Source organism: Physcomitrium patens, chromosome 17, assembly GCF_059467195.1.
Source record: "Physcomitrium patens ecotype Gransden chromosome 17, ASM5946719v1, whole genome shotgun sequence".
Taxonomy (NCBI): domain Eukaryota; kingdom Viridiplantae; phylum Streptophyta; class Bryopsida; order Funariales; family Funariaceae; genus Physcomitrium; species Physcomitrium patens.
The window spans coordinates 4,484,538-4,554,166 of NC_143426.1; the positions used below are offsets into that span (position 1 = coordinate 4,484,538).

General features: G+C 36.0%; 6 protein-coding genes and 3 long non-coding RNA genes across 20 annotated transcripts in view; 4 read left to right on the top strand and 5 right to left on the bottom strand.

The window, feature by feature from the left end:
- Positions 1-8,763: 8,763 nt before the first annotated feature.
- Positions 8,764-13,251, top strand: LOC112294006 (spermidine synthase 2). Of its 4 annotated transcripts, none has more exons than XM_024544074.3 (10): positions 8,764-9,049; positions 9,524-9,635; positions 9,965-10,041; positions 10,317-10,439; positions 11,046-11,150; positions 11,317-11,389; positions 11,790-11,861; positions 11,988-12,183; positions 12,422-12,554; positions 12,795-13,251. In XM_024544074.3, exons 1-10 carry the CDS (start codon positions 8,933-8,935, stop codon positions 12,873-12,875), a joined length of 1,089 nt encoding a protein of 362 aa, XP_024399842.1. In that variant the 5' UTR covers positions 8,764-8,932; the 3' UTR covers positions 12,876-13,251. The 4 variants fall into 4 exon arrangements, with proteins under 4 accessions (XP_024399842.1, XP_024399840.3, XP_024399841.3 ...); XM_024544075.3 differs by lacking the exon at positions 8,764-9,049 and adding an exon at positions 9,068-9,261; XM_024544072.3 differs by lacking the exon at positions 9,524-9,635 and having other exon boundaries at positions 8,764-9,061.
- A 6,067-nt stretch (positions 13,252-19,318) lies between these two features.
- LOC149987516 (uncharacterized) lies at positions 19,319-19,842 on the bottom strand. Its single transcript, XR_016498135.1, has 2 exons — positions 19,741-19,842; positions 19,319-19,514 (listed from the first exon to the last, which is right to left on the bottom strand). It is a non-coding gene; the product is annotated as an uncharacterized LOC149987516 (long non-coding RNA).
- An 83-nt stretch (positions 19,843-19,925) lies between these two features.
- LOC112294605 (uncharacterized) lies at positions 19,926-27,647 on the bottom strand. 3 transcript variants are annotated; one of them, XR_002973399.3, is made up of 16 exons: positions 26,849-27,629; positions 26,380-26,473; positions 25,778-25,931; positions 25,458-25,608; positions 24,643-25,371; positions 24,058-24,446; positions 23,603-23,863; positions 22,857-23,489; positions 22,493-22,708; positions 21,972-22,044; positions 21,535-21,611; positions 21,291-21,393; positions 20,865-20,948; positions 20,640-20,741; positions 20,404-20,502; positions 19,926-20,222 (listed from the first exon to the last, which is right to left on the bottom strand). XR_002973399.3 is itself a non-coding variant. In XM_024545253.3 (16 exons), the coding sequence occupies exons 1-16, from the start codon at positions 27,546-27,548 to the stop codon at positions 20,091-20,093; spliced, it is 3,966 nt and encodes a 1,321-aa protein (XP_024401021.1). In that variant the 5' UTR covers positions 27,549-27,647; the 3' UTR covers positions 19,926-20,090. The 3 variants fall into 3 exon arrangements, 2 of the variants coding, with proteins under 2 accessions (XP_024401021.1, XP_073396493.1); XM_024545253.3 differs by having other exon boundaries at positions 21,972-22,013; positions 26,849-27,647; XM_073540392.2 differs by having other exon boundaries at positions 21,972-22,013; positions 23,603-23,841; positions 24,054-24,446; positions 26,849-27,619.
- Positions 27,648-36,302: 8,655 nt separating this feature from the next.
- LOC149987517 (uncharacterized) lies at positions 36,303-38,031 on the top strand. The gene is made up of 2 exons (XR_016498134.1): positions 36,303-37,747; positions 37,912-38,031. It is a non-coding gene; the product is annotated as an uncharacterized LOC149987517 (long non-coding RNA).
- Positions 38,032-39,538: 1,507 nt separating this feature from the next.
- On the top strand, positions 39,539-45,928 carry LOC112293985 (spermidine copper dependent amine oxidase 2). 3 transcript variants are annotated; one of them, XM_024544017.3, is made up of 12 exons: positions 39,539-40,398; positions 40,903-41,015; positions 41,464-41,772; positions 41,955-42,067; positions 42,187-42,517; positions 42,715-42,930; positions 43,032-43,454; positions 43,560-43,700; positions 43,864-44,132; positions 44,298-44,379; positions 44,579-44,718; positions 45,461-45,928. In XM_024544017.3, exons 1-12 carry the CDS (start codon positions 40,125-40,127, stop codon positions 45,648-45,650), a joined length of 2,601 nt encoding a protein of 866 aa, XP_024399785.1. In that variant the 5' UTR covers positions 39,539-40,124; the 3' UTR covers positions 45,651-45,928. The 3 variants fall into 3 exon arrangements, with proteins under 3 accessions (XP_024399785.1, XP_024399786.1, XP_090100223.1); XM_024544018.3 differs by lacking the exon at positions 45,461-45,928 and adding an exon at positions 44,826-45,099 and having other exon boundaries at positions 39,540-40,398; XM_090244097.1 differs by lacking the exon at positions 39,539-40,398 and adding an exon at positions 40,411-40,610.
- Positions 45,929-47,426: 1,498 nt separating this feature from the next.
- Positions 47,427-48,614, bottom strand: LOC149987518 (uncharacterized). Of its 2 annotated transcripts, XR_016498133.1 has the most exons (3): positions 48,498-48,614; positions 48,113-48,226; positions 47,427-47,885 (listed from the first exon to the last, which is right to left on the bottom strand). It is a non-coding gene; the product is annotated as an uncharacterized LOC149987518 (long non-coding RNA). The 2 variants fall into 2 exon arrangements; XR_016498132.1 differs by lacking the exon at positions 48,498-48,614 and having other exon boundaries at positions 48,113-48,327.
- A 52-nt stretch (positions 48,615-48,666) lies between these two features.
- LOC112294845 (vacuolar protein-sorting-associated protein 33 homolog) lies at positions 48,667-55,190 on the bottom strand. The gene is made up of 22 exons (XM_024545759.3): positions 54,924-55,190; positions 54,762-54,801; positions 54,386-54,466; positions 53,922-54,119; positions 53,561-53,671; positions 53,389-53,454; positions 53,160-53,270; positions 52,833-52,877; positions 52,420-52,476; positions 52,083-52,195; positions 51,903-51,954; positions 51,721-51,777; positions 51,506-51,571; positions 51,159-51,265; positions 50,915-51,037; positions 50,600-50,681; positions 50,408-50,478; positions 50,019-50,099; positions 49,843-49,906; positions 49,622-49,665; positions 49,407-49,506; positions 48,667-49,112 (listed from the first exon to the last, which is right to left on the bottom strand). Exons 1-22 carry the CDS (start codon positions 54,974-54,976, stop codon positions 49,017-49,019), a joined length of 1,818 nt encoding a protein of 605 aa, XP_024401527.1. The 5' UTR covers positions 54,977-55,190; the 3' UTR covers positions 48,667-49,016.
- Positions 55,191-59,394: 4,204 nt separating this feature from the next.
- Positions 59,395-66,148, top strand: LOC112294178 (uncharacterized). 2 transcript variants are annotated; one of them, XR_016498131.1, is made up of 6 exons: positions 59,395-61,259; positions 61,800-61,861; positions 62,093-62,384; positions 62,654-64,951; positions 65,162-65,472; positions 65,653-66,148. XR_016498131.1 is itself a non-coding variant. In XM_024544398.3 (6 exons), exons 1-5 carry the CDS (start codon positions 61,173-61,175, stop codon positions 65,442-65,444), a joined length of 2,889 nt encoding a protein of 962 aa, XP_024400166.1. In that variant the 5' UTR covers positions 59,401-61,172; the 3' UTR covers positions 65,445-65,472; positions 65,653-66,148. The 2 variants fall into 2 exon arrangements, 1 of the variants encoding a protein (XP_024400166.1); XM_024544398.3 differs by having other exon boundaries at positions 59,401-61,259; positions 65,295-65,472.
- A 1,335-nt stretch (positions 66,149-67,483) lies between these two features.
- Positions 67,484-69,629, bottom strand: part of LOC112294909 (autophagy-related protein 8C-like) — a 2,279-nt gene continuing 133 nt past the window's right edge. The window contains exons 1-5 of one of the 3 annotated variants that reach the window (XM_024545911.3): positions 69,486-69,605; positions 69,094-69,191; positions 68,462-68,570; positions 68,150-68,268; positions 67,484-67,961 (exon numbers count right to left, since the gene is read on the bottom strand). In XM_024545911.3, the coding sequence (XP_024401679.1) occupies positions 67,858-67,961; positions 68,150-68,268; positions 68,462-68,570; positions 69,094-69,130 (369 nt within the window). In that variant the 5' untranslated portion in view covers positions 69,131-69,191; positions 69,486-69,605 and the 3' untranslated portion in view covers positions 67,484-67,857. Of the gene's footprint in view, positions 67,962-68,149; positions 68,269-68,461; positions 68,571-69,093; positions 69,192-69,467; positions 69,606-69,629 lie in introns of those variants that run through there. The other 2 variants (XM_024545912.3, XM_073540248.2) reach the window with 2 other exon arrangements.

Genomic DNA, 69,629 nt, shown 5'->3' on the forward strand with positions numbered 1-69,629 from the left:
TGATTCTATATTTGTGATAGTAGATCGTTTCACCAAGATGGCACATTTTGTGCCATGTACAAAATCTATTACAGGTGAAGAAACAGCTAAGCTTTTCATTGATAATATCTATCGCTATCCTGGATTATCTAAAGATATCATATCGGATAGGAGAACTCAATTTGTGTCGAGATTCCGGAGGACCCTTTTCAAGATTTTAAAAGTGGACATAAAGCTATCTTCGGCTTTCCATCCTCAAACTGATGGACAAACAGAGCGCGTAAACCAAGTCTTGGAGAAGTATTTAAGGTGTACCTTCAACTACCAACAAGATGATTGGACAACCCTTCTGCCATTGGCAGAGTTTGTTTATAATTATACGGTACATTCTTCCACGCAACAAACGCCTTTCTTTGCTAATTATGACTATCATCCACGACTTGATACTTTTGATTTTTTAAAAGTTGATAATCCTGTAGCAGAAGATATGGCAAATCGGTTGTAAGAGTTACATACAATAATGAAGACGCAATTGAAAGAAGCTCAAGAACGACAAAAGATAAACGAAGATGTATATCGTAAAGAGCAACCACAACTCAACGTGGGTGATAAGGTATGGCTACTTCGTCATAATATCAAGACCACTCGTCCTTGCGATAAGTTGGACTATCGAAGGCTGCGACCATTTTCTATTTCTTCACAAATCAATCCAGTTGCATATCGTTTACATCTACCGAAGACAATAAAAATCCATCTAGTATTCCATGTGTCTCTTCTTGAACCATACAAGACAGTGGACATACCAAGAAGAGGACAAGTTCCTCCTCCTCCTATAGAAGTGGACAATAATGAAGAGTTTGAAGTAGATGAAGTCTTAGATTCAAGGCGGCGTTGATATAAAATAGAATATCTTGTCCATTGGCACAGATATGATATTAGTGAATGCACATGGGAGTCAATGAAGAATCTTTCAAATGCAGCAAAGGCGGTAGAGGCTTTTCATTGACGACATCCATCAAAATCAAGATGAAAACCTTCTTTATAAAAGAAACAACATTTAGGCAAGATAACATTCTACTTTCAATTCTTGTTCATAGCTTCATTGTAGTAGTAGCGCTCAGGAGATGAAGAACCAACAACCAGCAGATTCAACTCAAGAGCCTTCATTTGCTGACCTGTCGGATGAGACATTACGATTGTCACAACCTTCAAGACGACGCAATCAAGATGAAGATCTTCAAGAACGACATGTTCTTCCTCGAATAGATGGTGAGATACAACGCGATTGGTATCACGATTTGGGAAGGGACTCCTGATGTTTGGTGATTTTACTAGAGGTAGGAACAACTCCTGATGGTGTTCAAAATATTCTATTCGAAGGAAGTTACGAAGGCCTCAACAATGATCAAATAACTGGATGGTCTTCCCGCCCTAGTATAGAACACTACCGATGGTTGAGAGGCCCTATCAATCATCTTCGAAGAGAACAGAGATCAGAGTATGTGGCAAATACAATTCGTCGCATCATAGATTTCCTCAACATATGATGACCGCTCCTCGTGGAACTCGTTCCTAGAAGGAGGGGTAATGTCACGGCCATAATCATGTAAGCTAATAATTACATATAGAAATAGGTAGAAGTAAATAAAAGTAGGTAAAAGTAAGTTAATTCTATAATATTTAATATAGAAGCTTCCTAGAAACTTCCTAGATGCTACTTTGACTTCATAGGTGTCTTTAATTCACTTTTTGGATTAGAAACGTGGTCAACAAGTTGGCCATGTGCCACACATGTTGTTAGCTTAAAGATCAAGCTAACTATGTGGCCCACATGTAGAAAAACTTGCCTTGTAAGTCAAGGCATGTATCCTACAAAGTCAACACATATTGGAGGTCCTATAGAATGTCGCCACGTACCTCTTAGTTAGATAGTATATATAGAGACAAGAGTGAAGGCTTCTTCACTCTTAACAACTCCTTTCTTGCTTCTAGTCTAGTTTCAAGGATCTCTAGTTTTCTTGTCTTTTGGCAATAGCCATTCCAGTTCCTCTTTTAATATATATACTTGTTTATATATATTTTGTTACTTCTCTTTGAGTGAAGGCTCACTTGTCTGAATTGTTTTTTTTTATCGAGTTCTTGTCCTTGACACCAGACTAAAAGTGGCAAAATGAAGAACAATAGCTTAGTAAGATGGCTTCACCATGAAGATTCTTAGTTCTAGGCCTCATAAAAAAGAGGAGGAGGCAACCTCTGAAGAAATAGTTTTTTCAAATGTTTAGAACAGTATAAGTCAACAGTTCAAGTTCATGACTATAGCATGTTTATATTTTCTTGGTCTCGACAACTCACTCCTTATGGTCTAGTCATGATTTTCTTGTCTTATATTCAATTATTGTTCTAATGTCAAACTAATTCCACTTCATTGTCTTGAATCCTTGCCTTGTATATGGCCCCTAATAATAAAGAATTGAATATTATAGTCATCAATTTTTCTACACAAATTTTTAGTGTTGACTTCACTTTTAACTACCATCAATTTTTCTTGTAGGGCATCTAATTTATTCATCTTTTTTATATAGTATTTTTTTAATTTCCAATTTCTTAAAAATTACTAAGCTAAAAAAATATTTATGAGTAATGGTGAAGTTTTGAGTCACTATTTTTGTTTCTATAAAACCATTTTTTTACTATTATACTATGTAATTAATATTGATTTGTAGATTTAGATTATGTATATTTAAAAATTTTCAAGCTTTGACAAGTAGATCAATTATACTACTATTGTTTAAAACTAGAATAAAATGGTGAATTTTATAAATCAGATATGAAATACTTCATAAATTCTTTCTTCAAACCTATATTATTTGGCTCCAAATCAAAAGATCAAAAGCTTAACAATATATTTGATGCTATGTAATTACTTGTAAAAATTTGACTTACAAAGTATAATCATTTTTGACATCAAAATTGACAAAATTTAGTTAAAAAATAAAACTTGAAAGATGCAAGGTCAAATACAAAAGTATAAACTATAAGAATTTATAAAATAAATTATTTAAAAAATATAAGAAATAATACCTTATCTCACCTTCATTTTTTGAACCAATAAAAAAATTTAATTTTTTTTTTAAAGCATAGTATTACAATGTCTATTTTGAAAAATTTGGCTTTTGCTTTGATACTTGTGTACATCCAAATAGTGATGTAAAACTCTAGATGATGCAATATAAAGAGAAAGAAAACACATCTTCATTGCATAGAAATCTAAATCAAGCCTTATAAGAATCTAAATGGAACACTTTATTATTACTTAAATAGAATACTTATATGCAGTTCTATTGCTTTTAAATACTATAAACAAATCTTTTACAAAACATATTACAAATGTAGACTTAAGCTTCAGTAGAATAAATGCTTAACACTTATGGTAATTAATAATTGCGTAAACGTATGATAAGGATTTCCAATATTACAAATATAAAACTTCAATACATACATGTAAAAAGCACATCTAACAAGACAATAAGTTTGGACTCAAAAATCCATTTTTTATTAGGCTTGCATTGATCCACATTGACAAAGGTGTCGAATTTTGTATTATATAAAAAAATTATTTTTAAATAAGGTTTTAGAATATATATTTTTACATATATTTTTCTATAAATAACTTTTAATAAAATAATATTTTTTAATTATTAATTTTTCTATATTATCTTAATAGTCAAAATATTCTTATAAATATATAAAGGTGCTTCTAAAACTATTAGATTTTTAAAAACGTAATAATGTTTAATATGATTTTTTACTTATATAGTTAATTGATTTATTATTTGAAGAAAAATATTCTATTAATATTATAAATTATAAAAAATAAAATGCTTAAATGACTATTATTATATAAATTAATATATATATATATATATATATATATATATATATATATTCATTAATATATGTATATATATATATTTGTAAATATGATATTTTCAATTTCATAATTATAATAAAATAAAATTTATAAACTATTATCAAAATATAATCAAAGACTAATTTAAATATACCTCATTACTTTAATTATGTTACCTTTTCTAATACAATTATATATGTCTAGAATAAATTGAAAATATTTTTAAAAAATATAAAAATATTTACATAAAAGATATAATAATATTTTCTATATTACACTTAATTATCTTAATTTTTAGTGTATCTGAATTATAGTTTTTTTAATAATATTTTTATAATTTACATATATTACTAAACTGATGAAGTTTTAATATATTTTGTGTTTTTTATTTTTCACATATTTCACTATTGTAAATATAATTTAATAGTGTGATTTAAATATAATATTTTTATCAAAAAATTAACATAATTTTTCTATATATATTTATATATTTATATATTTAATTTTTAATTTATTTTTTAATATAAAATGCATAAAAGCTACCATTTTAAAAGAATTATATCTTATAATCTTATATATATTACTTGAAGAAAAATATTAAATATAGCCTAGAAACTTACTTGATTTATATTATGTATATATGCAAACATAAAATCTTATTTTTTCTTTAATTATATTATTTTATTTAATTCTTTTAAAATTATTTAAATAACATATATGCATGTTAACGTATTTATATATATATATATATATATATATATATATATATATATATATATAATAATTTTATTTTATTTTCTTTAATATTATACAAATGTCTTATAATGCTACAAAACATGTTTGTAACTTTGATCTTTTTCGAATTTCTAATGATTAATACAAATTTAGTCTTATATTTTTTAGCAAGACTTCTATTACAACTATTTATAATTTTATTTTAATTAGAGCTAATACTTCTAAAAAAAGTAAAAAAATTATCATGATAAGATTAAATAAAAACTTATAAGATTAAATAATTAGTGAATTGGTTAATTATTCAACATATCATATTAATTTTATATAATTTTTTTAATTCTTAGAATTAAAGTTTAATATGTGTAAGATACATCTTGTTTTGAAATATCTCTTTTATATACTCTTACATAAAATTTATTTAATGACATAATTATTTTTGGTGAAAAAATATAATAGAATTCGATTGAAATATTTTAGATCTATAATTATATATGTATATATACATATGTACAAAACTCAAACTAAGATGTTTTATGCATTACTAAAATTTTAAGACTATTATTTTAAAGTGGAACTATTTTTTTGTCATTAAATTAAAACTCTATTAATTTTTTTATTCAAATAATATACATTCTATATTTTTATTATTATTGAAATACTCATGATTCAATTTTTTTCCAATTTTTTTATTAACATGTTATGTATTAATGTAATATATATATATTTATATATTTTTAATTTAATTTTATATAATATATATAATATAATATAATATATTTAATAAAAATTTCTGATACTCCCTAAAAGATTTATGAGTTGCAAAATTCTTCTTGAAAATAAATGTATCATATATATTAAGTGTTGTTGTTCAACAATAATAAAAATGAATAATAAATAATGAATGAAATAATATTTGAAGGAAGAGTGGTGGTTAAAAAGTGGGATTGAAAGATAGTCTTTGGATAACATTTCAAAGATTAAGACCAAGAAAAGCATTATTAAGAATAAAGAAGACTTCGTTCTTGTCTCTGTACATACTATCTAAGTATGAGCTATATGATAACATTCTATAGGACCTCCAACACATGTCCAATTTGCAAGACATGTGTTTAACTTGCAAGACAAGTTTTCTACATATGTACCACATGGCCAACCATATGCAACACGTGGCCAACTTGTTGCCTAAGTTTTTAATCTATCAATGACCTACAAACATGTATAAAGTCAAATTTTTATTTACATTTATAACCTACAAAATTGTTAATATCTTAAATTTAATCTTGCTATTTTTATTACTAATCATAAGTAAATAAAAAGCGGTGTGCATATAAAATATAAGGTCATATTGCATATAAGATTTGAACCTAAAATTATAAATTTTATTTTTTTATTAAAAAAATAGTAAATTTAATTTTATTTAATTTTAAAATGATTTATTAAAGATTATTATAAAATTCTAAAAAAAAAAAATTAAATTCCAAAACCAAAAGTGTAAGAGCTTTAATTCTTATTTTGAAGTTTTATAATTTAATTTTTAAATCTTAAAATATAATATCTATATTTTAATATTAAATAGGATATTTTAAAAATTAAAATAAATAAATTATTTTTCTTTTATAAATTTATTTTGAACATTTACTTTATGTTTATATAATTGATGCAAAATTATTTTATAATGTAACAATATGCACCAATAAAATTTTTACTTAGAACTATTTATTTATTATAATACAATAAATTTAGCTCACTTTATTACCAATTTAAAATTATCATGATTTATTATTTTATAAATTTAAAAATATTACATTAAATTAAAAATAAAAGAATAAATATTTAAAAAAATCTTATTGCTAACCTCTATGTATGAATTTTAAGTTATATATTTATCTTTAGTAATTTCATTTATTATCTTTCTAATGTTTTACCTTTTAAAGTTCATAATTTATATTTTGGAGAATGTTAAATAGATCTTTGCTTTTACTAAATAGATCCATTCTTAATAAAGAATATGGTAATCATGATGAATATAGTTGATTTTTATTAGTTACAAATCTAATAATAGAAAAGTAAATCTAAAAACCATTAATTTTTTTCTATAATGGTTAGGATGTGTGGATATATTTAGTAAAAACTTGGATCTATTTAACATTCTCATATATTTTCATCATTCTATTTTATTTTTTGATTTTTTAAAAATAAATACAAAGTAAGGTCATATTTGTTTTTAACAATGATATAATGAAATAACTTCTAAATATCTTAAATCTTATATTTCTCTTGAAATTTTGTAAAAATAATTTGATTTTGGCTAAAATTAAATAAATCTACTATTTCTTCATAATATATTAATTTCAAATAAAATATGATTTTATTTGTAAGGACATATACTCCATATAATGTTTAATAGAACATCAAAATATAATTTTAGGATTTCTAAAAAATGCTAAAAATTTTATGTCCTTTAGTAATACTAAACCAAAAATTTGTTGCAAATATAAAAAAATAGAGACTTTTATATTCTCTGAGTATCAATTATTTTTACTAATATGCATCTTAAGAATAACAAGGTTATAAAAGATACATATTAAAATATTAAAAAAATTTAAATATTTGGTTTAGCTTTCAATTTATTAAAAATATATAATTTTAATGTTACAAAATATATCAATTCTAATTCCAAAAACCTTGAATTGCTCATATAGAAATAAAGATAATCTTTTATAATAAAATAAGAAAGGATCTCAATTGATATGATTTAATATCAATAAAAGAATTTAATCATTAGTTTATATATATATATATATATATATATATAGCAAATAGAACAAATTTCTAAATAACTATCAATTTTTTACTTTGGGAAGAACAAAAAATATATAAATTGATTATAATTTTACTTAATATTGAGAAAATCACAATTTAAATTAATTTTCTACTATTTTTATATAAACAAGCCTATCATTCTTTGTAAATTACCTATTCAACTACCAAATTTTAAAAAAATAAAAAAATAAAAAAATAAAAAAATGAAAGAATATTACACTTTCAAGGTATGAATAAAATTTATATTTTAGAGATTATTAAATTAACTCATCCAAATCTTAAATTGACCTAGTTTGATGGCAATACAAACACTTGAAGGTTCAAACACCCAAGGCTCTTTTTTATTGTTGTGAATAGTGTGTATCAAATATTAGAGAACGTCTAACGTTGTTTGCCTGAATTCACAGATATGTTACTTAGATTAAAAAATCCTCCATTGTAAATGAATCAAAGCTGGTTAAGAGGAGCCTTGGAGCATTTTAAAATTGTGAAGCAGTTTAAATTAATTAGTAGATTAATTTAAAGTTAAGGAGGGTTGAATTAATATTCCTCTGCATTTTAAGTTAATTATTTTGAAAATTACAGTTAACAATATCTTTCACAATGTCAATTAAACAAGCATCCATTTTTTTTTTTGTTTTTATTTAAAATTATTTAATTTTTTACATGTAGATAATTTCAAGTAGACCTTTTTAGACAGAACCTGCACTGACAAATACCAAAAATATCAAATCATCTGCAACATCATTTTCCATTTATTTATTTATTTATTTATTCTAAAGCAAGCAGAAAATAAAAATGCTACAATCATGTTTTGATTATTATGTAACCTGTTGAACTCATTCAAAGCACCACAAATTGTTCCTTTTGTAATTTACTATCTACAACAAAAGTTTTCGAATATTTCATCCATCATACCTTTAAATATACATGCATACATACATAAAACATAACATAAAATTTAAAAAGAAAGAATATAAAAAGTGAAAAGAATACAAAAACAAACCAAACAAGAACTAAATACACAACATGTCAAAACACACAAAGAAACGAACACATCGGCGCCATTCCTTTTCCTTTCTCCTGGGACTAGCGAGATTCCATAAACGAAAAAGCGACGGAGCAAACGAACGGACGCACCACAGGATGATATAGTGGAAAGATGGACGAAAGGTGGAACGAACGAAGTTTTCGGAGAGATTTCGTCGACGGCAACGTTGGAGAAGGAGGAGGGGATGGTGGGATCGAGGGAGCGAGAGATGCTGGAAGAGGTATTTGTAATAGAAGTAGAAGAAGTAGAATTAGTAGTAGAAGGTGAAGAAGAAGGAAAGCGTGGCATGCTGCTCCTCAGCTCACGACGGTATTTGCTTGCTCGCTCCTGCTCTCTTCTTCGCATCCACGCCATAGCCATGGGAGGACACAACAACTCCGACGTAGGCGAGCAGCAGCAGCAAGCGGCGAAGAAGCCCGCAGGCAGCAGCCTCAATGCTGCGGAGCTCATTGCGCAGTCAGCCAATGCGACGCCCGCGCCCTCCACAGCGCGCGCCAATTTGTCCAGCATCGTGCCGGGATGGTTCTCGGAGATTAGTGCCATGTGGCCAGGTGAGTTTACTGGTGAGTTTAGTTTGCGGAGTTCGTGGAGTTTACTGGTGACGTTCTTACTGTCGTCGTGGAATGGTAGTACCTTGCTGTGGTCCTATGTCTTGGCGTTGGTACGCGAGCGATGGTGTTGGGAGTTAATTCCTCCGCTTACTTGTTTCTGTAACTGTTTCCTCCTGCGCACTATTGCCGTCTTCATGGCTTGCTGTGTGGAGGTAAGCTGAGACTGTTCTGTCTACGCATTGCCCGACTAATGTCATGAATTTGGAATTGCGGTAGGGCATTGCGGTTTACATTCAAGGATACCTGCATTGTTCTCGTTAGTAACGGGGTTGTAAGGAGACGAGCAAGTTAGTCACATGGTTTTTTAGAGCTTCTTTTACGTGTTGAATTTCGATTTCGTAATTTCCTGAGCGTGCTGTGGTAAAGTACTTAATTCTACTTTTTTACATGTATTTCGCAACCCCCCCCCCTCAGGAGAAAAAGCAAGAAAAAGGAAATGGAAATGGAAAAGAAAAGAAGGCGAAGAAGAAGAAGAAGAATAGAAATGGCCATGCATTGTATTTCCGTGTGCGACGGAGGAATTCTTGTATGTGACATCGATTGAGAGGGTCGTCCGCCTGGTTATCGAAGTGTGGCATTGGATAACGAAAGTGGTCCTGGTGGCTAGTATCGGTCTAAACCATCAAGGAGGTTTACAGAGAATATTCTCTGTAAACGTTTCCTGTTTCTCAAGTGTTAACTGCGCTGAAATTCATGTGATCTTTGACATTGACACGCTGAGAATTCAGGGATACAAATTTTCTGAAATGAGTGATATTGATAAGGATAACCATACATTTCAGATGCGGGATTTCTGATAGTTTCGAATCAGTCTTCCCACCCAAGCTTTGAGATTGCTTTTCTCATGTGGTGTAGGGGAAGCTCATTCTTTGAAGGTGGAGAAAGTTCTATTCGAAGGCAAGTCCGACTATCAAGACGTTGTTGTTTTTGAGGTAATTCTTGATTTCCCAGAGTCGGGTTGTTCAAAGCTTATCAGATGGAATTCGACGCTTTGATCTCATTATACCTGAGAAGATATGTATAATGCATACTCTGTGTACTAGTTTCAGTTTCTGTTCCACTTGTTTGATGCTTCAATGCTAAATATAATGTCAAAATTCAAGGCTTTTTTTGACATCTTGTTAAGAACGATTGTTTTGAAAGATAGGCGACATACAAACTTCACTGGGATTAATGAATTTTCCCTGAATTTTGGCATTTTCCTCAGTCAGCTACGTATGGGAGGGTTCTCGTTCTGGACGGTGTAATTCAGCTCACTCAGCGCGACGAATGTGCTTACCAAGAAATGATTACTCATCTTCCTCTTTGCTCAATTCCTAACCCTAAGAAGGTAACCCTCTTCACACTCGTTTTGGATGAGATAGATGTGGAGAAATAATTGAGAATTGTGAAAGTTGGGTGGTTACCTAGTTCAGACCGTCAAGAGGATTTATTTTTTTTAAGTTCTGATTGCGAACGCTGGATGTATTTAGTTAGCGTTCTGCAACAGAATTCGATGTGATATAACATTTCTTTTTTTTTACTGTTCTTGGTTTTAGAGTGTCATCATTTGACCTCTTTGAACATCTCTTCTAGTCGTGGCTGATTTTTAGAGGACACACCTAAGGATCCCTCCTCCTGGGAGTTCAGTTCTTGAGTAGCGAATAATGCGAATTCGTATCGATTAGATTTGTCGACTCATCTTGTTATGATGGCTTGCAAATACAAACTCAAGCTTTAAAAGTGGTCAGCTGAATTCTCATTTTTTATGTACTTTGTGTTTGGGAAAATCTAGAACCTCAAATCTTTGTGCCGGAATCGACACACAAGGAATTAAGAAAGGTGAATCAAGTTCAGTTGTACTGGACCGCTGATGGTTATCATAGGTATGGCTAAGCCTGCGGTCCTGGCTCACATAATTCAAACTGCATTGTCTGCTGTTTTTGACGGGAGACAGGTGCTAGTGGTTGGTGGAGGTGATGGAGGAGTGCTGAGGGAGATCGCTCGGCACAAGTCTGTTGATCAAATTGATATTTGTGAGATTGATAAGATGGTTGTTGACGTGAGTATTGAGATTTCCCTGCTGATGAATACGTGGCTATCTTTTACTACTTTTCTTTTAGATCATGGGAGATTAATTTGCAGATGATGGGAGATAAAAAGTTAGGTTTTTCACACCGAGGACTTGTGAGCGCGGAATCCTTTCAAAAGAAGCTGGTTCTCTGCAGGTTGCGAAAGAGTTTTTTCCGGATGTTGCTGTAGGATTTGAAGACCCTCGAGTGAACCTTCATATCGGGGATGGTATGATGAAGCTGCTGATTTCTGAGTATGTAGTTCACTAGACTTGTGAATGTGAGACTCGAGGTGTTAAATAGTGGCTCAAATGGCGCTTGAACTCAATCGTAATGTGACTCTGTAAACCCAATGTCTAAGGATAGTGACATGTGTACAAGAATCCGTGGTTGCTGGGATTGAAGAGCCATGTAATTAAGATGAAAAAGCTTGTACATCTGACGGAGTATTTAATCACTGGCTAATTGGAGGTGTGCCTGTATCTATGATTCGCAATGAGTGGCAACTGAGTTTAGATTATTCTAGTTGTAAGTATTCTCTAGTCGTCAAGCGAATAATGACAAGTTGACTCTTTTCTTTTGTGGAGTTAACTAAAACTGAAACAAAAAGAAACTCGTTTTTATTGCAGGAGTGGCATTCTTGAGAGAAGTTCCAGAGGGAACATATGATGCCATCATAGTTGATTCTTCCGATCCCGTGGGTGAGTCTTCTCAACGACATTGAAAATAGACATTGCCATATATTCAACACTCACTACTTCTCACTTGTGAGACATGTGGTTGATGTTTTTGATGGATGTTCTCTGATTGAAAATATGTTGATGTAGGCCCTGCTCAAGCATTATTTGAGAGGCCATTTTACAGGACTTTGGATCAAGCATTGCGACCAGGCGGTGTTATTTGTACACAAGCAGAGAGTTTATGGGTGCACATGCCCATCATTAAAAATATTGTGTCAGCCTGCCGTCATACCTTCAAGGGTTCCATCAACTATGCTTGGACTAGTGTTCCTACCTATCCAAGGTGAATCTGTCACTCGTGCAAAAACTTTCTATGCTGCTTTTGCTATTGCTGTTAACATGTAAGCTTAACCATGCAGGAGAGTTGCCAAAGCTTCTCCTGTGGTGTTGATTGGATTATTTGAATTTAAGTCCGCTCCACCTCTTTTAAAGTGATGAATCTCAAATTATTAGCGTAGGACTATCTCTAAATTGCTTTGGGAGCGTAATCCTGAACTAATCTGGATTCGTTGCAAATGCAGTGGGTTGATTGGGTTCATGCTCTGCTCTAAGGCAGGTCCTGCTGTCAATTTCCTAGAGCCATGCAACCCTATTGATCAAGCGATTGATCCCGAGAAATCTTCTAGGCGTCCTATGAAGTTCTATAATTCAGCGGTCAGTAGTCTCTGCCCTTCAATTGTTACTTGTTCGACGTAATAGATTCTGTGTAAATTGAAGTGCAGTTCCCTTGAACTTTTTTCACTTATTCAGAATCTGTCTCAAGGACTGAATCTCGTGATATAGATGGCTTGAAACTGCTGTATGCTAGTTGATATCGGTTGATCAGAATGCAAAAAATCTCAGTCATCGTAGTCAGAATTGTGGAACTAATTGATCCTGTGATGTTGATGGTAGATGCACGCGGCAGCATTTTCGCTACCTCAATTCGCTAAAGTGGAGTTAGAGCATTTACTGACCCCACCCCCATCATCTTAAATGAAAGGCTGATGTTTTACGCTTCTCCTGTCCTCAGTTCTCCTTGATAGGCTAGAAACTCAAACCAAGGTATGAGGGGCTAGAGGTTATCACAAATTAAGCCTGTTATCTGTATTTCCCCATCTACATTGTGATGGGAACATGGTGGCTGTCCATTTCGAATCTCCGGTTCTGCATAACATAAAGGGACACAAGCCTGTTTGGAGCTTTATATTTATTTATAGTAACGTCGCAGCTTAAGACGTGCATTGATTCAGACAGTTTTGGAATGACTTGCATGCTCATAGCATGAATGTTTCATTTTCGTGTGTCGCCCACACTACTCTCTAGTTTAGTTACTTAAAATCAGAAAAATAAAGTGAAAGGTTTTTTGTCACTTACAATCGCAACCTCATCAAGCTTTGCACTTCAAAATGGTCAAAGCTGTGACCGTTTCTGCACAGTTTTTGAAAGCACGTGTTTTCATTTAAGAGAAGAAAGTTAAATCCGCTTTCTCCCCTCAGAATATGCATGGATGGAGCTTTGTGAGAGCGGTACCATGGCGTCATAGCTGAAGCGGGGACTGTGATTGTCTTGTCCCTGTTGTCGAATGCCAGCACTGATGCCGTAGAGTTGAATGGAGAGGTTTTCGATCAAGAGCCAGCAAAGGTGGTGGGTTAGAAGTCGAATGGTATTCTTTTTTAGTTGTGGTTGGATGATTGAAGCCGGTTGGGATTCAGCTGTTGCAGATTGTGATTATGAACTAGGTGTGAAGTCAGATTAAAAGCAGGGTCGATGAAGACGGAAGCTGGGATGTGAAGTTATCCGAATGGACGTTGTAGTGAAATGTGTGAGTGGCAAAGGGTGGAGAATAATATGGACATAGATATGGATCTAATTTCTGTCCCAGCTGCCAGTGGACTCTTCATTGGAGTTACTACCATCACATTCATAGGACTTTGCACGGTCTGACCAATTGATTAAGGATCCTTGTGCACTCCTATGCATGGTGTCCGATTCCTTGAAAGCTAAATAGCTACTGTAGACTATTTTTGAGCCATAATTGAGAATTTCAGGTCTTGTGAAGAGTGGTGCGGTTCATGCCCTCTTTTGTTGAATGGATGGATCTGCCCACATATTCAAAGACTACTGAAGAGAAACGCTGTTTATTCGACAACATTTTCGTGCAAAAGACAAGTTGGTAACTGGGGATGGAAATATCAATGAAGCATCATCTATGATTCCAATCACGGAGATGACTCATACAGGTCCGTTATTTTCTCGACTTTTATGTCACCTTACTCTTCGTCCTTCCATCTTCGAGCTGTATCGACTGAGATCGCCGTGGTCGAGCAACTACAATTCGGAATTGGAGAATTATGTTCATTTGTCTCCTGATTAGCAAATATTGCAGCGAAACGCAACGAAGTTTTCATCACCTGTCTCTACCAGGGCGATCTTAATCTCCTCTTCATCTGTCAGGACAGTCACTGAAAAACATATTCTTATGATCTTGACAATTCGACTTGCACTCAGGTAAGCAAGTGGATTAATATGTTATCTCCTCAACCGCAGTTAAAATCAAACACCCAAGTAACATATCAGAGGTATCAGTTTCTCTAGAAGTCACCATGTTGAAAACGTTTTGTGAAATATTGATATTCAATCTGGTCATACTTCGACGTGCAATCAGTCTACAGCAATTTTGAACATCCTGCTTTTCTTTTCTCCCAACTTCGGACCTTACCAACGTAAAGCCACTCACTCGAGACCGTCTGTTACCTTTGTTCCCTCACACATTGCACCGAAATGAGTTTGTACGGTCGCCGGATCTTGTCATGTACACAAACTCGACCGGGCAAATTTTTATTTCACCTATTGCTAGCTGCACATAGAACTACAATACTGTGTGTGTATGTTAAATAGAACCAAGTTTTTTCTAAAATCCATCCATCCATCATGGAAAAAATGGCCTTTAAATTCATTTCTATATAAAATCTATAACCAATAAAAAACCAACATTTATTGTGATTACCATATTCTTCATCAAGAGTGTGTCTATTTAATAAAAGCATGCGTCTATTTAATATTTCTCTATGTATGTATATATATATATATATATACATTAATAAAATGAATACCAATATTTGAGCTCTCATAGGTGAGAACAAATATCCCTCATAACAGAGCTGCTTGTTGACTGTGAGAGATATTCAATACATTCAATAGATATAGAAGAATGCAAAGACTTACTTTACCAAATGGACTCTCAACTTCTACAAATAGCCTTTTGAATGCCACACTTAAAAAATAAAAATATTACTTTTTCATTCTAGTAGTAGCCTAATATGTCGTAGCTAATTCATCATACATTTTAAATTTAACTCCATAAAACCTTTATTTAAAAAATTGGCTTTGTTTGTCTTTTATTAATTTAGTTTTTTATTATTAATTTTTATAGTTTTTTATTTGATATATATATATATATATATATATATATACAGTGACAAACAAAACCGAGTACAAAATCTGAACACTCATAGTTCATTGATCCTTCCAACTGACACATAAGTCAATTGATAGAATTACTTTTTTATTGTGTGTATTCATCCAATCCTCTACATGGATGAAAAATCTCATTATCATTTGAGGTAGGGTTTATGAGAAAAGTGTTGTAGAAGCACACAGACGTGCGTACTCAGTTTTGGTTGCTTCTTCTTGTTGAATTTCGAAATTTCAATGTACACTCCTTGTTGCAAGATTTGAGGGCATTTTTTGTTTGTTGTGTTGCTCTTGTTGTGTACTATCTATAGTGAAAGTTGATTTTTCAATTGTATCTCTATGCCTCGGTTGTGTGAATCATTGAAGCACCAAGCATTGGTGCAGCTTAGGAGTGGTGTTTCTACAAGAAAAGTTGCAGACTCACTTGGAATGAGTCAGTCTTCAGTAGCTCATCTGAGGAGGGAGATTAGTGGTGAAATAGAAAAGCAAAGAGGAGGACGTCCAAAGGTTTTAGGAGAGCAAGAGAAGCGACTTGGTGTGCACCTTGTCACTACTAGTTGTCTCAAAATGGCAAGTGCAGCTGCAAAACAACTTCGAAAAAAAACAGGTAAACACTTCTCAGACATCACCTTGAGGCGTGGTTTGAGAGAAGCTGGTTTGGGTGCTTGTGTGCAACAAAAGAAGTCTCTACTTGCCAAAAGATGTGTTCTTGCAAGGTTGAGTTTTGCTCATAAATACAAAAATTAGACCGTTGATGATTGGAGACGGGTTATTTTCAGTGATGAGACAAAGATTAACCTAATCAATTCAGATGGTAGGTTTTGGTGTTGGTTGAGAGAAGGAGAACGACCTGGACCTAAACATGTTAGTCAAACTGTCAAACATGGTGGTGGTTCAATTATGATTTGGGGTTGTATGACTGCTTTTGGGCCGAGTGCTTGGTATCAAATTGAAGGTAGAATGGAGCAACGCTTGTATAAAAAAAATTTAGAAACCTACTTGCAAAGTACCACACATAATTACAACTTAGATCCTACTAAGGTGGTTTTTCAACATGATAATGATCCCAAACATACGGCAAAAAGTGTTCAGTTTTGGCTCTCTTCACAGCCATTTCAACTCCTTCGATGGCCAGCTCAATCTCCAGATTTGAATCCAATGGAACATTTTTGGGCCCTTCTCAAACAGTGTTTAAGCCAAGTCACTCCAAGGCCAAGAAGTGTTCAAGAATTGTGGGAGAATGTTTGTAGTATTTATCCTAGATTTGATGCAAAAGATTGTAAGAAACTATACAAAAGTATGCCAAGAAGGATTTCAGCTATTTTGGAAGCAAAAGGTTATTGGACTAAATATTGAAGTTTGAAGATTTTCTTTGAACAATACTGAGTACAAGACATAGTTGTTGATTTGACTTTGTAGAAGGATGTTTAGTTATCAATTTGATGTGCAACTTTGTACATGTGTACAAGACTGTGTGTATTATTCCTTGTAACTATCAGATTTATAAAGCAATCATTGAAATTTCTGTAATTGCTCTTGAAAGTTGGTACTTCACATTTTGTACTCGGTTTTGTTTGTCACTGTATATACATATACTATAGAGAGTTTCAAATAAGTTAAACTAAAACTTAACACCAACTTCAAACTATCTCAAAAATAATGCTTTCTATAAAATCTATAAGTTTATCAAAATCTTAATTGGAAAGATTTTACACCAATAATAGTTATAAGTTGAAATAAACAAAAATTTACCTTGATAGTACAAAAAATAAGAAAAGAAAACAATGTTAAGTTGAATGTAAAAGATGATTAGCTTAAATAAGATATAAGATTTCAAGAATATTAGCAATCGTCTAAAAATATAGAAAATGGGTATTTTTTAGGTTTGTTTGTTGTGTATTTATGCTACTTCTAATTAATTATGATGATTAGCCATTTTTCTTTGAGTGTTGTTATATTATGTGTTTTCTTGTTTGAAAATGCACATGGCATTAAGGTATCAAAAATAAAGTTTTATTTTGCAACTAATTAAGAACTTTGATAGATTTTGGCTAATAAATAACAATGTAATCTAATTTAAAATTCAAAATATTTAATGTCAAAGTAAAGTGCCCAAAAGAATTGTTCTTAATAACTTCAATCATGTAAAAATATTAATTCTTTTGTTACTTTTATCTTTTTGTAATTCTAAATTTTTCTTACAAATCCTAATTATAATAACAAAAAACTTCAATACATTGCAATTCCTAATTTCATCGTCCAATTGGTGTAATTTTTTTATAATAATACTAATATAAATTCTTTATATACTCAAAAACTTTTTTATCCAATCCAACTTAAGAATTGTAAAAAAATATTAAATAATTTCACTAATGTCTTTTAGCTACCAACTTAAAAGTTGATGTAGAACTTCCAACAACTCTTCTTTCTTCTACTATTAACATCTCTTAAAACTTGGTATGTAGTTTAATCTTCAAATTCATTTAGTTGCATATTAGTTTCATCTTATTCCAATTCGTAGATCTCCAGATTTAACAAAAATTCTAACCAACTCCAAATTATCAATATCAAGTACATCATTGTACTTACAATCAAATATTTGGATATCATATTAGCATTGTTACAATGACATGAAATTTCTCATACATTTATTGTATACAATTTTTCATACACTTATAAAATTTTAGTTGCAAATGTTGCATAGATTGCATAAATTAGGTAAGAATACTAATCCTAATTTTAATTGCATAAATCTCAAATTGCTAATACAAACTAAAACTTTGAATATTCTTTTCAAAGTTATCTCAAATCCAATAGAAACTAGTCTTTACTTCAAAAATAAACTTAAAATTTTCTTTCTAATCTTACCTACCAATTTCCAAATGCATCTTATCTCCCCCCTCCCCTTCTTTTTTTTCCATCTTGTCCTAGACAATTGTTTTAGTAATTAGAAGTTTGATTTTGACCTTGATTTATAAACAACCATCTCATTAACAACAATCCAAAATATGATAGGGATTTTTTAACATGATTCTATCATCAATTTTATCCTATAGTGAAGTATATTAATTATTATCCTAATCTACCTCAATTTTATCATGGCCTTTCTATGCTAATAGAATTATTTTTGCAGCTAATTAGGAAAAATTGCTAATGAAATTTATTCTATCAACTATTAAAATAACAAAAAGTAAACTGAGATTCTTTCATAAAAGCTATTCTTAAATGCGTTGAGGTACATCTAATTCATCTTAGAAAAACCCTATACTTATCTTATTACATTCTAATCGACTCCAAAAAAAAACCTTAATTAATCCTTAACAATCATAAAGAAATCCTAAAGAAATCTTGACCAATTCTAAAGAAATTTTAAAAATAAATAAATAAATCTTAAATAAATCCTAAGTAAATCCTAATTGAATCTTAATCAAATCCTACAATAAATTTAAAATCTAAATTATTATTAAATTAATTATTGATCTTGATTAAAATGTTGTAAACTAAATTAACAAGAAGCACACAAAATTTGAAGGGAATTGAAATGACCAATTGAGAAAAAAAAACACCAAATTGGCTTAGGTGTCAACCATTTTCTTCTCTAGCGTTGATGTTAATCTTCAAACATTAATTGCTCCATTTTGCACCAATTACTTACTTTCAAAATTTGAAAAAATGTTCAAAATAAAACCAAATATTAGCTCAAAAAAAAAAAAAAACACCTCATTACAAGAGGCAAATTGCCCAGAATTGTGGGAATCCTTATTGACTTTAAAGATCCAATTTTTGAGACTCTATCATTCTTAAATTTTAATGAACTTTGGTCTAATTGTCTGATTAAGCTCAAATTCATACCACAAGGGGAGTTCAATTGCAGCTTCATCGAGGTGCAGCCCATGTAAGGTTCTAGCGCGCACGCACACATATACAGATATATATATATATATATATATGTATAACAACGGTTGTACGTAGGTTCCACTTAATATTTGGTGATACAGGTTTCTGTACAGGACAGCCCAATGAGCTTAACTCTGACATATAATGTAATGCAAGCGTTTCTCCAGTTCCAGAAGCTAGGACGCGGTGCAGGGCACCAACCTTGGAATATTTGTCCAGACAAAACTACATTCTTCACCGTTGATCACGTACTTGCATGCACTACCATAATTCAGCACAAATGAGTAATATCCTCAAGGCAAACTTCTGACTAAATTTACAGTAGGATCACTCTTCATGAATTCGTCAAAAAAAGATTGCATCTTCGATTATACGGAAGTCTACGTGACTGAGCTTACGGAGTGGAACAGTCAAATATCAGCACTGTTGCTTCCTACACGAGTATTTAAATTACATTCACGTCATGTTCTCGAAGTAAGAAACTAACCTTTGGATACACATGAGAGTACTTGTGCATCGCATCCTTTGCCCAATGAACAAGATAAAATATAGCGGGAGGCAATGCTGGTGGACCAATGATTTAAAATAACTGAAACACACTCCAGCCGACGCAGTTGCCACCCATGTAACCATACCAGCAATGCAGGGTGAGAATTATTTGGAACCGAACCAAACGGAAAAGATGATAATTTTAAGAATAAATTATCTTCAAATTTCTTAATCGTCTTGTTCTATCTCATTTTTAGTCGGAGCCCATGATACTTTGCAGAAGGTTCATCTATCTCAAGTCAATGTACAAACGAGCTTACAAGAGAATTAAATGCAACTGCTTCTAGCCTACTCCTGTTCGCGCTTGGATTGCCGAGCTGTCTCTATCACCTTCTGAAGAAAGCCAAGAGTTCTGGTATAAGCAGGATCGGTTCGACATATAGGCTTGCAAGAGTTGATGTGATCAGTGCCTTCCAATGACTGTCAAACAGGAACACAAATTCTTTAAAAGAGGAGGGCATGGTGTGCCATACTACTGGAAAGAATTGAAGAGTGTAATTAGATTCTGTAAGACGTATGAAAATCCAGACAGGCGCTTCAACGATGCAGGCATATAGGAAGGACGGACTGCGATAAAAAAAAAGTAGTTTCTGGGCCTTACCACCAGTTCACCAAATCCTGGGTACGCAGAATCTTTAGTTACGACTTCCATGCGGAACCCATACCCTCCATAACCTTCTATCAGAGGAGTGACTTTGGTCTGCACACAGCATCAAGGCACACTTAAGAAGAGAAAACAGTTTAAATCAGTCTTGCCCTAATTCTATGCCAATGAACCACATTTACACAAATACACAATCGAGGTCATGATAATGTAGAGATAAACCATGTGCTTACCTCATTGAAACTAAGGACATTCAAACCACGCTTGTCGTGGAGCTGCCGGATGAAACGATTTAGCTCTTCCAATTTAGGCGAACCACTCCTAAGTTCTGCTATCTATCACAGACAGAAATATTTGCAAACAATCAATACAAAGCCTAGTCAATAAATAATACGGAAAAGATACAAACCCAAGGAACAAAGGACAAAGATGGGAGAGAATGTTGGATGGGTACTTACTGATGGTGCTGGTCGGAATACTAAACCAATCCTCCATGGCACGTCAGCAAGCTTGCTTCCAAAATGAGGACAGCTGTAGAAAACCTGCTTATAAGCGAAAATACCGTTAGCAAAATCGGTTAAATAGACACTGAGTAACACTATACGTTCTTGTACAGCAATCCAGGAGATAACATGCAAATTTTCCAAATGCAGTTGAGGGTGTCATCACAGGCGCTTGCTCAGGTCAAGTTACCCAGAGAAGTACCGATCATGCACATTTAACGACAGATTATAGAACTACAATGTAGTTATGTAACTACCAAGGTCAAGTTATGCAAACTGTTACACTTTAGCTGTGCTAAAACCTTTGTGGTCGTCAAAACCTGCGCACGTAATAGCGAAGATATTGCAATAAAATTGAAACATATCAAGGGTTGAACTAACAATGCCAGACGTTTGTTCCAAAAGTTGAGCACGCTTTTCGTCATGGCGTTTGTCGTCTTGACTCGCTTGCACCAAGAGCTGCTTCACTACCAGACCACCCATGCTGCACAAGTGTCACATAGAATATCAAAATTGTAAGGACGTTAACGTACATCCATGAAAGTTTTCGACCCCAACATGTAGAACCAATTCTGACTTGTTCTACAAGGTCATGAGCCAATAGACAAAGATTTACAGACAACACCTGTGAGAGATAAAAACCACCGGTCGCTTCCCAACCCCTGCTGCAACCAGTTTATCAAGCAACATCGAGCTTACTTCCTGTATCTCAGCAAACCACACAATATCAAATTTTCTGCAATATATTGTTCATAGTGCCACATCATTAATAGCAACGGGTTCTTACTTAGCAAATCTTACCACTGCAACCAACCACATACCTACTTATTACTGGTGAAAATGGTTGAAATTAAATTATTATATTACTTTTCGCAAAATGCATCAACTATTGCACGGATTGATACTTTCACGCTTCATATGCATAATGGAATCAGTTAGTGTAGTAAACACCAAATTGAATTACAAAACATACAATATTGCTCACAGAAGATTACTACGGAAGGTAGTTGCAAAGCAAATAAAGAACGAAATTCAGTGCTGTGGATTGAACCTAGATGTTACCTGCAAGGGAAGAGTTGCTCCTGACCACTGGGTTAAGTTTGTCTGCATACAATTCATGTTGAGCGGTCAACCCCTAAAGATACAAGTAACTCAAATCGGGTTAATGAATAATCAGTACAACTTGTGCCCTTTTGCGAAGATTCTACTAACATAAACGTGGATTGAACATTACCAAATTATCCTTCCACACATAGTTTATAACACAGAATACATTGAGGTGAATCGCTGGTACCCCAAGAATAAAGCAAAATTCGATGAATGTTCTTAAATTACCAGCAGGAAAACAATATATAAAATAAATGACAACAATAAGAAGCTCTTAATTTATTTACAAAATGTCGAAACGTAGACAACGTAGAATTCCTGCAAAAACTGCCCTTGACAAGTACGTAGCCAAAGAACAGACTGTATGCTGCATTATCATGCAGATAAATAACTCATGCAATTCAACACTTAGGCAAACGTTCTCAACAACAAATTATATTTTACTCGCTAAAAGTACTACATTGTAAGGCGGTTACCTTATACTTAACTGTCAACAATCGGCAATCAGGGAGGTCCTCGGTAAGCCAGTCCTCAGGCCAACTAGTTCCTGCCTTCCCAGCATCCTCATCGATTTTTTCCACTAGTCCACTGGTAGTTGAACTCTTATTCTCGGCAATGTGCCAGGTCCTGTACGGGCCCCCCATTAAACCATGCACGAACACAACATCGAGTACAGGTTCACCATCGTCCTCCTGCGTATAGAAATAAGTTATATATGATAACATAGGAAGTTATAAAAGGAGTGTTTACTACTCATGATTAGTGTCCGTATATGCACAATTATTCTTTTTGCGGCTTCATCAAGAGACAACTCGACACACGAATGATTGGATGACTCACCCTCTCTCCGTATCTTGTATCATGCTGAAGTTCAACATGCTCATGTAGATAATTGCCACGGCTTGCGCCAACATAATCCTTGGACGATAGTGCACCCCAGTACATTGAATCAGGGTTCATCAAAAAAATGGAATCCTCATACCGTGGCCAAATTTCACCCAAACTCTCCTCAGAGACCTCAATAACACCTAAGTTAGATTGCCTCTCAGATGCGGAGGATTCTGATGTCATGTCCTCCATCATTGCCTTCGTTAGAGAGACATGATGCAGAACTGCCCGAGCGTAACTACGCACTTTGTAGTCAGAAGTATGACCTCGAGCACAAGATGCCAACCATGCACACCACTCTGGATCTTTCGCTATTGTGGCGCAAGCGGATGGGTGCAACGACAAACTAGCAAGCAGCCGCGTAGCATGCTTCTTAATATGCATGGTCATGCCAGAGATGGGTTCTACCCTCGGCGACACTGCAGGTGGTTTCTCTTGCTGTCCTGCATTTGCAGCCTGATTTGAAGCATCACGATTCAGGAAGTCCACTTCTTCCGCAGCCGCCCATTGATCGAAGTCATCACAAAGCAGAAGACGTCTCAATAGACATAGACCACCAGCTTCCAGGACTCGCCGTCTGCCACCCTGTTCAGTAAATCAGACTAAGCAGATTTTCATCAAAAATCAAAAGATAATCTAAGTCATTTGAACTAAAAACGTTCGAACGTTGCCTCAGATTTTACTTGTATTTGACAAACCTGGTCCTCCGCTATTAATTCCGTCAAGGCTTTGAGAGCTTTCAGGGTACAACTTGCTGCCTCGCGAGCTGTGACCTTTCGTGGACTTTCTTTTGTTTGACCCGCTACAGGAGAAAGGAAAAAGCCCACCATTGGCAGTTCCCGTGCGCTTTCAGCAACACCTTTCACAGATAATTCCGTGGCAGCTGAAGCTTCAGCCTCACGTGCAACCACTTTTGCAATATCCCCCGCGGCAGCTGCTGCCTGAACAACTAGTTGAGACTGCAATTTAACCACCATCATGCAACTCAACACAAGTCCATGCCTTGCACATATTACCTCTATCCAAAGTTAGATCGAAACAAAAATTGACTACTTTAAATAAAATCACACAATGTACGGAGGAGAGGAGGAAACAAATAAGTAGATAAAACAAACAAACAAAAATGAGAAAATAAATAAAGTAAAAGACATGCCTGAACAAGTAATCTTTCCTTAGCTTCGACAATTGATGCTCCTTTCGCTTTTCCAAGCTTGGGTTTGCTCTCATTTACAATATTCATAAGAAGCATAGCAAGCCAAGCCTGTGATATAGGAATCCCATCCTGTCCTAAGCTGTTCACAACACGGTTCAAGATACGGCAACCACAAGACCTCGCCAGGCTGTCTGGCTTATAAGTGCAAACCCATCTTAAGAGAATGGGCGACCACTTTTTACTCTCATCTACAGAAAGTCCAGATCTCGAACTTGTTAGGACATCAAGACTCTGGGCAATCGCCCCTTGTATGCTTTCGTCCCTTTCTGTTAACTTGGCAATTTCTCTTAGTGTTGGAAACCCTTTATCCATCGCCAAAACACGCGCACCTGCAGAATCAATACATCAGCCAAGTGATAGTACATTATCTGGTGCATAATACACTAGCACAAGAACCAATAAACTGTATGCCGCGCAGTTCACTCAGCCTTGGTTTGTAGTATGTAAACATGAAATGATAAGCATACAGTTATTAAGGTAGAGGCTCTGCACATCACCGATCAAGATTGAAGTCAGTAAACATACTCTGACACTGAGAGATGCAAGCTGCAAAAGATGTCATAGCTGAGGATGTCAATTGCATGTCTTTGTCAGTGGTAGCTTGAGCTGCCATCTCCAGAAGTGCAGAACTCCACCGAGCAGCTACTTCATGGCAGTCATTATCCATACTCTGGAGCAAGTATTTCATAGCCGTGGCACCATGCCACCTTACAGATCTCTCTGGTGCAACTACAGCAGCCAGCAAGGCGTCACCTTCCTTATCAATACTTTTGATAGTAGACCGGTTTTCATTAGACGCCTGAGCCCATGTAGCAAGAGCCCAGGCTGCCAAAGGCACCGCCACAAACCTGCCCGGAAGATCATCCCACAGACCATAGCTACTGCTCAAACTATCGCTGTGCGCCTTCCTACCAAACCCAGAAACGTTACCATTATATTCAACTCGATGGAGGTCACCATTTTGGCCATGAGACCAACCAAAATGACTTATTAGAGATTCATCCATAGGGAATACACTCGCCGTAAATGATGTCATGATTTTGTTTAAATAAGAATAAAGCGTTTGCTGGCGAATACTAGCTGCCGTCCTTTGAACACCAACAATTTCAGTTCCTCCAAGCACTCGAATCCCAATTCCTTCAATGCCACCTCTGTCGCTATCGCCTTCATCTCCATGCTCTTCTCCATCATCGACGAGCCATCCGCGTTCTACCACCTGCAAAACAGCAGCCACATCTGCTGGATCTGCTTTCCCTGTGTAAGAAAGACAGTACTTCAGAAAACTGAGCATAGTAAGCGCATTTCGCATGTACAGTGATAAGTAAATTTAATGTTTATACCTGGAAGCATTGGCCGAAAACCAGTAGCTGTATCCCCAATCTCACAACTCGTCGTAACGAGATCCATGATAGCTGCTACAAGCAGACTCTTTCCTTTGGATACACCACGCTCTTCCGGGGTACCTTCGCCTTTCCTTCCTGAACTTACGCTCTGCAAGTGCACGTTGTCAGTTGCACTTGCACAAGAAAATAACCAAAAGTGCACCTTGATAATTATTATATCTTTAGATAGTGAAGAACAAGATTAGAATCACTGATGATATTTTTTTCTTCTTGTAAAGCATAGACCTGTGGAGGAAAAGACTCGGTGCAGAACAGACCTCAACAGCATCGTTCACTTGTATAGAGGATGCAAAATGAAGCAGATAGGGCAAAGAATGTGGCCTGCCTAGCACACTCTCTGACGTATTCACATCTGACAAAAGGTACGCAAGAGCTCTTGATGCCTCTGCCTGCGTAAACTGGCAGGCTGGCCTGCGATACATAATAAAGGTCAACCTTGGTAGTTGCAGTTTACGTACTGTTAGGTTGATCGAAACTATGTATAAAAAATGTGACCAACTGAACTTGTGAAACAATTAGCTCACACGTTGATTGAATATCATTCACTATTGATAGTGTGAGAGTGATTTGCAAATTGAAGCTTATACATAAAGGAAGCCAAGCTAAGAAACACAATTGCGAAACCTAATGTAGAATCAATTAGAAAGCTCAAGAATAAATTGACATGAGAATTTAACATACGGCATAGTAAAGATTGGAAGCGATTGAAAAAATCAATCGGGTGGATGCATAAAAATTCAACCCCAAACATTCTTGGCAAAATCCTAAACTAATAAAGTCAAACGCCACACATAGCCGCGGAATGACCTTAGCTCAAAACCAAGAGATTAAAAGTGCCAAAAGTCATCGAATATCGCACCTGGAACCGCCAACTGCCTTCAATAGCCAGTCCACCACCATACCATCTCCAGATACCAGAATGGCTTTCCTCCGAGCCTCGTGCGCTGCCAAATCTATAACAACATTCCGATATCTCAGAGGCCAGATGCATTCATACCTCGGCATACTGAAATGATGACTCTGAAATAAATTTAAAATCAAAGATATTTCAGATATCCAAGCAAAATCCACTCAGCTTAGTGTTGATCATCTGTAAGCTGAATTGGTACTCTGGATCCTTGTGTGTGTTTGGAATCAGCTCCACAATAAATCTGTAGAGAATTTTTCGTAGCTACCAAGAAGTAGAATAATTGTTGGTGTTCAGGATTTGAAGCACTTGAAGACCATGAATGGCTACAACAGAACGAGGACCGCAATTGCCATTGGTGGGGAATGAGAGAGAAGAAGATTGGAATCGTTGAAAACAGAACGAGATGAAGAGGAATCACCAGCAATGAAGGACGCAACACGAGGCCGCCACCAAGTCGCCACCTCAGACGATGCATTGTCCACACTTGACAGCAAGACTGCGGCTATACATCGAGCCAGCACCCAGATTGAGGCAAACGCTTCCACGAAGTCCACTAACGAACGAACCGAGACATCTTTCACCCTCTCAGCCATCTTCATCAATTCCCGACCAATTCCAGCACTTGAACTCCATACAACTGAAAAGCCCGATTCCACCCGATGCTTGACATCCGGAAAACTGTTCAATGCATCGGGAGATGCTGCAAATATTGACAAAAGCGCAATTGTGCCCGCCCCTGCCATGAACAATGCCCCATTTTTTACTCCATACCCGTCGTCCCTTTTGAGAAGTGTTGGCAATCCTCGCCCCAACGTAGCCGCACTGTTAAGCGAATTCTCGAATTCCTTCCCCAACCCACTCTGCAGCGGTGCACTGGACGAAACGGGCGGCAGCGATGAACCCCCAGCTTCCGACGAAATCCCATACTGACTCCTCCTAAACCCTAACCCAGCCCCATCTCCCCACGCCTTACTCCGCGCACTCGCACACGAATCCCCGACAACGCCAGGACCAGTCCAACTGGGCACCCACAACGACGCAATCCGGAGATTCTCCTGCCCCCCACTCCTCCTCAACTGCACCCACAATTGACGACGCAGTCGCATGGAAGTGAGCATTTGACTACCCTTTTCTCCGTCTCCTCTACCCCTCCCCCCCACCTCTCAACCCGTCGCCACGGCCACCACTTCTCACAGCACCTAGCTTCACTCTCACCTTCCCCTCGCCCTCCCCCTCTTCCTGCACATTGCTCACTCGATTCTCCCACACCACAACACCAATCACGCCCTTCAACCTTCAACCTTCAACAGCTACACTCGAAAGCTTCTTCCTCTCATCGCACAGAAAGGTGGACCATCAGCCAATCTTCATCCCAAAAGAAGCCGAGACACAATTCCAGAACTAGACGAACACGCCGAGAGCGATCGATCGATCGACGCAGGCACATCGGAAAGAGAGACACCGAAGATAATACGGGACTGGGAATTGACACAGGGACGAATTCGTGATTGCTTCACCGCCCTGCCTCACTGCGGGGGTCCCGTTCCGGCAGTTGCTTCCGGGGGGCGAATGGCAACCGATTGGTGCCAAATCACGGAGACCAGCCATGTGTTCGAACCCTACTGGCTAAACATGGGCCGTGCCCATGTGGCAGGGCGACGCGGCATATGCTGGGAACCAAACTGAATGCCCCATTGGTTGGATGGTGCGAGGGGGGGGGGGAGTGAGTGCGAGGCAAATAGGGTGTTATTGTGCTCTTTCTTTTTGCCCTCTCTGTTCCCTATCCAGAAGCCCACCTTAGTTCCCTGTTCCCCTCCTTGAGAACCTTGTGCCCTATGAAAAAAAAGTAAAAGCGCACTGGTCCTTCCTTTCCAGCCCCGAGACATGCTTTCTGTTTCTCAATCACCACTGGACATGTCACTGGTCGTAGGGCCTTGTGAGGGGATGAATGAACGTTCTCATTATTTCATCTATATTTTACCGGAAGTCGTCCAAAAGCCCAACAATGATAAGTAATTCTCTCTTTTCAAGGCTTGGATTGTGTTGAGAATGGCTAAAAGCCTCCGTCTTTATATATGCATGTCATATATACAGGAAAATGTTGAATTTAAGAACTTTAATTTCAACTTTTTGTCAGGTTGCTACTGCAATCCTTTAAATCGAAGTGTTGTCAACTTATTCATCCAGGTTTGCTGTATTTCATCCACACAGCTTCCACTTGTCGCTCATCCGTGCTTTGCAAATCATCATCTTCTGTTCATCCATGAGCGACGCAAAACGGTGGATGGTGTCCTTTGGGATGAGGCCATCCACGTAAAGACAGAGACAAACCGGGCAGCCAAAGCAAAGGGCAGCGTGCCCGCCTCTCCCACTCAGGGGAACCCATGTTCGCCCTATGGGAACGCCTCGGAACGAATCCCTGTTCACACCGGCACCAAATGTTGAATTCACCACTATTTCGAGGTCACGTGTGAATTTGCACACGCGAACATGCTTACTTTGACCATTGTTCTTGCATATTGTATGAAAAAGTTGAATTTGTGCCATTGTCATGGAAAAGATGTACTAAATTAGATAATTTTGTTTAAAGAACTACTCCTAAAGTTTAACCACAAGAAAGCTAAAATTGTGTTAAGTCATTTAATCATGTGTCTTATGTACAGATTTATTTAGAAATGGTTGTTGCCCATAAATCAATGCTTGCATGAAAATCAACAAAGTGCAAGCCACAAAGCCACAAAGACCTCAAAGTGCAAGTAAGATTGGAGTTGCAATGAAGGAGACATCAAAATTAATAAAACACATTATAATCAATGTAATCACTGACAAAGATAGCGGAAAAAGCTTCATCATTGTGTTGTCATGTGGTAACAGAACTACATGGTCAAAAATAAAAATATAGATGTTATCATAGAAGAGCCTAGTAGAAATATGTAGTAGAAAAATAATGATAAATTATAAAAAGGTAGTAAAAATTTGATCTTAATGTTGTCTTTTATAGAATGGATAACTATTTATTTATAGAGGCATACATAAGCCAAATCAAAATAAATAAGATAAGAAATTGATATAGGCATGCTTAGGAGAGAATTAACAATAGATTAAAGCAAAACTTATCTTAAATTACAAAAACTTGATACTTGGAGAAGACCACTTGTCAACATGGGTCAAAATTAGATCCTAAGATACAAAATCGTGAATCTATAGTGACTCTAGAGTTCTTTTATCAATCAAAGAGTAGAATTTGAGAGCAAACTTAAGAAGAAATTATTAAAAGTTGGTTTCATGTGTTTTGAATTAATATTGAGATTTTGAAAGATTTTCAAAGTTAATAATATACTCAATGAATTTAGACTTTAAAAAATAAAAATAATTTTATAAATTTCAAGATTTTATGGATTTTTTAGCATGTTTATAGGTAAAAATTTGATAATTTGTATTCGTACTTGTTTTGAATATGTATGAAAAATTTGAAGTCAATTAAGCAGTTAGATTGAAGCATATGAGGATTTTTGTAGGTTATGGTGTCAAAAATTAGGATTTAAAGGACTCGTGAGGATTTCTAAGATATCTGATAATTTGCCATTGAATTAAAATACAATTTTGCTCAAAAATAGCTAACTTGATTTTTAATATTATACAAATTTTGAATTGAATAAAAAGATGAAATTAAGAGATCATGGCTTAGAAATATCAATATCAATGATGGAGAATGTAACTTGCCAATCTCCAAGCAAAATTTTAGGATTATTGTCTATTTAGTATGTACGATCATCTTTAAAAATATTTGTATTTATTATTAATTTACTATCAAGGACATGAAGATTGAAAAAAGAAATCTTCAATATACTCTTGTGTCAATGAAAACAACTTGAAAGTCATTCAAAGACGATATAATATTAAACTAGAATAGCTCTTGCAATAGACAAGAAGACTAGAAAGTCTTGAAACAAGACTAAGGACTAAAAAAGCATTAATAAGAGTGAAGAAGGCTTTATTCTTGCCTCAATGTATACTCTTAGCTAGAAGCTATATGGTAGTGTCATATAAAATCTCCAAAATGTGTTGACTTTGTAAGACATGTATCTTAACTTGCAAGGCAAGTTATATATATATATATATATATATATATATATGCCACATAATTAATATTAGTTAAAGCCTTTGATCAAATACTATATTATTTAGAAGTCTATAATATCAATAATTACTATCAAAGATAAAAATTTGGTTATTTTTTATTAATAGTATTTATTTATATACAGCATAAAATATCTTATTTTGATAAAATAATCTACAATAATGAAATAAAATCAAAAGAATTATAGATCAAAATATTTTAAATAAAATCCATTCAAAGAAAAAAAGAATATTTTTTTAAAATAGATAATTTTTAAAGACGTCAATTTAATTAATAAAGTAGAATTTTTTCTTTAAAATAAGTGTAATAAGATAAATTAATTTTTTAAAAATATTTCTATATATAATATTATTATCAATATATATATATATATATATATATATATATATATATATATATATATATATATATATATTCAATAATGTCATGCAATAAGAAAGTCATATTGTACTTAAAGTACATATAATTGTGTTTAATACTTTAAAATTATAAATTAATTTAAAATAAAAATATGTAATTATTATTTTTAATATTAAAAATAAAAAGATCTACTAATTTATTATAAAACAATATCATAGACATACATATGTTAACCAATAATTACCTATATGATTAAATAAAAGTAAGTTAGATAATATATATAGAAGCAAGAATAAAGCCTTCTTCACTCTTGTCAACTCTTTTCTAGCTTGTAGTCTAGATTTAAGAGTCTCTAGTTACTTTGCCTTTTGGCAATAGCCATTCTAGTTTCTTGTTAATATACATACTACTTTATTATTATTTGTTCATTTTTCTTTTAATACAGACTTTTCACGTTTATACATCTTCTTCCAGTTCATGTCATTAACAGATTGACAAAAGTATACTTACAATATTAGAGCTTTATCTTCTCTAAATTAAGAGTAGATTATCTTTTTTTTTTAATAAGACATAAGCGTAATAGAAGTTGCGGATTATCCTCTTCTAAACTAATATTGTTCTTAGTATCTTCTTTGTTCTCAAGTCTTGTCTTCTACTTGTTTTGAGTGATATTAGACATATATTTTTTAAATATTATCATGGCAAAGCTTGTTGAAATGAAAAGTGCAATGGTACAAGTGCAAGAGCAATTGAAGGAGTTAATACTTGCAATGTATCAACTCAATTTACTACCACAAAGGAACAAGAAGAATTGGACTTGCTTCAACATTTGCACTCAATCATGTCCCTTCTCCTACAATGGAATATCCTTTCAGTACTAGAAAACTAAGAGTTATCCTACTTGAAAAGTTTGATGGCACAAGATCTAAGTTGCGAGGATTTATTAATTAAGTATAACTTGTGATTGAACTTCAATCTCAAAGCTATCCAACTCCAAGATCACAAGTTAGATTCATTCATACACTTCTTTCAAGTTCAACATTATTGTAGTTTTCATCTTTTTTTGAACGACAAGATTCAATATTGGATAATTTAGAGGCTTTTTTAGCAAAATTCTGATCTAAGTATGAAGAACATGATACAACTCATATTGCAACCAACAAGATCTATATTTTATGATAAGACAATCAATCTGTAACATCATATGCTTTACAATTTTGACAACTTACAATTGATATTAAGTAGAATGATGTTACACTTATTAGCCAATTTTTCTATGGATTACAATATGAAGTAAAGAAATTGATGCTCAACTTATCTGATCCTCAAATATTGAGTCAAATAATTGACTTTGCTATGAAGTGTGACAATTGACTTTTTAAATTTTGATCTGAGAGTTAGACAAGTGGGTCTCAATATTATTATAATTCAATAGCAACACCAATGCCTCTTCAGCACATATATTCAGAAATAGAAGATATGCAAATTGATGTTGTATGTTTCAAAACTCTTACTGAGCAAAAAAAGACTTGTCACTATTACAAAAAATTGTACTCATATTATGAAGAACCTAAGCACACTGCTCAACATTATTTAAAGAAGCAACATTATTGAAGCAAGAGTCTACTTTGGATAGACAGAAGGTCCTTCTTTGCATTCAAGTTAGCTTCAATATGCACAAAACCTTCTTAAATTTCTTTTTGAATATTTATAAAACTATGTTTATAATAAATCAATAAACTTGAAGTTTAAAAATTCATATCCAAAGATCTAGCTATTTAAATAAGCTTAAAATTTGGGAGTATAGAACTTACACCTTTAAACATTATTACATAATTTTTCAGCTACAAATTTATTACTAATTGTATGATATCATCAAATCCTAAGCAAGTATTTTTGAAAGTCAAAACTTTAGACACCTGAGAACAAATTTTGCCATTTCTCCCAAGTTAGAATCTCAATTGATATAAAATTTTAGATATAATCTATTTATATCATAAGTAACATGTACACAAAAAATAAGCTTCAAATTTCTCTGGAAGCTCATTTTCTAGTTTAAAACCAAAACCCTCTATTTCTTTAATTTCTTCAAAACCCTGGTTACAATAGAGATCGAACTCCCATATTTCTTGCTTCTGTCTTAAAACTCCTAATATGCACAAATAAGTGATAGTAGGTATCAAGTTAATAGCCTAAGTTTAAAACAAGCATATCTCTCTAATCCGTACTCCAATTCATGTATTTTTCTACCTAAATTCATGCCAAGAAGTTCTTTTTTGTGAAAAACTCTTTTCAACTTCCAAAAAAAAAACCTCCTTCTTACTTCCAAGCTTGCCAAAAAAGTCGGCACCAAGATCTTCAAAATCTAAATAAAAAATTAATAGTTTAAAGTTAAACAAATAATAAATCTAATTCTTTAAGTTAGTACCATTAATGAAAACCAATTAATGTTATCCAAACTCTCATTTAGCCTTAATAAAAACCTAAATACAACCTCAAAATCAAAATTCTTTATACATCTATAAATATAATGCTAAATCTATTATAACAAAAGATTAGAAAGAAAGTAAAAAGAATAAAAGAAGCTTTTAAGGCTTAACCAAAGATAAAGTTAGGATTAAATATAAAATAAAATTTAGCAAAAATTTCAAAAAAGAAAAAAAAAAAATAGAAAAAACTCAAAATAAAGTTTAATAATAATGCAAGTTGAGCAATAAAATCTTTACATTAAGTTGTGTTCTATTATATTTTTTATTGGTAAATATAACATTGTCTCACTTGATATTGATTGTTAATTTTTTAAATTAAAAAATATATGTTGATTTAGATAGATTTTTTTAAGTATTTTTTTATATATATATATATATATATATATATATATATATATATAATTCATGTCACTTTTCTATACATAGGTAAATAGCAATTCTAAAATTAAATCCAAATAGTCTTTTTTTAAAGAAATTTTTTTCATTTTTATGTCTTAATGATTAAACATTCTTGATAATAGTTGAGATAGTATAAAAAAGTTGATGCATAGCGAGCATCAAATCTCTCATTTGTTCTTGAATTTTTTCTACAAAATTCTTCTAGTGATTATAAATATGTTATTAAAACTTAAAATTTTTCATTCAAAAGGAAAAAAAAACAAAAACAAACAAACAAACAAACAAACAAAAAACAAACAAAACAAAACAAAAAAAAGGTAGTATTAATATATATATATATATATATATATATATATATATCAAATAAAAGAAGAGTAAATCCAATCTCTAAAATACTTTGATCTTTTGAAGAGAAAAAGATAATCCACTTTCTATCAAGAAATATTAAATTTTAATAGTATAAGTATTAATTGTGTAAGACATCAATTTAAAAAAAAATCAAAAGATAATATACTTATGTTTCATTAAAAAATATATATATATATATATATATATATATATATATACATACATACATACATACATACATACATACATACAAGATAGAAAAAAATTATAATGGCTATCGTCAAATACATGAAAGACATTGTTAAAACTAAAGATAACATCACTCTTATCTCTATATATACTAGTTATCAAGAAGGCCATGTTAATGCTTTTCAAAGAACATAAGGATTGTGGCTAAAACATCATGTTGTAAAACACTTCTAACATATCTTTTAAAAATAAGAAACTTGTGCAATAAGTTTTAGTAGTTATATGGTGTATCTGTAGGAACATAATGATCTAAACAACATCTTAAAAACTTCTTTGAAGTGATATAATGAAGATCTATCTATTTAACTATACACCGAAAGTATATCTACAAATATAAACTAAAGATTCAAAGTCTTTAATTTTTAAATAATTACTAAATAATTTTTAAATTTTTTACTTGAATATAATGTAAAACAAGCAATAAATAAGACTACAATTAAATAATATTTTATAATTTTAAAATTTTCGTATTGATAAATAATTAGTTAAATAATTAATAAGATTATTTCATGAATTAATCACAAGTATTCAAAGATGTAAATCAAAAACTTAAAACAATATATATTTGAAATATGTTTATTATAAGTTAGATTACAAAAATGTAGTATAATTAACTAATTAAACATATTTTCTGAAAATTTAAAAACAAAATTTTATTTAAACGAATCTCTTTTTGTGCTAAGAGATTGACTAATTAAATTACTTAATAAATAAAAAATTATTTTTTCAAATAAATAATTGAATGTTAAACATAAAAATAAATACTTTCAGAAATACTTATTGTAATTTAAAAGTGGTATTGTATTAATTTAAAAGTGATATTGTATTAATATAAAATTACAAAAAAAACACCCAAAATCAAACGATATTGCTAAATAGACACTCTATTTTTACTAGATGGATATTCTTATATGCCACACAAACTTACATATCCATATTAATATCAATGTCATATCATTATACGTGTAATTCATGATCTTATCTCCGTCCTAATAACTATGGAAAGATATTTAATTTTTTATATTTTATTTATTATGATATGTATTTAGGCTTCATTTTAAAACATATGTATTAAGTGTAAATATTGATTTGAATAATTTTACTAATACCTTTAAACACAAAATTATAAAAATAAAAATAAAAAATTACTAATATTATCTCTTATTTTCTATGATATGTATCCACAATTATTATACACATAGTTATATATATGCAAGGATTTGTGGGACATGGGTTGTCCACTTAATGGATACCAAAATAAAATAATAATCAATTTTACAAGAAAAAAAATCCAAACTATGACACATATTTATAAATAAATTAAATTAAAACACAATATAAATATCATACAATGGATAAATAAAATTTAATATTAACAAAATTTGGTATAATTTTATTATTAATTAGTTTTATTAAAATGATACATACTATTAGTAAGTGTTTTTAATGGACATTGGAATCCACGAAATAATAATAATAATAATAGCGACTTCACACGTCAATAGATGTATTCCGTTAATACAAGGTACGGAACCTACAAACTTTGATGAACCTACAAAATAACACCGTTCACACCGAAGACGAAACCCCACAGCTGGGTGTGCAATCCCTCGCGGCCTAGTGGCACCACCCCATTGGACGAAACCCACCTTCCAATGACGTCATAACTCATCCACAAGGCGATGATGACGCGGGGCTTACCGGCGCCGCCAGGTGGCAACATATGACAGTCAGCCCCATCCCTGCGGGGTGAGGACCGTCGGTGACGTCATCCAGTGGAGCAATCCTCACGTTGAAAGTGTGCCATTTTCGCGGAAGGTGTCCAAATTGGCCATGTGGATGGAAGCGTCGGTTGGATTGGGTTTTGGTGCTCATGTCCCCCTAGACATGAGGCAATTACATGAACCACCAAACTCCATGTCTTTCTTTCTTTCTTTCCTTCCCTCTTGTCCTAAGAAATTATAGTGAGAAACACACATAACAATTTATTTATTTTATTTATTTATTTTTGAATGGTAATCGTATTATTGTTTTTGTAATTTTGGTTTTCATCATAAAGTCAATAAATTCGTACTTCTAGATTCTATGTATAATACAATGTAGACCTTACATTTCATGTGGAGATATCATGAAGTTTTTGGATCTTGAGGAATATACAAAAGCCTTGGACAATTTTTAAAAAATTAAAAATTAAAAAAATTGTAGTTTGAGTGGAAAACTTGAATTAAATCATTACATTGTGATCATACTTGTATTGCACAAGTGGCATTTGTAAAACAAACAAATATTGGAAGAAAAATATGCAAACGAAATGGATTTCAAAATTACCTCTTGATTCCATGAAAAATCTTTATAAATTCTTAAAGATTCTATGACTGTTTCATGCTTCATGAATAATTGTATTATACAAGAATCTCTAATTCAAAATTAGCAATGTGTTTTAGATGTTTTTTTTGAAAATTCATGCTCAAAATATGATTCAACAAAATTCACTTTACATTCTATATTATTTGTATTTTAATGATTTTAACATATATAATCTTTATCACAATCAAATACAGGGGAAAATCATTTGAGAGAAATGTGTATCTGTGTTTATTTATGCAATGTAAAAATTCAAAATACTATTTTAAACCTATATCAATTGGTCTTTAGATTTTGCTCTGCACCAGAAAAATACAAAAATTTGATTCAAGATCTCAGATGGTCACCTAAATAATCGATTATTAAAAATCACTACAAGAGTGATAGATTCTAATTAAAATGTTATCATTAAATTAAATTATACTTAATTGCTCAGCATAACATGACCATTTTGAAAGTATAGTTTCTGCTGTAATACAAAATTAGACATCACATTTTCACACACAATGTGTGTGTGCGTTACTATCCCCCCCCCCCGTTTGATTTCATTTCCTTGTTTTTGCTAGTTTATTTCTATTTTCATATGACAATTAAAAAGGATTATTTTAATAATGCTACATGCAACAAACCACTGAGGATCACATAATCACCATTAATTGAGGGAAAAAAAAACCCGAAAAACCCAAAAAACTAAAAAAATAAATGAAAATCAAACATAAAAATAGCAACTACCTGATGTTAATAAAAGTACCCATTTTTGTTACAAGGGGTTAATTTCAAGAACCAGGAAGGAAAAACATGAAACAAAAAGAAGAAGAAGAAGAAGAAGAAGGAGCGTAAGAAGAAAGCTGCAAATTAGGGTTAATATTAGAAATATGCAAATTCCATCCTGGTTTCTGGCCCCCACAATCACACACACACACACACATATATATATATATATATAGATATTGAAAACGCAGGATTGGTGAGTGAGATATAGCACCTGCTCTGTATTACTATCTTAGATTTACATGTTATATATATTATTTATTTAGTTTATTTTTATTTCCTGTATACTTAGAAACAAATATAAATCGAAAATTGAATGGCTGATGCTCCTTCCCTTGCTTGTCCTCCTGTTTGGTTCAGATCTGATTCCATTTTATTTAAAAATCAGTGAAATCACAACAATTAAAGTATAAGCTTTGATATCAAGGATCTACTTTTTTCAAAATAGCATATGTTTTCTGGCAGTGGGGAAATAAAAAGGGCTGAACCCTTGGAATACACATATGTACACACATGTGTGTATAATTAAATGAAGGATTAATCAAGGCTTGAAAAATCCATGTTGCAATGTACTTCTTGCATTATTTATTTATTTAATTTCTAAGAAAATTTGCATCTAAATTCATTTGGCAATGATATTGTAAAAAAAATGCAACATTGATAACAGAAAAGATGTACCTTTTCTACCAGCACAACCAGAACTTTCACGACATCCATGTTTCAATCCATTAAAATACTTAAAGTTCAAGTTGTATGTATATATATATATATATGTGTGTGTGTGTGCACAGGAATGTTTGCACAGAAAACATGTATTATTAGGAGCTTTTATTTTGATGATACATCAAAGACATCATTTTGATAAAAACAAAAATCAGGATTTGAAATATATCATAATAAAACACACTTTAGTTGTTAACATTTTATTGTTGTAATGTTGCTTCTAATAATTGACTGTAGAGAATATGCACAAGTAGAACATTCTAAAAATACATGAACTAATCCATAAAACTGGCACAACATTCTTGCACCTTCACAACATAATGATAAACATTCAAATTTTCAGTGCATGTGTTTTTATTTAAAACAATCTCAATAAATCCTTTGAAACATTTTCTATGTGCTCTCAAAAGTATAATTTCAATAATTGAAACCTACTTTGTTGTGATCCTACTATCAATATAATATTAAAAGAGACACAACATCCACATAGATTGAATACCCTTCAGAACAACAGCATGAATAGGCAAGAACTAGATGCTCATATCATATCATAAGATATGCAGGAGAGAAGAGACTCAGAGGAGATCATAGGAAGATGCAAAGGAAACAAATAAGAAAAAAAAAACCCACTTATTCATAGACTATGCAAAAGCCCAAATATAGAAACCCTAAAAAAAGCCCTAATGCTCCATGCAGTTATCTCATCGCACACAAAGGTCTATTTTGGGGAGGAATAGTTGTTGGATCCCTACCATCAGTGGTGGGCACTCAAAACAATCCCCCCCCCCCCCAAATTTGAATTGTCTGTGCATTTGGGGTCATCCTTGCATGAGCAAAAAAGTGGGCAAATGTGAATATCCTACCACGATTCTCACCCTGCCCACAATTCTTACTTGTTCAAACAATACAGTAACGAAAATAAGAAATAAGAAATAAAAATTAAAATCCGGGGGATGTCAATCATGCATGCAGTGGAATGAGGTGGTGGAGAGGAGAAGCCATAGAGTCATGCGTCCTTTTCGGGAAGCATGCTTTTACGTTTACCGTTTGCTTTAATTGTTTTACGTTTACCAAGTGCGGGTAAAAATATTTGCTGACGGGACAGAGGCGCGAAAGACGCGAGCACGCGCATAGGGAGGGGGCAGTGGGAATGGGGGACACCCGGGACAACGGGAGGGGGCGGGGGCTGGAAACTGGGCCGGCCGACCCGGGCTTGGCGGCGCGGGTGTGATTTGGGCCTCTGCCCCAGGGGGCCTGGCTGGGCAACAATCACGAACACAAAGCCAAAACTCGCAGCCTCTCTGCCTGCGCTCCGTCTCGCCCCGCGTCTCGCAGCAGCAGCAGCAACTGCTTCTCCTCCTCCTCATCATTTGCTATGTATACTCGCGCATGACCAGTCTCTCGTTAGCTTCACGGATTGCAAGGCTCGCATGACCGTCTCTCTCACACTTCCGGATTGCCTGTTTTGACCCAGAGCTTTGTTGCCTTGAGCGGGTTTTCGTTTCGGTTGGGTGGGGGTTTTGGAGGAGGTGGTGACTGCGGGAAGGAATTTTTTGTTTTAGATGCCAGGTCCTGGATTTTGCGATGGGAGAAGGCATTCTGAGAGCGGTGGTGTGAATCTGAGGTGTGGTGGATTGGCAGTAGTGGTGGTGGAGGGAGTGAGAGGTGGAGTCAAGGAGTAGAGAGTGTGGGAAAGAGGACGTGAAGAGGTGCGGGTGGTGGTGGTGTAGCAGGGAGAGGAGGAGAGGTTGCGGAAGAGGGTGGAAGGAGGAGGTGTGCTGTATGTCTGATAGCGGAGCAGGAGTGGGGAAGGAGACGGTAGGAGGAGGGGCGCTTTCTAAACCCTGTCAATGGACCCACGTGAGGGCGCGCAGACGCTTTGCTGCCATGCGTCGGCGGAATCATCCGGAGGTGGAGCAGCAGCGGGGAAGGGTGCAGAGATGCGGGGGAGTGGGGGAAACGCTGGATCGTTGGAGCCCGCGCCTGCGTCCGGTGAGGTAGACATGCTCGGAGACAGTCACGCGCATGTCGAACACCAGCCGGAGCTTCACCGCCCCAACTCCAAGGCCGGTGTCCCATTTGGATCACTGGATTCTGCCTCAGCTGTTACCAGCACTGTCAAAGGTGGTGATGCTCGAAGATTTGCACTCTTTTTCGTGTAGAATTTTACACTGTTGTGACGTTCTGGCTCACAATTCCTGTGGACTCGGTGGAGATTTCGGGGTTAGCCTTTTCGATGCATCGCCCTGCTTCTCTGCCGGGCGCCACAGATCCCCACTCTACAACCGAGTAGAGGAGGATCTTAGGTGTTGTCATCCACTCCTGGTCTACATATCGTAAGCGCTCTTGCTGAAATCTAGATCAGAATTACGACGTTTTCTCGACCAATCCAGAGAGTTTGTTGTTGTTGTTGTTGTTGTTGTTGTTGCTGCTGCTGCTTCTTGTCGTCTCAGTGCCTGGTTTACAAATTTCTTAAGCTGTCATGTCTTTATCGTAATTACCTTCATCTCGAGTGCATTCCGCTTGTTTCTAGAATATTCCACCAGTAGAAGCAACGTTGGTTCGAGATGGGGACGTTGTCAACCCATAGTTTGCCTCTCACCGGACCTGGTTTAAATTGCATGGCAGGACCTGGAATACCAGTTCTTCGCTCGCAGTCAGCGCACCCTCTCGATCCGTTGACTCCGACGGAGATTGCCGTAGCCATAGCCACAGTGAGGGCGGCCGGTGCCACTCCAGAAGTAAGTCCACTCCCTCGCACACACTTGTCTTTCAGTACCTTCTTGTGCATGATTATAGTTGTCACGTTGTCACCATTTTTCCCGCAATGCAATGCCGCGGCGGTGAGACACGCCGATGTACGTGCATGGGCCACCTTCGTTGATTCCATTATCCTGTGGGATTCACCACGCCAGTAACGGATAGTTGTCTCGGAAACCCGCATGCCATGCATGGCGGATCTTTCGAGGCGATACATGAACGGATCGTGCCCCCCACCAATTTTCTGTTGGGTTTTTAATTCCGTAGTCTACAGGAGGCAGACGTTGACATGTTTTCAGTTTTTTGAAACTTAAATTTTCACTTCCTCTTCCCTTCGCTCTGGTGTTGTCATGCACTGCAATCGTGCACGAGGATGTTCTCTTGGAGTGGGTCCACGATGAATGAGCGGATTGTACGCATGTAATGCAGGTGCGTGATGGAATGAGGTTTGTGGAAGTCGTTTTGAACGAGCCTGATAAGAACGTTGTCGCTCTGGCCGATGCATACTTCTTCCCTCCTTATCAGCCGACGCTGTATCGTCCGAAAGCCAAAGGAGGCGCCATGTATCCTCTCCAACTGCCCCCTCGGCAGGCCAGATTGGTGGTGTATAACAAGAGAACCAATGAGACTAGTATCTGGGTGGTGGAGCTCAGTGAAGTGCACGCCACCGCTCGCGGTGGTCATCACCGTGGCAAGGTGTTCTCGTCGGTGAATGTGCCGGATGTCCAGCCGCCCATGGTAACTATAACCTTTTCACAGCATCCGACTTTGCGGTCGAGGTGAACCATTCCTCTCAGCTTTTATTTCCAAATGAATATCGTCACATGAGATGGTAATCGCGGAGGTTTTAAGCATTCATCGAGAATTCCGTGTACTCGCCTCAAATACTGCAACTGATTAATGTGCGGTGCGGAGTCCAGGATGCCATGGAGTATGCGGAATGTGAGGCTTTAGTGAAGGAGTATCCTCCCTTCGTTGAAGCCATGAAAAAGCGCGGAATCGAAGACATGGACCTTGTCATGGTGGACCCTTGGTAAGCATCTTCTACTTCGAACCGACCGAGTTTTCAGAAAACCCTAATGATTTATTCGACTTTGAGTGTTTGCGAAAAATTGGCAATGAGCCTAACATTCGAAATGCTGGTGTCTGCAGGTGTGTAGGTTATTACGGCGAAGAAGACTCTCCAAGTCGTCGACTGGGCAGGCCGTTAATTTTTTGTCGAACCGAAAGTGATTGTCCTCTTGAGAATGGTTACGCGCGCCCTGTGGAGGGCATCCACGTATTGGTAGACATGCGACACATGCAGGTCATTGAGTTTGAGGATCGTAATTTCGTGCCACTCCCGCCTCCTGACCCTTTACGTAACTACACCGCTGCCTCCTCTCGCGGCGGAGTTGATCGGACTGATATCAAGCCCTTGCTAATCACTCAGCCGGAAGGACCCAGCTTTCGAGTAAATGGTTATGCAGTGGAGTGGCAAAAGGTTGTCCCGACTCATCACGCACATTTCCACCGCTTTTTTGCTGCCAAGAAATCATTGATTTGCCACTTGATGTCGTATTCCATGGCTACAGGAAATGACTTCTGATCTGGCACCGTGTCCAAGTTGTCGATAGATTATTTTATTCCAAGAGCTTAGTTGCATGCGTCTGAGACTTGCAACTGGTTTTGTGTAAGCAGTGGAACTTTCGCGTGGGCTTCACACCTCGAGAAGGATTGGTTATCCACACAGTCGCGTATGACGACGGCAGTCGCGGCAGGCGGTCGGTGGCACATCGCTTAAGCTTTGTGGAGATGGTTGTGCCCTATGGAGATCCACATGATCCACATTATCGCAAGAATGCTTTTGACGCCGGAGAAGATGGTCTCGGCAGGAATGCTCACTCTCTGAAGCGGGTGAGTGGTTTTGACGTAGTTGAGGCTTTAATTTACAGGGTTTAATGACTACTCTTGCGAACATTACTAATTTATGACGCGCTACCTCTGAGCTTCTGCAGGGTTGTGATTGTCTCGGCCACATTAAGTACTTCGACGCTCACTTCACAAATTTTCTGGGAGGTGTGGAGACAATAGAGAATTGTGTATGTATGCACGAGGAAGACCATGGCATACTTTGGAAGCATCAGGATTGGCGAACTGGGATGACCGAAGTGCGGCGATCACGACGGCTCACAGTGTCCTTCTTTTGTACTGTGGCGAATTATGAGTATGGGTTCTTCTGGCACTTTTACCAGGATGGGCACATTGAGGCTGAGGTGAAGCTCACGGGTATTTTGAGTTTAGGTGCGTTGAAGGCCGATGAGAATCGTAGACAGGGCACTGTCATTGCGCCTGGGTTGTATGCCCCTGTGCACCAACACTTCTTTGTGGCGCGCCTTGACATGTCGGTTGATTGTAATCCTGGTGAAAGATTGAACCAGGTATGTTTCCAGTATTGTTTTTGCCAGTTTCCTGCCATCTCAAATCTGGCGGACACGTAACATGTCCTGCGAGGGTGCTAATAACCTGGCCGATCGTATCCACAGGTCGTAGAAGTAAACATGAAGGTTGAGGACCCTGGACCTGAGAATCCTCACAACAACGCGTTCTATGCTGAGGAGACGCTTCTGAGTTCCGAGCTGCATGCGCAGCGTGACTGCAATGCATTAACTCATCGCCACTGGATTGTAAGATCGTGTCAGCTGAAGTTTCATTTTGGTTCCACTGACATCTTTAGCCAAGTTTTAAAGTTGCTCCCAGGATTAATGGTGCTGAATGCTTTTGGGAGCTTTTTGATTGATACCTAATCATATTTGCTAGAGTTCTAACTAACAAGTTACCATTGTGCAGGTACGAAATACTAGGACATTCAATCGAACAGGCCAGCTGACTGGTTACAAACTCATGCCAGGGCGTAATTGTCTGCCTCTAGCTGGGCCAGATGCTAAGTTCTTGCGCCGCGCTGCGTTTCTAAATCACAATCTCTGGGTTACGGAGTATAAACGTGATGAATGCTTTCCAGGTGGGGAGTTCCCAAACCAAAATCCTCGTGTTGGGGAAGGGCTACCGACTTGGGTGAAGCAGGATCGCAAGCTGGAGGAGACGGATGTTGTGCTTTGGTAATCCCCTGACTTGACATTTAATTTGTCATATTGACACCCTTGCAAAGCAGGGATGTTACAATATCGTACGTAAATGTCTTCAGAGGATTTCGAGTGATTCTTGTATGTCTACGTAAATCATGCTTTATTTAGCTAGATCTAAGGGCTCGGTTATGCTTGCAGGTATGTCTTTGGTGTGACGCACGTCCCTCGTCTTGAAGATTGGCCTGTCATGCCTGTGGAGCACGTTGGCTTCAAACTTCTGGTATTCCTCTAACCTGCGCTTCGAGGCTTAAATACAGTTGATTCAGCATCCTCTACATTCTTAAATACAGTTCTTAGTTCTGTGATTCTTCGAGTTTACTCATCCAGTTCGGGTTATTCAGTGCATGCTGATCACTAAAATTATCCATAGCTCACAGCGTTATGTCTTGTACTGACTTGATGGTATTGACGTGTTGCAGCCCCATGGATTTTTTAACTGTTCCCCGGCCGTTGATGTGCCACCGAGTGAGGCAACTATTGCGGAAGATGGTATCAAGGAAGCGCCTGCGAAAGGAGTAGGACCGACAGATTCCATACAACCGACGCTGCTATCGAAGCTGTAGGATCTGGAACCATGTACTAAGGGATTCTCATTCGCCGTTGAGCCGTCCACATAGATTGCTCTTTGCTCATGATTTATTGGCCTTTTATTGTCTGAATGTGCAGAATCACAATTACGATTTCATCGGGTTTCCGACCCCTTGCCTCTGAGATGATGCCTGCAATTCATGAGTGCTGCAACTGTAACTTGTAAGGAAGGCAAAATGTTTAGACGCTATAATACTGCCCTAGATTCACTACATTTAGAATTAGTCTAGTAGGGTCACTACACCAATGGTTAAATTGCAGCCTGTTCCTAAAGCAACTTTTCCTGCATATTCCTGTACAAAGTGAGACGCAACAACTGAGTAAATTGGTGTTCCCTCCTCTTTGGCCATAAGGGCTGCACCTTTTTTTTTTTTTTTTTTTTTTTTTTTTCTCGTTCTAGTTTTTGTCCAAATTTTCTTCAATCACACCTCGCCACTGGCACGACATGTGAACTGGAGTACGTCTCCAAGAAAGAAATTCGACCCAAAATTCTCATGCTCAAATTCTCAATACCTCTGCAGTCCGTAACTGAAGCGTAGAAAAAAAACTGATGACACAGCAGGGATATTGTCCAAAAACCGCAATTTGCTGTGTACCGCTGATTCAACAGTGGCGATCGAATTCGGCCAAGTCACGCGTCAATGACGTGCACGGGAAGTGTTGTAGAGGTGCTTCACAGTGTTGACATGCACACTCGGATGGTGCTTGCGCAGGGGCATAGAAAGGATGAGAGTGTGGCCGTCAGGTTCACGACGCATTGCGGTGGCTTTACGTAGCTCGCAGCAGCAGCAGCAACATGCCTACAGCCCGGAAGTTTTTGTGTGCTGCAAAACGGCCGAATTTAGGGCTTCCTCGTTGCTGCTTGGAGCTGATATTACGAGATCAGTCCCAATTCTAGAGTGAAAGTTTGATCAGGAAGTACATGTAAGTGGTGAAACCAATAACTGAATATAGAAAATTATTGAGGAGTAGCAGGGAGCCATGACACTGCACTGTTTTCATGATTTGCAAGAGAATATGGAATCTTACAAAAAGAGTTATTCAAGTATCAGTCCAAATCCGTTCTAGAGTTTAGGGTTTAACATTTGGAGGTTGTGGGTTTGCTAGAAGTCTGAATATTATAAAGGATGAATATTTGTATTATATGTTCATTTAAATAAAGAGTTTGCATAAATATATACACTTTTTAGCATGCTTGTAGTTTGATGTTTAAGGGAAATAGTGGCTTAAGAGTTGGACAAGGATAAGAGTAGGATAAGGAAGATGCAATATCTTTAGACAGTGAAACATTGGTGCTTAAAATTCAATACATTTGGTACAACAAAGCTAGCATTTCTAACCAAGTTTGAACCTAAACTCTCTTAATTATCATAAACCACCTTGGCCACAATTAAGAGATGTTGGCATCTCAAATTACATAAACACTTATTCAAGAAAGAATTTTGATCTCTACTTGCTGCCTCTAATCTTAGAAGAGGCAATGGGAGAAAGAAGAGACAAGTGGCAAGGTACAAAATCCTTTGCCTAGACTTAATCTTCTACAAATGTGTGAATTGTTTTATATATATATATATATATATATATATATATAAAATAACAATAAGCTTAAGGGGTGGAAAAATAAATTTCCTTCTGTAACATGCAATAGGTGCATAATTGGCAACAAATTAAAAGTGATGGCTAAGGTGGTTGACATTGTCCACATCATTGTTCTTGTCATTACCTTCTTTAAAAACTAATTTGCTTGCAAGCAATAGCTTGGAAGAAACCAACAATGATAGTGACTATTACCACACATAAATGAATAAATAAATAAATAAATAAAATTATAAAATCTATAAATTTAAATAAGAATCAAATACATTTATTTCTATGTACTTATTAGTGTTGTATATATACATATTTCTTGCTTAATTGAAAACCACTAATTCTAATATGAAAGTATTATTTATTTTCTACCACAACATTTGATACAAAGAAGGGGGTTTCAACTTCTATATCTTAAGCATTATAAAATATATGTTTTTGTCTTTCTTGCTTATCATAAGTTATTTTTGTTGTCCTTTTTAACAAATATATTAGTTTATGTTCTATATCCTCATGTTCAAATATTACAATTTTATGTCATGTGCTTATATTAATAATGTTGTTAAATATAAATCATTTAACTTGTAAACTTTGAGGATTTATAAAAAAATTATATCAATGGTCTATTTTTTATTTATTTATTATTATTTTTACACTTATAAATATAAAATTAATGTTAAAGATAACATCACTTATTTGAGTCAACTGAGTATACTTGTAGTTGCTAATTAAAATCAAATTTAGAATTCAAAAAATTATATATATATATATATATATATATATATATATAATCTTATAGTTAATATATTATACTATTGATAAGAACAATAAATCTCTTCTACAACTATCTAATTTAAAATATATATGTATATATAATACAATTAGAAAATAAAAACATAAATATGTACTACATATGAAAAATTAATCTTTAAAATAATTGCTATAGAAGTTGAAATTTTTTATATTGATAAAACCAAGGAATGATTTCAATTTATACTAAAAGTACTATATAATAGATTAAATAGGAAAATTTCGAACAAAAGAAGAAAAGATATATATATATATATATATATATAAACAAGTTAGACCACATAATTTAAATTTCATACCTTTTTTTCTATTTTAGCAAGTTTATGAAGTTTCACATTGAACTCCAATTCAACATTTTTACACAAAAATCTCCATTTCTAATTAAAAAACAATTCAGAACACTCTTCGACCACAACACGCATCGTCAGTGTTGCTCCAGTGGACCAATTGGCTCTTCAATCATTCCTCGTCGTGGAGGTTTCAACCATCCCATCATCTGCGTCGATTCCCTTGGCCTTCATGAGTTTGTGAATTTAAAGGATGGAATGGGTATTTTTGAGGAATTCAAAACCTTCCAACCCAAAACTCTTTCAGGCTAGAGAATGAAATTTTCATGGCAATGTGGAGGTGTAACTCGATTCGCAGCACAATTTGTGTCCACTTCTTGTGACAAAAGCTTGGTCAGTTCATTCGACAGCTCCACGACAATGCTTGATTTCTGGGTGAGATTGGTTGGTGGAACTGCCACCAAGCTGAATTCTCGTTTTAAATTATTCATGGAAGACCAGCAATGCACCAGCTATGTTGAGAGAGAAAGGCATCATACCGGATTCATATCAATCCATTTTCTGATGTCACAAGTTACACAACTATGTTGAGTTTACGGCACTAACACCGTGAGATTCAACTGATTTCTGAAGTTGTCAACTGATTAATGATATGGATTGTATGGTCAAGAGAAGTATTACCTGGGAAATGGAGTGCAGGTGCTAGATCCATTAGAGTGGCCACTTCAATAAATTCCACTCCATAAGCGAATGAACAAACCTCGTCCGTTGATTCATACAGCCATCTGTCTAAATCTATAGAAAGCATCTCATCACATTGAGATGTTACACAAATTGCGCTCAAAATCGAAATATGAGTAAGGGATCCATTGTAAAGACAGACTTGGTGTTACACATTAACACTACAGCGCGATGTTATTTGATGCATTAGAAAACATTCAAACTGTCCTAGGCATTAACTATGTGGAAGTCAAAGTTCAAGATTTCAGTGGAAAATGCTAAATTCTAGATGTAGTGTCAGTGTATGTCTTTTATAACCTTAGTGGCAATATAATGATGACTACACCTGTCATCAAAGCTTGAGGATGACCAACACCAGAATGAATCTAGCTTTTTTGCTGAACGATCTGATAATCTGAATAATCAAATTGCAATGTTGTAGCTGTTGAGATATCCACACAAGTTACTGACCTAAAGCCAGCTACAGAAGCAAGAAACGTTACCAAATTTCAGACTTGAGGCAAAATGTCATAGATTACTTGTCATAATACCAGATTAAACAGTGGTAGATGAGGGATCATCGACATTGATGGCGTAATACCAAACCCTCTCTGGACTCCCCAAAGTTTCTAAAAAGCAGAAACAAAAATCAAAGAATGATGCACTATACACAATTTAAATAATGAGGAAGAGTCAGACTGTACATTAAGATGATGCACAGCTACTATTCAAACCCCAAGAGACTAGAAACGCCTACTCAATCTTGATTTCGAATAGTACTTCCCAACATTGAAAACAATAGGTACAAAAGTTGGTGTGAGACGACTTTCGTACTCCACTTGCAAATCTCAAAAGTTGTAATCGATCATGAAGCCGAAGGATCGTCAATAAGGCTTTTGACCAAGGTAGTGCCGTTGACGAGTTTTGTGGTTGCTATAATGAAGTCGTACTTCATTCCCTCCTGAAACATTCAGATACCAGTTACAAATACCACACCTAAGTCTCAACAACGCATACAAGATTTTGACTAACGGCAAGACTGTCAAATCTTCAATAATTAACAATGCACCAGGACTCGACGTGCATCATTGCTCCATACGATAGTCCTACTAGAACCATTACGATAATAACATATTTAAAACTTGTATCATGTGAGTTGTTGATTTATCTCGTAGCTTGAACACTTGGAGAGGAAAGATATTCATATTCGTCACCAGGGTATGAAATCCCAAAGAGGTAAGACGTAGAAACAAACCTGAGACTCAAGAAACCGAAGTGCTGAGATCTCTGCAAAGGTAACTCCTCCGATGAAAATGACCAAAATCACAAGCCGACGAGCATCTGTGCCTGGTACACTGTTCCATGATGCCATGTTAAGCCAAATACAAGGCACGTGGACCTCAGTTGAATGCGTAGGTTTTCAAAGCGGAAACATAATTCAGAAGGATTACACGTCAACCACATTGGTACCTGTCTGTTGAGGGTACTGTCTCCCGCCTTATAATGTTTACTTCCTAAATCACAAATAAACAAAAGAGGTCACACTTCTCCAACTTACATAAGCAATTGCGTTGGCGCTTGAAGCAAGCAAAACGTTGACAGAAATCTACAACCTAATCTTGTTGCGATACTCGATAAGTGAGGAGCATCCACCCGTACTTTCCATTGACACCTAAGGAGAAAATCCTAACCTGGTTCTTCTCAAACCTCTCGAAGGTTGCTCCTGGAAGCAAACGTAAAAATTCTGATTGTTGCCTGCAGCAGCAGAAACATTCATTCGTCATTTAGACATAAACGGTATTATTGACATAAACTAATAGCCGTCATCGACACCATAAACATCTATTGATGTATGAGAATAACGCACCATTCACCCCTAAGGGCCCACTGCACAAGGCGGATGCTTAATGGAGCATATCCTGAAAAGACGTAAGCTATATCGCTGGGGCTGTTCAACCAATAGTTAACAGTCAGAAACATGGCAAGAGATGGTTATGTGTTGATGAGAAGTAAAACAAAAACCTGGAGTCATCAGGATGTTGAATTGAACAAATCACAAGTATGCCACGTTAACTCTACAAGATAGAATATAACAAACTATCCATGCTAACGTCTGATATGTTACGCAGAGTTAAGCTCATATAAAAGTCGTTATTTAGTATCGTTTGGAGAGTAAGTGACTCTAATCCTCACACCGCTAAGTATCAGTCTTCAAAGTATTGCTAGCAGCAACAGTGACAGAAGACGAAGACTCACTTGATGTCATCATTTTCTTCTGGAACTAGATTGATGCCCTTTTTGACAGCTTGCCAATTACTCTTTGCTTCCTGCAACATTGGCATTTTGAAACCTTCGTTAGGGTATGCCATGGTTTATTCGATACACTGTAATATTACGCGCTATTGTCATAAAGGATTCGCAGAATAAGTAGAAACAGCCGGAACATACTTGTTTTATGAGCAAGCCAGCTTTCTCTAAATTGCTTAGAGTAAACATGTGCTCAAATCCATAGCTATGCAAAAGTTCTCTCCTGCAGCAAAGTAGGAAAAGCGATTCTCATTGGATGATACCTTTTGCAACTTTCCAAGGATGACCAATGCTCAATACAAATTGAATGCAACTACACAATATTCTAAAACCTAGTACACAGTTTTAACCTTAAATAAGGGCAGCAATGTGAGGGACTTTGTATCCCATCTGAGTAATACATACGAAAGGATATTTTCAGGATTGCGTCGGTGAAGAGAAAACTATTTTATTTACCTGAGGTAGTCGTAATGTTTCTTAGGAAGGCCATTGTTGGTGACCGATAACAAAATAAGAAGGCGCAAAACACTTTCAATTGGTTCTTGCCTATGAATCATCTCTTCCACATAAGTAAATGACCTGCGCAACCGACGATAGCAGTCGTGATCACCAAATAAACATCACCTATTAAGCTGTTACACAGCTTCAATATATTTCTTAAATAGATGACAATGAAGTTACCAGATGACAAGGAACGTACGCATCATAGTTTTGGCCTTCCACTAGTGTCTGTTCCATACTCAGTCTGCTCAAGAATGTTGGTTTTGTGGTAAACTTCGATAGATGTTGAGCAATATTTACATGTCTCTATACAGCCCACAAAATTGATATCACTACAACGCATAAGGTGAACTTACGATTAAAATGACAGAAATGGAAGGCACATGGGCTAGCAGTAGAACTCCACATAGCCACAAAATTTCTTACCACTTAAAGCCTGACATATCCACGTTCTCACAGAAAACTCATAAATAGTCAGCAAATTTAGTACAACTATAACTATTTCATCATGAGAAGCTAATAAAAAAGTCCAGAAATGCAGCTTACCGTGATTTCAGGTAGAACGTTCAGCTTTTTCACAAAGTCTTTTACATCTGAGATGGACTGATTATCCTGGTAACATGACAGGGCAAGTCATTACAAGTTCTAGTTACAAGCCTTATGTCTACTAACAGATTTTCATGATCTTTTTTAGTTCAGGTGTTCAGATCATAGAACTAAACAATTGAGAAGTAGATACAAGGGTAAGGAAACAAACTTACCGCAGCAGTTACATCTGAATAATCTTGTTTTATGCTCACAGCCTTTTGACGCAAAACCTGTCCCTCCATGTGAAATATGTCAAAACCTAAGGCATGTTGATAACTCAGTACCTCGCTCACTCACCACTAGACGCGACTAAGGTGTACAAGGAAATGGATGCCCTATGGTTCACAAAAGTTACCTGACCAACCACTCCAAAGTTGAGATCTCGAATCTCTCTGTAAAGCTTGTCGCTGCGAGAGTACAGACCCGACGAACTTAGATGACATCATATAAACATTCACAAATTAACAAGGAAAAGCATATAATTAAGCATTGACATGAGAAATAATAAACCACTCTATCAAAACATGAAATGTACCTGGAGTTTAGCGGCACTTTTACTTTCTTTGTGCTGACCTGCGCATTATTACTAGGGGGAGCTCCCATAACGCTTGGTTCCACCTCCACCGCTCCGTTGTTGATCTGTATGAACTGCAACCTCATACAGAACTTTGAAGTAAATGCTGAATCCAGAAGGGATATTCCAATTTCCACATCCTCACCCAGAAAAACATCGACGCATCCTAATATTGGAGACAACAACGTGAAACAAATCATCCTGTATATCGTTATCAACTAACCAACTATCGAAATGCTTATCTATGTGGAACATTGCACACAGATACGTGAAAAGCATGCTTGAAAAGAAGTAGAACCTCATCAATGACGCCCTCGTATGTCAACTGTGAGCACATGGGTGTAACCATGTCAACCTGAGTACGACGCCATTTTCTGTCAGTAGTAGATGACTGGTTCTAAGAAACTAAGGTCGGAGTGCATCTCTACCAAAAGCTTCAGTATTAGTCCGTCGCCTTAAACGATGGTATCATCCACTTATTCAATAACCCAAGCCGCAAGCAGTTTTTTTGAGCATGTGAAATCAAATAATTTAGTCATGTTGTTAAATACAACACAACAATCAGTGATGTTCTAGGCATGCACACTAATTAACTCTTGCCGGGGCTTTCCCAATCAGGATACTGAACTTGTCTCCAAACACTACGAAATAGTTCGGAAGCTAAATACTAAAACGAGACAGTGTAACAGAGGTTAGAGAACTATATTATACCTGACGATCAATAAGGATGAGAGTGTCTATCTCAGGAGGTTTCGCCTACACACAAGTACACCAAGATACATTAAGTTCAAATACAATAACAATTGTGTTTGAGGACACGGTAAGGAGTTGAAATTCCACTGCTCAACAAACTCGAACTAGTGTCAGGCACCTAGTTTGCTAAAAACATATGAGGTCCGATGCGGGGCAAAATTGAATGCATAGGTTCCAACATCGACACAATTGAGTGGTCCATAGGCCGAAGTCCTGTTCCAGATCAATTTTCAAAAGCCTAATTATGTGATTTTTGACTAGAAGGGATACGTGAGGGTACATTACCGATGCAGGAAGAGGAGGCGCCTGCTCCCGTTGCATGCGAAGAAGGATGTCCGAGACTTGACTAGCTGCCTTGCCTTTCCCTTTCACATTTGGTATCACGCCATACAACTCCTGCCATAACATATCAAAGGTTCAAAATTTTCATTTGGGAAATCCTGAAGCAGGTCCAAAGCATGTACATGCCAAGCATTCCTACTCAGAAACGTAAATGCTCAGAGTCGTTGAGTACCTGAAGTTTAGTAATTGCCCGTGCCATGTACCATAAAGAACTCGTATCTCCATCCACTTTGGTTTCCTGTGAAGAAAATAAGACTCTACTTCCCGTAAGAATCATGTAGGTTAAGGTGGACATAATACTTGAAACTTTGCATTGATGAACCGCGGAGGTGGAGAGCTGGTACCTTGAATGAACGCTCAAGTTCTAAAGACAGTACATCCTCGTCGAAAGGGATGAAGTAAAGCGGAAATTCTCTGATGGTCACGTTCCCCACAGCTTTAACCTCATCTAAGACCTGCCAAGAAGGAACAGAGAAGCCATGACATCTTGATGGTTACCCTCTGCAGTGACCAACAGCAGTTGACATGCCCCTTCTTCAGAAGAAATTGCATCATTACAATCGATTGGGCAGGGCTATGTGATAGTCATTAACAAGTCTTTGTATCTACGATTGAGATCAACACTGACTCGGCCGAATTCGCAAACAGCTCTGGAAAGATGTAAAGAAGACATAATCATAAGAGGGAACCGGACGGAAGTATAACCTTCTCACACACAATAGTTCGCCGCGGCATGAAAATGACGGAGTAGCTTTTCTGAAGCTGTCGACCATTGTCTTGCTCTATGTGGGCCACGATTTGTTTCATCAGTGGAATACGAGGTCTTACTAAGTAAATCACATTTTTGCATTCTGTTTGTACAGGATCCGCATCAACATAGTATAGGTTCTCAACTCCGTGTTCCTGATAGCACATTTAATAACCGGCAGAAGCTCAGGATTTATCATGACTATTCATATCCCTGACGAAACATTTCTATACATAGATTCCTACTAACAATGACGTGCGAAAGGTGTTTTTGTGAAACTATAGACCCGTCGTAAGTTTTGCCATACAGACATCAGCTAAAGTTTGAAGACACAATCTCTCAAATAAATTCAAAATCCGAGTACCGCAAAATAATACTTAGAAAGCAAGTGAAATAGTTTCAAAATGGGCGAGAAAAAAACCTTAAGAAGAGATGTTTGTGCAATGAGTGCAAGCGGTCCACTGAGCTGAGGATCCAGCACAAGCACCTTCTTTCCTCGCATCTGCAAGTTAAGAGGACATGCCTTAATCAGGAAATACATACACACACACACACACATATATATATAACAAAAAGCAATGCCGACTCTAATATTTAGAACCTATATCCACACAAGAAGTTAATATTCCACGCATAGAATGTAATTCTTTATAAAACGTGAGGTAAAAACAAGAATTCCACCTAAATGGCCAAAAGAAATTACGAGAATGCCAACACAACAATTCAGAGAGCGCAATCAAGTTCGAACTGCATTGCGCACGTAATAAGGGGAAACAGAACAATATGGAGGAACGCACAGAATCAAGTACTTCCCCCAACTCCCTTTGGGCTTGCTCCCTGCGTTGAAAACAACAAATGCTAATTGAGACACGCTCTGAAAGGTATACAAGAAACTAACTAGAGCCACATTGAAAAAAAACTAAACACAGCGATCGGGAAAGACAAAGATATAAGAGCACCTGAGATTGGATAGATTCACGGGCCCGTTGTCCAGATTTGGAAGCTGCGCCATGGCTATGCTTCAGCTCCAACTCGATTCAGGAAGGATTTGAACTACGCCGATCCAAAATTCTCCACAAATGTTGAACAATTAATTCAGGCCCTAAGAAAACTTCTAGACTACGGAGCCCGATTTCTACAGCCCATGGATCAAAACTTGGTGTTCGATTCATGAGATGCTCGAGGGACGAGCGATCGATGATGATGACGCAAGAGCACTGCTGATCTCTTTGATTCCGAAGCACTAGGGTTTGGCCCGGTGGAGGTCCTGTGCAAAGTTGATACCCTGTATTGTCTTTGGTACCCGTGTTTCTTAATTGAAATCCTTATCTATTCTCACGATACCCAGATTTTGAAGGGCATCTACCGGCAGATTCCAGGACTTTGCTTTAAAGTTAAAGTAAATCAATTACAATGTCTTTTAAATCACTCTCAAGCATATGGAACCCATGAATGTCTTTTGGGTTATTACTTGTGCTATTTTATTTATTTATTTATTTAGTTAGTTATTTAGTTATTTATGTATGGAAATCATGAAAATTAGTTTATATGAGCTAGGACAAACAAATACAAAGTTCATTGTAGTTTATGTGTTTTGAGATAAATTGTTGAATTTTGAGGATAAGTGTTATTATTTTAATTATTATCCTGATATAAATCACAGGATATGACCGTGATAGATTTCAAGTAGTATAATCAAATGTGTTTCAAGCATTGCCTCAAACAATAATAGAAAACTGCATAAAAACGGAAACAACTTCAAAAAAAATTGAAAATATTATAAGTTATGAAAAATAATTGAAAGAATCAACGGTATAATCTTATTATATATATGTATATATAAATATATGCAAATTTATTATTGTTTCATAATTGATACTTAGTAATTACTCTAGTTAGTTTTGCATAAATTTTATCATGTTATTATTGGGGGACTAAGAAAGATCCATATTTAAAACAATCTTTTCACACATGATTTTATATACCAATAGATTTTATGTAATTTAAAGAAAACATGCATTTAATTTTTCTATGAAACAATGAATTAAATGCAATCCAACTACTTTTATTTAAAAATTGGTAAGGTGTTGCCTTTGAACTTATCTTTAAGGAATATAAAAATATATCCTCTTCAGAAGATTATTTCTTCTGCTCCCATGACCAAAACATGTATACTCCAATGAATATCCCTATTTCAACTCTTCCCACTTTGTTAATTTTTTTGTAGAAATTTCAATTTTTGGGAAGAAGAAGCTACTTTGAAGTTTTTCACTCATTATCTTTCTTTTACAAATGCATCTTATGAAAAATTCAGAAAATATAAAAATAAACAACTTTAACACTCTAAAACTTAGATGCAAAATATTTGCAACAGTTTTATTTTATTTCGTTCTGTAAATCCTAAAAGAAGTATTTTAGTAGTGAATAAAATTTGATGTTGTGTAAACAAATGAAGGCAAAACAAAGTTGAAGGTTTTATCATAAATGATTTCAAGTTACCTGTATAAAAACTTTTAAAAGAATTAGAATTTTCATATATATATATATATAGACGATTTACAAATATTTTTATTAGCTTATTGCATCTGAAGCATCACATCTTCAAGAAAAAAAGAAAAAAAAGAAAAAATTGGAGATGTTTTTTAAGATACAAAAATTATATTACAAATAAATTCTTACAGATTTGTGGGGTAACTTATTTGAGAAATAAAACGCTTTAAATGGGATCCAATCAACAGTCTTTTCATTGTTGTTGCATATGATATTAAATGTTGTATTTAAAAGATCAGTTGACCAAATCCATACGTAGATTTGTAGCTACTTTTGTAATTCCAAATAAGTTCTATTTGTTCTACAGTGGGTGGATATTTTATTAGCAAACTAATAAAATACCGTTATGTATGTGTAACTTTGAACGTGTAAAAAAATTCAAGTATGCATTGTGAAAGTGTTCATTAGCTTTTTGAATGAATTACTAATAATTCAATCAAACCTTAATTTTCGATGTGGTAACTATTCATTTTAAGTAAAATAAGTATGAAATTTACAACACGATTAAATTCTTAATTTAAGCAACAAAGCTCTAAAGCATTAAATTTTTGTAATTTCATTCAAAGACTTTGCTTGGGAAATAATTATCTCTTACATTCATAAATGTAAAATAAATGATTTCAAAATCTTATGATCGTACTTACCTTTTCAAACAACAACTCTTAACAATTTTGTTATAATTATCAAAACTTGCAAACTTCATAAAAATAAAAATAAAAATAAAAAACCATGTCATATCTTTGATAATATTGTTACGTATGATTCTGATAATGTGTTTTTATTTTGACTCATTTAACTGTAACACACAACAAGAGTTTTAAAACATCATTCAACTTTTTAATTTTATGGTTATTATTGTCATTATTATTATTATTATTATTGACATGATGCACTTTCAGGAACAACTTGTAAAATGTGTTGTTATATTAGCCTCTTAAAAACATAATTAAAATATTGTAGCAATGCTATTTAATATGTTTGATCTTTAAATCCAGAATAAATCAATATTATCTTACAATTTACAACAATATGTTGCTTGAGTTTTGTTTTGGATATCATACTAGGATTCCTTTTGGATTAGATGCTCAGATGAATGTGACTATTCAAAAGATTCAATAAGAGATAAAAGATCTAAAAATTATCCTTTCAGTCTTTTTATATAGAGACGTTTACACTACAACAAATGAATGTGAAACAAAGCTACAAAGTTTGATTAACCGTTTCAAACCTGGATAATTTAAAAACTGCAACTCACTATTTTCTGCAAGTCTATTTATTAGTTTGTATTGTACTTTTGATGCTAAGATGATCAAATTTGAATACAAAACTTGTGGGACTTTAGATTTATGAATTCTTACGATTTATTATTCAGAACTATTACTTGTCATTATTATATGATATCATATTTTTGTGTGGATTTGTTACGGAAAAGGTTCAACAACAAATGCAAAACTTGGATTTTTAAAGTAAAATCACAAATCACGCATGATAAACTGGGTAATTTTCTTCTTCTTCTTCTTCTTCTTCTTCTATTGTATTGATTTAAAACACAACCCAATTCAAAAAAACTATTAGAAAGTCTTAAAATAACGACATTTGATTGAAAACACTGGAACAATATCAATAAATCAAACCCTACTCAAATGATCTAGGATCTTCATGTATTTCAGTCATGAGTCATACTATTCACACATTCTAGTCACAAGTGTTTCATTCATATAATTTACATTAAAAAATAAAAATAAAAATAAAAAAAACCAAATCTTGAATTTTTGAAAAGGAATCAAAGAACTTTGCACATCATTGGTGTCCTATATGGACACTATTAAGCTCAAAGCATTATGTCAATACAAACATTATCTTGGGCTTCTTTTAAAACTCCCATATTTGTAAAAGAAATAAACCTTTCGTAGGATGACATTTTCTTCAATTCTTCACCTAAAAACAAAAAATAAAAAAATCGCTCATAAACTAATACCTTCATCTAAACTCCATGATAGAGGACATTTGTGCATGAAAAGCACATCACCAAACATCATTTTGAGAGCAGGTCACAATTTATTTATTTATTTATTTATTTGTTATGTTTGTGGCGTCATTTGAAGTGGTCTAGAGGGTATGGCCCATGCCCACACAAAGACCATGACACAAAGACCATAATCCTTATCATTAGGGCTGACTTGGCATGGAGCCATTGGGCCATTCACACAAGCAACGGACTATGTGTGCCATTTTTGCATGTTTTATGCTCCTTCTTGTCTCATGTTTCCCTTACTTACCACAAAGAAGGCATTTGTTTGATATAGTCTATGAGATTGTTTCCATAACAGATCACTCCAAACTGATTTCTGTGTACCATGGGTATTGAGAAGCCTTACATTTTTTAATTTTTTAATTAATTTTTTTAATCTTTGGGCTTACTATGATATGCCAACTTTGTGCAGTTTTGAATTTGGATGTTGTAGGTGGAAAGTTGTTGTATCCAATAGTTCTTGTTTACTTTAATCATGTATGTATATGTATATGAGAATTTAATGTAATCATGGAAATAGTATGGAAGGATACACTAAATACTGTTGAAATTCAAATTTTGTTTATTTTCGTTTATTTATGCATAATCTTCAACAAATTTTATTTTATTTCCAAGAAGTGAATGTATGTTTAAACAACTATTTTATAAACTACAAAAAAATCAAATTGTTCATTTGATTATGAAGTTTACATACACAACATAAATTATTAATCTGAAGGGCTAAAAACTTTTAAAATTACAGTATTAGTATTTGACAACTGGATCAGTTTTAGTTTTGTTCATTTATTTATTTTTAATCAATTTTTTTAAAAAGGGAACTGTGGTCAAACCATTTTTACGAAGCTACTGTCACAAATGGGAAGTTTCAGATTTAAAAGAACATTTTTTGGTTAGAAGGGTTTGTTCAATGGAAAAATTAAATGGATTGATAGTGGGGAACTGGAATTGTTTTGTGTATTTTCACAGCGTGCATAACATTCACTATGGCCAATTATACCAAAATTATACATTAATGTTTGAATATGTTTCTAAATTTCAAAGAACAATTACTGCAGATGAACTTTCACCATTAAAATTAAAACTATTTTACAACAATTTACACAACTATTTTCAACTTCTGCATACCCACCTTTAGATCATGTAGTCATGTAAGATAAACATCAATTGTTTTGTAAGAAGTTGTACCATAGAACTTATTATATTATAGCACTTGATGAGAAGAAGCAAAGGTTTAATTTATTCTTAATTTATTTATAAAAGAGTAATCAGAGGTTGTAGTTTTCCTTCCACTATAATTAGAGTTTCATTTTATACTTAAAAACCAACGACCAATTCCCAGAAAAACAGTTTCACAAGAAACAAGATAGCAATCCAAATTATGCAAGTGTCTTTAATGTACAACTAATAATAATAATAATAATAAACAAAACAATCTACAACAACCTTAAAAAAACCCTACAATGATCCCTAGTTTTCAAAAACAATACACACTGTAAACGATTAGAGAACATCTTTTATATAAAACAAATTTGGGATAAACCAACAGGATAAACTAGAGGAGACAAAAACCATGTTTTCATTAAAAGTGAAGCAATAACTCAACTTTTAACAAAGAGAGATCAAAGTCTGCATGTTGTTGGTGCAGATTGTAGAGAGTAGCATTGCAACTAGAGCTCAAAAGCTCCCAATACTAATTTGTAGTATATATTTTTCAGTAAATTTTTTTGGCGGCCAAGTGCACAGGTTTTTGCTAGCATACTAATATGTGGAAACCCTAATCGAGGTTTCGCGGCCACCGTGCTAAGCAAAAAAGATGAAGACTGAAGTCCGCTTATTCTAAGCTTGTCTTGCTTCTGCGTGTCGACTCACCTCGACGCCGGCTCGTGAGCTCCGGCCACGTGCAGTTTTTGTTTCCCGACCAATTTTGCTGACTAATCTCCTTTTTGCGAAATGGTAGGACCCGCGCATCAGATTATGCGCTCACTGTTTATTACACGGGAGTGTAATGTGTGACGGGCCGGCACCGCAAGACGCTCGCAATGCTCGTTTTCGCTTGGAAACAGCACCGGGACAGACCTCCTCACAAATTGTGTTGTGCAATCGAGGTAGCAATTGAAAAAGTCTTGGAACGAGCTTGTACAATGGTGGCATTGGAGCTGATTTTTTCTTGGCTGAGTCGTTGGTTTTGTTACTAGTGTCACGACATGTGAATAGGAATGGATGTTTTTGGATCACCACTGGCGTTGGAACTCTTGGACGACAGGGTCTGTTGAAGACGAGTTCAAGCTTCGTCGTCTTGGTATATTCCGAATTAGCTGTATTCGATGTTGGTGATGAAGCTGCTGGAATTAGAGGAAGCTTGAGGGAGAAAATGCACCGAGCGGAACAAGACGAGGTGGTGAGAGAGTCTTTTTGATGAGGTGCAGGTAGGGTGGTGAAGGATACTGAACATGTGTGGATTTGGAGGAGGTCTTTAGATAGGAGCTCAGCGCATTGCTTGAAAGATGCGCTGCTGCTGGCTCGTGCTGTAGACAGTGTGTCAAGGCGAGCCGGCTGGCAAGATGCGAGCGTAGACGTGTGAACGACGATTGTTGAGTTTAGGTTGTAGACAGCTGAATTCGGAGAGATGGAGGATACCAATGTAGAGAAGTTAACGCGGAAGGAGCTCTTGCAGTTGTGCATCGAAAATAAAATTCGCACTGCGGGAGTCAAGGTGAACCTCCCTTGTTATGTTACTTAATCTTGGCAGTCGTGTGTGCTGCATACTGATTTCCTCTCAATATGTTCATCTTGATTTGTCACGAAGATCGTCTCAGTTTCATCATGTTGAGAATTTGGTAATAAATTACCTTGAAATGTCTTGGAGTGGTTGGGATGAAATTTTGCGCGTGATTCTTTGCATCTTATTTGCTCGTGTTTAAGAAAATCTTGTGCCGCGAGTATTCTCCGGAGTTGCTCTACAGTGCGCAAGGATGTTGAGGTTGGTGAAATTATTAAGGTGTCTTGAATGTTTGTCATGCTGTGGATTCCTTGAGAGGAATATCATGATGTAGTGAAGCTGGCGAAGTGAGGGTTATGCCTGTCTAGAGACGCCATAATGAGAACTGTTGTAACTTTCGCTGTGTCGATTAATAGAAACCGTCGCCTCTGAGCGAAAGCGGTCCTCTCACAACTACGCCTGAAAATATTTTCTCAAACAAGATGTTCCGAAGGGACTAAGCTGATTTTGCTTGTTGCTTTCTGAATTATGTAGCAAGATGATCTCGTCCGTTTACTGCAGCATAAATTGCAGTCTCCAGCATCCAGTCGGCCCAGGTAATTTTCGGAATTCACTAATTTGCAGCCATCTTGACTCTCATACGGTTCAATTCACCAGCACGCCATTATCGATGTACGATGCGAAGTAATTTTTTTGGGGTCATATTACCTCCGAAATACTTGAGTGCACGAAGTTTAGATTGGGACACATATGATGGTGGAACTCGGGGCGGCCCTTAAAGCTGCAACCTGATGACGTGGATTTTGATTAATTTGGTTCTGAAACAGATTAATAAAAACTAGCAGTCAGACGTCAACTACTGAAGCTCCGCCAATGACCTCAAAACCAAAAGCACACAACCGAACGTCTAGTAGTGAATCTCTGCCTTCCTCTTCACAGCCAATGCCACGCAGTCGGGCATCAAGTACTGAATCTCTGCATACCTCGTCACTGCCGAAGGGTCGCGTTCAGTTGGGTACAGATTCACAGACTCCATCAAAGGACACGAGGGGAAAAATTTCTGTCAGGAACTTGAGCATGAGATCTGCCCACCAAGGGGGCAGCCAACGTTCTCCTGTGGTATGAAATAATTCCGCAATGTTCATTTTGGCAAATGTTTTCATGTGTTACGTTCCATTCCTACGTCATATTTATTGTGGAGATTTAACGATGCTTCAATTTTACTTGGTAAAGATACATTACTTCTAGTTTAAATACTCACATGGTTTGTAGACAACTTCAACAGTAATGAGAAGTGAGACCCTTCCTGAACATTTTTTTGTTTAAAACAAATCCTGAAATTAATCTATGTGAAGGGTTTTGACACAATATACTGTTCTTATGTTCAGGATGATCCCTTCCGGAAAGATTCACCCGAACAGAGTAGAAAGGAAGCCTCATCAATATCTGGACTGCCCTTGAAGCCGACATTGACAAAAATAGCGTCAGCACCTACACAGAGATCTCCGTCGGATCTTTTACGTAAGAAGGCGAGTACATTATCTGGAATTGGTAAGCAGGTCCAGGAAAGGCAGCCCAAGCAAAGTGATAGGTCCTCTGTAAGGAGCCGCGATGCATCTTTGTCTGGAATCGGCAAGCAAGCACAGGAAAGGAGGCCCAAGCAAAGTGATAGTTCTTCAATTAGAAGCCGCAGCAATATTGGAACTCCGCGACAAACCACCAGGAGTACATCAATAACAGGCAAACATCCCGGTCAACGCACTCCAGTTGCGTTGAAAATCAATGAAGCACAAAAAGCAAGCTCCAGCGCTGATGCCTATTCTGAAGCCGCGAACAGTCCACGAGCATCTGAAGCCGGTGTCATAGATAACAGCGACCAATGTTCGGTGTATAGTTTTTGCAGTGTCTCGGAAGTTGCTACTGATGCAGGACATCAGTACATGGATGAAGACTCAGATGCCGACGACGGTCGTAGCGTGTCAAGCGAGCCCGCTTCGAGGTTTGTTCATCGGACCAACAAGTTTACTCCGCGCACAAGTACGTTAGGAAGCAGGATGGACCAAGGCGCATGTCCTCCGTGGGAAACTGTGCATGAAAGAAATTTCCTGGATTCCTCAGTTAAAAGTAGTGCATTGAATGGACAACGATCGAAATACACCGAGCCAACACAGGATGAAGATGTCGATTTCTCTCATTTTCTAAGAGATACCGACTCTTTACTAAGTGACGCGGACAATCTCGATTCGTTTTTAGATTCCTCTGCCGTTAATCCAGGAAATAAAAGTGGGGCAGAGGGACAACGAGCGGAGTCTGAGCAGATGCGCACTCTTGAGACCTCAACATCTTTTTGTTATGGAAATGAGACTATACCTTCTGCAGGGGCTTCGAAAGACCGATCAGATGATGTCATTTTTTATATGAGTGAAGCTGCACTTCCTGCAAGCCACTCTGCATCAAAATCGGGAGATGATTTGTTCACAGTTCATGAGATGGCACCTGTGTCTACAAGCGTGGAGATTGATCATACGAACGAGGTTGTGCTTCCCGTAAAAGTAGCGATTGGGGATTCCGCTTCACAGTCTAAAGATTCGGATCCTACTGTTGCAACAATGGATGTTCAACATGAGAGCAAATCTGATGGGGTTTCTGATACCTTATTACCCACAATTCAGAAAACTTTATTTCATGTGAATTGTGATGAGTTTAATTCAGTTGAACAGGCTATAACGAGCAGCAGCAATAATCGAGAGGATAGTGGTATTATCATGGCAGAATCAGATGCACCAGTAGAACACCTCGAGCACGATGATACTGTATCTTCAGGTATTCTTGTACAGGAAGGTGATGTAGTTCTTGCACCTAACGTGGTGCGGCCTGACATAGCGGTTTCTGTGACTGTGGCATCAACGGTTGAGAAACCCTTACTTGATGTGGATTGCGATAAGTTTGATTCAGGACATCAAACGGTGGAGCAAGGTGTCAAAGACGGAAAGAGTAATGAAGAGAATAACAATACTGCAGTAGCACCAGAAGCACTACCGGAACACTGTCAGTATACTGCGGTGGTAACAGTTCCATTTCAACAGCAAGTCCAGATTGCTACTTCTAAGGAGCCGTGTAGTATCGTTGATTCAAATCCTGCAGAATCCAAATTCTCGAGAGAAGAAAGTCTGGCATTGGGCGCTTTGATTGATTGCACGATAAATCCTCAAGAGAGTAGAAACCCCGATGATTCTCTTGAAAAAGTCGTGTCTCAGACAATCACAGAGAAACATCTGTGTTACGGTGATTTTGGCGATTGTCCCATTCCTGCTTTCGAGGAAGAACCAGCTGCTTCAAGTGTGCTGCCTGGAAACACTGACCATTTGATCGATGACCTGCCGAGCAAAGATCATTCAACTCTTTCTTCAGTCGACACCGTTGAAAACCACTCCAACACGGACGATCAGCTCCTATCTCAACTAGGTTTATTGAATACGTCTTCAGTCCTTCCAACGTGTAACAACCTTCCAGAATCCAGTCCTAGATCAAATATGACCGAGAGCATGCTGGGCCATATTCCTCCAGAACCTCAAATTATGTCATCTCAAGAGCATTCTCCAATTAAGGAGCAAGAGGATTCTGATATTAAATCGAGTGACGGACCGTGTGCAAGCGATTGTGGACCGTTGCCTGATTTCAACAAGGTGAGTGATGTGCAACCTTTAGAGAGTCTTAGTTATTTCCAGTGGACAAACTTTAGAAATTCGTCTGTGAGTAATCAGATGGAATCGATGTCCTTGTTCTCCTGCTTGGTTGTCAGTGGAATAGTTTAAGTCTTGATGGTTCTTGTGTATACAACAAACTTAAGGTAGTAGAACTTAGACTGAAGGTTAAAAAATCTTTCTTGATTACAGGACGGACGTGATCCGAAGGTTAATCTACTGCAGGACAGACGCGAGAATGTATTCCAAAGATTTGATAAGATAGAGGGCAATTGGTGTTTAGCCTTCCTTAAAGTGACGATTCTAAAATATTTCTTGGTTACAGGACGAACATGAGTTGAAAGTCGGCCTCCTGGAAGAGAGACACAAGAAGGGGAATTCGTTAGCCATGAGAAGACTCCCGTTCTCAATCTTTCTGTGGTGCTCACAGTTGATCTCATCAATATTTGGATACCGCCGATCCCAAAGACCATGATTCCAACATTTTCACCATAATAGTGCTGGTAAACGAAGCTGAAGTTATGCTAATCAACCCCGTCATATTATTGATGCTCAAATTGTCAAATTGAAGACATGCATTGCACTAGAAACAGTGTATGTTGTTGCTAACTTAACTAGAATAGATCTTGCTGTCAATAAGTTCCATTCAACCAAATCTAATCGATATTGTGGACTGCTAACAGGCTTGAAGTGGACCTAAATCCAAGCCGCCTTAGAAGTAAAGAAAAAATTGGCAGTTCGAAAGTCGATCTGCCAACGCATATCGGTTAGTGTATGTTGAGGGAATATAGTCGACCTTATTTGATATTCTTCTATGCATATCAAATCCAAGTTTGCTCCGAAGATTGGGATAGGGTACTTGTCAGATATACTTCAACTATTATCTACTTTTTAAAACCATGCGGTGTCATTTCACAAAGATGGATGACATGAAATAATGTATCCAAAATATGCAAACATGAATTGGTTACTCATAGGGTGACCTAGAGAACATCTGCCTTTTTCTAAGCCAAAGAAAATGAAAGTACAATGGTGTGAAGTTTTGGAACTGCATAGTTTGGAGATAGATGTACAGAGGGACAACACTAACATGATATTATAAAAGTTGCAAGTACAAGTTTTTTGAATTGTAACTATTGTTAATATTTGGATTAAAAAATGTTTTTATCAATGTTACAATCATGTAATGTAATTTTGTGCAAAATAATCTAACCATATCATAGTATTAATGCTTGGATTTTGTCTTATTAAAGTTTTTTTTATTCTATTTATTGAAAATTGTTCCTCTTAACTTCAAGCAACTTGGTCATTTTTTTTTTACTATGGATATTAATGGATTTGAATTGTAACTGTGTAAGTAAATTAAACATAAAAAATTAAAAATATATAGAAATTGTTTTTTGAAGTTGGCCAATTTGAATGTCATCTTTTGCTAAATAACACATTATTTTTAGATGTAAAAATACATGCCATTGTCATGTTATGGGAATGCACTTGGCATTTGGTTGTGGAAGAGTTTTATATTACCATAAAGTTGGATTTACAACCTAAAAACAATGGATAAAATGTTTTAAAACATATCTTTAGAAAACATAAATAATCTAAGTTTCTATTTATACCAAATACACCTATTCAACCTTAAAAAAAACCCTCAAAATATTTTATCATACTCTAAACAACTCCAAATAAATCTTATACAACTTTTAACAATCCTAATTAAATCTTAATTATTATACAAAATAAAATGATTAAAATGATTGGATTTAATTCTTAAATAGATATAAGACAAAGATTAAAGAATGAAAGAATAAAACACAAAATCCTTTTAATCATTAAAATAGAAAAATCTATTCTTAGGCCCAAGTTACTTAAAGCTTTAGTTTAATGCCAAAAATCTTGTAGCTTTGTTGAAGATAAAATAATAATATATCAAGATTTCAATTCTTTGATTATATTTAATTATTAAATGAAAACACCACTAGAGTTGTCTCTTTGGACTTGCCACTTGAGGGTAAATTTTATCCCATAAACTTAAGTGAATAGACACTAAGCATTTTAGAGGCGATATAGAATGCAAATGAAATCATATACTAACGTTCCAAAAACAAAAGAGAAAGTAAGCATGTAGGGGAAGTAGCAGAGACGCCAAAAATGTGCCCATCTTTACTCAAGTTGCACGAGTAATACACAAGTTATACACATCTGTATTTTAGGCCATGCTCAACAACTCACGCTTCGACGATTTTTGTAAAACATCTAGAATAACTGCTAAAAATTCCAAGTAACATTTGATAAACTTCTCGAAAAACATATCCGCTCGTCGCACGCTAACTTTCCCACACTACATTACACTCGAGCAAACCTATCAAACACACAACTCTCCGGATTTCAACCAACCCTAGCTGCCATGGCTATATGCATCATATCAAGAGCTCCCAGGCACATTGTGAACAAGATAGCATCTCAACATGGCATCTCAATATCACATTCATTCCTTGTCTTAAAATCATCAAATGATAAAACATGTCACTTATTTAATGTAGTCTAGCCACAAATAGTGGCACAATGTGCACATTACATGTTCATCATCTATATGCCAGATACAAACTTCGTACAAGGTTCTATGTACACTTGCCCGATTCCTATCCCCTGCTGTACATTTAACACATTAAGGGTTATCTTTTAAAAACAAGCTTCGTCTTAACAATTCCCCAAAACGATGTATCAGGGATGGTTCAATGAAGCAGGTGCATGAGCCGACCACAATTCTAGCCATTTCTTACGTACAGTGGGCGGTCCATAACACACACAGCCTTCGGCTACTTAACCAAGCCTACAATTACGCATGAATTATGCACGTCCATTCAACCTCCAACCATCCATTCCTGCTAGCAGATCCTCGATAGCCCGAACGTGTTCTCACCGCTGTAGGTAAAATAAAGGAACCCGTCTTCGTCCTTGTGCTCGTCATAGATAGATGACATCATAGCCGCTGCATTCACATCCCATCCAATCCATTCACTACACTAACTTCTCAGATCTGCAGTGCACAGACACAACCACATCTACGCAGTGCCATGCATACGACCACAAGGTTTCAATCACAATTACTTCCATCCAAAATCTAACACACAAGCCACCACTACTCCATTCACTTGCACGCATATTCAACTAACGTACCTGTCGGAGGTAGCACATTCTTCACGAAGATGAAAATGGCCTTTTCGGAACTCAATTTGATGCGCTTCCTTATCACATATACGAACTGTCCAACCGTCAAGTCCGCTGGTACCAGGTACCTGCAAACACATTCATTCATCACTTTCAATATCTATGCTACATGTGCCCAACTTCAGATCACATGACAAAAATGTACCGTCAGAATGATAAATAACCATACCAAAACTAATACCCGAAGGTGACCAAGTGCCCTCCAACTATGAAAAAACACACACACGCACACACACACAAAAAAGAGTGGTAAAAACCTACTTTTTCTTATCAATGTCTGGTATGTCGCTTTTCTCCGCCTTCTCCACAATCACTGGGATTCTGTCGGGATACTTGTCACGAATTCTTGCAGCCTCTGCCTGCCTCTTCTCTAATTGGCCAGAATCACAAAACAAACTGTCAGAAAATACAAGACGTAAAAAAGATTACTCTGGGGACCTTCGAATTCTATGTTTATATCCAAACTTGCACTTCGAGTATTTTCATCAATCATAGAGGCCATCATATTAACTCACTAGGTCGCGACCACGACATGTCTTCGAACGCAAAGAACAAGGACGAACTGACACAATGAATAACAAGACAAATAGGTATCTCAAGATGTAGCCCTGAAGAAATCAGATGAGACACTCTTGTGAAGACCATACTGATTACGGGATGTTGTAGCTAATTATCTTGAAAAGTTTCCAACGCATCATTGTAAATCAGTGTTGCATGTTCTCAATTTACTAGATCACAACAGTGCAAAGTTTAAAAGTTATGTTTCTCCATTAAAGAAGCCACACATTATGAGAGATCTGAAGTAAAATGCATACAAACGGATGACATAATGATCATAATCACATGGCCACGATCCCCCAAAAGAAACTTCTTCAGGAAAAACACAACCATACCCAGCGGATGCTCTTGCTTGAAAGAGTTCTTCGCCATGGTCACGTAGAATGCGATGATACACCTTAAAACTTCCTCCGACGAGACAATCCTCCTTCACCTGACATCCACAAGAACAGAAACAACGATGAGATGAAAATTCAAAACCCGAAACACGCAAAACCCACCTACACACCAAACCCTACAACTTGTTCGTCCCTCCTTAACCTTTCTCCGGCAAAAATCCCAAACCAAATGAAACACCTCTCTCTCTCCCAAGCCACGCCGCCTCAAAAATCGTGCAGAATTGAACTTTTCCAACACGAGAAGCAGAAACCGCTGCAACCAAACCACTAAGATCCCTCCCCGACGAAACCGACAAAACTCAACGAACAACCTCCCGCGAACCGCCTACCGCAGCAAATTCCACGAAATCGAGTCGCACGATATGCACACGGCGTTACAACTTCAGTGCTCTCTGTCAAGCATACGATGCGATGAAGGCTATCGGGTAGAGCGACGACGAGCACGGCAAGAGCGATAGAATGCAGAAGACTGA

Coding starts and splice junctions, on each gene's coding strand:
- LOC112294178 (XM_024544398.3), top strand. CDS start 61,173: ATGGAGGATACCAATGTAGAGAAGTTAACGCGGAAGGAGCTCTTGCAG. Junction 61,862..62,092: donor CCAGCATCCAGTCGGCCCAG/GTAATTTTCGGA, acceptor GTTCTGAAACAG/ATTAATAAAAACTAGCAGTC. Junction 62,385..62,653: donor GCAGCCAACGTTCTCCTGTG/GTATGAAATAAT, acceptor TCTTATGTTCAG/GATGATCCCTTCCGGAAAGA.
- LOC112294605 (XM_024545253.3), bottom strand. CDS start 27,548: ATGCTCACTTCCATGCGACTGCGTCGTCAATTGTGGGTGCAGTTGAGG. Junction 26,474..26,848: donor TGTTGCGTCCTTCATTGCTG/GTGATTCCTCTT, acceptor ATGTTGTTATAG/ATTTGGCAGCGCACGAGGCT. Junction 20,503..20,639: donor ATGTCCTTAGTTTCAATGAG/GTAAGCACATGG, acceptor TGCTGTGTGCAG/ACCAAAGTCACTCCTCTGAT.
- LOC112294845 (XM_024545759.3), bottom strand. CDS start 54,976: ATGGCGCAGCTTCCAAATCTGGACAACGGGCCCGTGAATCTATCCAAT. Junction 54,802..54,923: donor GTGAATCTATCCAATCTCAG/GTGCTCTTATAT, acceptor TTTTCAACGCAG/GGAGCAAGCCCAAAGGGAGT. Junction 52,477..52,832: donor TCATCCTTATTGATCGTCAG/GTATAATATAGT, acceptor CGTCGTACTCAG/GTTGACATGGTTACACCCAT.
- LOC112294006 (XM_024544072.3), top strand. CDS start 8,785: ATGCTGCTCCTCAGCTCACGACGGTATTTGCTTGCTCGCTCCTGCTCT. Junction 10,440..11,045: donor CAATTCCTAACCCTAAGAAG/GTAACCCTCTTC, acceptor GACGGGAGACAG/GTGCTAGTGGTTGGTGGAGG. Junction 12,555..12,794: donor TGAAGTTCTATAATTCAGCG/GTCAGTAGTCTC, acceptor TGTTGATGGTAG/ATGCACGCGGCAGCATTTTC.
- LOC112293985 (XM_024544017.3), top strand. CDS start 40,125: ATGGACCCACGTGAGGGCGCGCAGACGCTTTGCTGCCATGCGTCGGCG. Junction 42,518..42,714: donor ATGCAGTGGAGTGGCAAAAG/GTTGTCCCGACT, acceptor TTGTGTAAGCAG/TGGAACTTTCGCGTGGGCTT. Junction 43,701..43,863: donor TAACTCATCGCCACTGGATT/GTAAGATCGTGT, acceptor ACCATTGTGCAG/GTACGAAATACTAGGACATT.